Source organism: Perca flavescens, chromosome 12, assembly GCF_004354835.1.
Source record: "Perca flavescens isolate YP-PL-M2 chromosome 12, PFLA_1.0, whole genome shotgun sequence".
Lineage (NCBI taxonomy): Eukaryota > Metazoa > Chordata > Actinopteri > Perciformes > Percidae > Perca > Perca flavescens.
The window spans coordinates 34,597,743-34,669,831 of NC_041342.1; the positions used below are offsets into that span (position 1 = coordinate 34,597,743).

Consider the following 72,089-nt stretch of genomic DNA (forward strand, 5'->3'; position numbering starts at 1 on the left):
AGGACGACTTCTCTTCCATGCCCAGACTTACGGCCTGTGTCCACAGCACCTCAGTATTTCACCCAAACTGCCTTAAGCTTGATTGTGAGGACGGCGCGGGTAATGTCCTCCTTTTGATGAGGAAAAAAATCGGTAGATGAGTTGAGGTAGTGCTCTAAAAAGAGCCGAATGAATGTTACTAAAAGAATTTCTCAGATCTAATGGTTATAGTTCTTTAGATAATATAATAATAATGGTCCACATTTAAGTGAAATTGCATATTTTTAAATTGAAAAACTGAATATTTTCTTGAGGAAGGACGTCTAAACCCCTCGCCAAATACAGTACGTGCACATGACACTTCCATAAACCGAGGGAAAACACTCAAATCTGTTTCTGTGGTTTAATGTCAATTACTCAGTGAGAGTTGAAGGAAATTCATGCTGTCTCCTTTTTTTTAACCTTCCTGTTGTCCTCGGGTCAAATTTGACCCATTTCAAAAAGTTTCCATATCAGAAATGTGGGTTTCTTTAAACCAAATTCACAAAGAAATAATGTGGATGGTTCCATACAACCATTCCTCTTCACGTTCAAGTTAAATAAATGAGCTACTTTCATTAAATTTTTTTTATTCAATTTTATAGCATTTGAAGAAAAATTGATAATAGAACGTTGAAAAACATAGAAAAAAAAAGTCAAAGTGACAAAATCAGAAAAACCTAAAAAACGTCAAATAAGCGCAGAAAAATATTGACAGAAACTTCGAAAAAAGTGACAAAAGTGTCGAAAAAGACAACCAAAACGTTGGAATTTTTTTTTACATTTTGACCCAGAAAAACTGAAAGTTGCTGCAGGTCAACGGGGAAGACAACGCAAGGTTTAAGTAGTGAAATATTAAAGCTCTCATGCATAACTTTTTGATATTAATGAACGTCCGTTACATTCAAGCCATTACCAAATGAGTTGCTAATTCAGACGATCAGCTCCACATAACTCTCTCTGTATTTCTCAGTGTGACTATGTTCAGAAGATTGTGGCATCCGGTGACTTTCACGCGCAGAAACTCGTGTGAAGTGCTGTCTCCTTTTAAAGTAGTAAAAGATTAAAGATAAAAATCTCAAACTGACATAATTTATGTTCACCTTCTTTTCTTTTCTTTTCTTTAAACCTGGCAATAAAGTTTGTGCAGTTTTAGTTTTTCTTGAAGGTTTTATTTTTTATTAATTTTCAGTTTACTAAAATTATTTTTCAAGAGTTATTGAAGAGAAGCTGAGGGGACGTTGTAGACGAGCTTTCATTTCTCACCATCTTTTAAAATAGCTAAAGAAACTATCACAAAAAGAGGAAACTTTGACATTTGTGTTTATATCTTTCACTTCAAAGCCAGGTTCCTGTTTCTGTGCAAATTAATTTAGTCATAACAGCTGCAGGTTTTTAACAGGAAGTCAAAAAGGCAGCACCCAACTCTAACGGCACTTTCACACCTATATTTCGGTGGACTTGGTGCGATTGGGGGGGTCAGTTTGCTTTCACAGTTTGTTTTTCTTGGCGTTTGTGGAGCCCGGGCTTTCTACAGAGACCGCGTTTTCAGGGGACAGGCAGCTAGCAGATAGTGAGGAGATGTTTGCTGTATGTGACAAAAAATGTGCATATATATATTTATATATATATATATATATATATTATAAATAAAATATAAAATAAAAATAACCGTAAAGGATGTTTAGTGACTCACCTACACCGTCATCTATTTTTTGCAAACGCACGTCCTGTGAAGAAGGATGTAGAAATAGAGTAGAATCTAGCATATTACTGTTTTTTAAAAATGTTACTGACACAAACTCAAGTTACAAAGTGCTTCACAAATAACTTAAGATGAACTAAAATACAGTTTAATGATAAAAGCTCAAACGCAGTAGAGTTACATAATAGATCAGTTTAATAAAATGCTAAATTAACGACTACGAACTCTCGTGTTTCAGAATCATGTAGAAATGTATTTGTTCTGAGGAATAAATACAGGAACATGACTCAGCAGACTGATATAAATACAGGAACATGACTTAGCAGAATGATAAATACAGGAACATGACTCAGCAGACTGATATAAATACAGGAACATGACTTAGCAGAATGATAAATACAGGAACATGACTCAGCAAACTGATATAAATACAGGAACATGACTCAGCAGACTGATATAAATACAGGAACATGACTCAGCAGACTGATTTGAGAGTTACCTTTTGATGATGATGGACGTCACTATGACGACGAGAACAGTGTGCAGAGTGAAGAGAAGCAGACGAACAGCCAGCAGTGTGTCAAATGCTATTGTTCCTGTGAAACAGATCAGAAGGATGTTGGACTGTAGACTAGTAATGACACACACACACACACACACACACACACACACATACAGACATACACACACACACACACACACACACACACACACATACACACACACACACACACACACACACACACACACACACACACACACATACACAGAAACATACACACACACATAAAGACACACAGACTCTCACACATACACACACCGAGACATAGACACACACACACACACACACATAGACATACACACAAACACACACACAGACACACACACACACACAATCTAAACTCTACTGTAGACTAGTAATGCACCGAATGTTCGGCTACTGAATAGTAGTCAGAATAGCAACAAATTAAACTCTTTCGGTTTTTGGCCAAATTAATGAAAAGGCCAAATACATTTTACCCAATAATTACATTTTTGATGACATGATCAAATATCAACTAGTGTAGACTGAGAGGCGCTTTATAAATGTTGCAAACATGTCGGCATGTTAATGAGGGCTACAACTGTATAAACTACTGTTTATACAGTTTGGCTGATTTCGATTTTCAACTTCGCCCCCCGTGTGTCTGTCAAAACACGGACTGAGACGACTTCTCTCTTTTGATACTTGAATTCATTAATTATAGGACTTACAGGGCTCAAGGACACCGTTAATCATTGACATCCTCAGTAATAGATTTTTCCTACTTCACAACTCTATTTAAGTTTAAATAAGTATTTCCTACAAACAGAAAACTGATCAAACAAACCTTCCTCGTCAGCCTCCACGTGCAGGCTATACGCTGCGGAGAGGTTGTGGTTGTTCCTCTTCAAACCACAGGTGTAGTTCCCAGAATCCTTTGCAGTCAGATAACCCAGATGGAGGGCGGGGCCAGACTCACAGAGGGCGAAGCCATCTCTGAACCAGGTGACATCCAGTTGGTGGATAGTACAGCTTGCAGCAGAACAGTTCAGTGTGACTGCTTCACCTTTTTTAAACACTCTGTCATCTCTGGAGCTTCTTATCTTCATCTGAGCACCATCTAAAGTAAATATGACAAATAAAATAAATGTGCATTATAAAAGTCCTTGATTAATAAATTCAGTACATAGTTTTGAGCAAATTTAGCCGGAAGTGCATTAAAATGTTTTACTATAAACAACAACTAATGCAAATTCTCACTTAATATAATCTTAAAAAATGTAATTTTAAATGCTCTTACCTTCGACTGTGACTCTCACTCCTGGTTGGCCAGTAAAAGTTGTTTTGCGATCATTAGTTTGCACTCTAAAACGAAAAGTTGCATCGTCTTTCTCCTGTAAATCTGAGATCTGTAAAGTGCAGCTTCCCTTCTTGTCTCCCAGGTATCTGTAACGAGGGTTGTTGTTGTTGTTTGATTCGCTGTCGTACACAGACGTAGTGGTAAGCAGACAAAATTCCTCGTTCTGGCACCAGACGACTCTGACGCCCTTGATCAAAGGTGCTCCTGCATCATCAACGACTGGTGTGAAGGAGCAGGGGAGGGTGACTGTTGATCCTATCACACCACAAATAGGATCTGGATAGTTCACACTTTGACCCAGAGCACCTGGAACAACACCACAGTGAGATTAGGAATAAAGGCTCTGACACACCAACCCGATTATTGGCCGTCGGACAGTCTGGCGAGGTCGCTGACTCAAGTCGGAGGAGCAGTTGGCATCCATTTTGGCCGATTCGACTTGTTGAATCAGCCAGTGGGCAGTCGGACTCAATGACCAATCTGATTGGTGGAGTGCTAGCCCTTGACTAGTGAACCAGGGCTTCTTCCACAAGAAGAAGCCCGAGAGCTGACAATGCCAGTATCTCCTTAACGATCCTTCTTGACTACTATCACCACTCTCTGATGAAAACAATGACTGATGACAGCGTGCTCTGTGTTTACTAGGTCTAAAGAGATGTTACGTCATTTCCGGTTTTCATTTTTGGGGCGACAATACAAATTAGTGCCGCTTGCTGTTATGGAGATGTTTTGCGCGCGCGCAGAACGTATGCTCAAGTCGGCGTTGTTTTGTTGTGTTCCAAGGCACTTTTTTGACTAACTCGAGAGGCTGATCAGTCCAACTGCCTTTTCTGCCGACGGTTGGCCATCAGGTTGGTGTGTCAGAGCCTTAAAGATGCATTAGGTAAGTCTTATAAAACTAACTGTCTGTCATATTTGCTGAAACTGACCCTATGTTCCAGTAGAACTACATGAATTATGTAATATAAAAAAATCCAGCTCCTCTGGCACCACCTACAGCCTGTAGTGCGATTGGCAAAATTCCACCGCTCCCGGTTGATTTTCTCCAATCAGGGCAACAGGCGGTGTCTATCTGCCTGTCAATCACTGCTCAGGCACGCTCACGCATTTAAGAGTGTTCTCCCCTTCCCCTTCCCCACGCACAAGCTGGAGAAAGGTTTCCCGAAACTCTGGTGAATATTGGCGTGCCTTTTCAGAGGTGGCATGAGCTCTGGGATTTTAAAGATCTGAAGAACGTAGCCGCATTTCTTCTCGACAGGTAACATAATTACCATGAATGATTTATCTTTCACTTGGTTATTAGGAGTTGGTGAGGATGATAGTAACGTTAGCACAGTGGTCGGTCTGGTATGATGCTGAAATGGCAGAAACGGTAGCCTGCTAGTTAGCATTGTTTTACTGTTGGTGAGTAAAGTTAACATTGTGTTAGTGTTTACTTATTGAAAATGTTGTCTGACGTACCAGCAGTTCTGTCAAACTCCCTTAGTGTGGGAGGGGCTTAGGAGACTGTTTGGGCTGCAGCAGAAAGGGGGGAGGGACTGAGAAGTTGTCGATGTTCAAATTTGTTGGCAAAGTCCTGGATCTTCACAATCTTACCTACAGCAGCTTTAAAGGAACTTGATTTAGAGTGAATGCTTTGATGTAAAAACTGGGCTGGGTACCACAGATGATTCCCGATTTGATAACATTTTTGAGTCAATATCAATCAGGTTAGGAAAATTTCAGATATAATACCAGTTAAATAGATTCTCAGAGAATATATTTACCAAGTTAAGTTTACATTAAATGTCCAATATGTAATATAGACAGCTAGCATTTAAAATGGTTACGGAAGTTCAAATTCAAATACTGAAAAGACTCGTCTCCCCCAGCCTTTCCTCCCCATCGTCGAAGTTCACGGGACTTGCCAGGTTGAGTAGCCTGGAAAAACCCTGACGAACTTCCAGCAAATTTCAGATTTGCTCTGCAAGTCCGTCTGGCCAAGAGCCCATTCAAGCCCATTTCCAATTTTTCCAAATCGAGGCACCAATCACAACCGTTGAGGCGGGCTTTACATGGATGCTGCTGTCGTTGCTACATCACACGGATGGAATTGCGTTGAGGCATTTGAGCACCATCCGTTGGTGACGCCTCTTTGCAAATGGGCTGTGAATGAAGCTTGCTCATACCTACTCTCAGTTACAACCGAGAAGGGTCTGGTGTCAACCAGGCTACAGGTTGAGAACACTAAACCCAACGTCACACAATGTCATTGTTAGGTTGATGCTAGTCTTGCATTGCCAGACAGGGACAGGAGCAGACTCAATAGACTGATCAGGAGAGCGAGCGTCTGATTGTAGGTGTCTGTGTGTGGGAATGTTGTCTTTCTGCACCTGCTATTCCCACACAGTTACCATACAAGTTACCAAATTGTTACGTTTCAAGCACTTGCACCTACCCTGGGTAAACCCTGACGAACTTCCGGCAAATTTGAGATTTGCTCTGCAAGTCAGTCTGGCGAAGAGCCTATTCAAGCCCATTTCCAATGTCCTCAAAATTGAGGCACCAATCACAACCGCTGAGGCGGGCTTAACACCAATCACAACCGCTGAGGCGGGCTTTACACCAAACACAACCGCTGACGCGGGCTTTACACGACGAGGATAGCGCAGCGACGGCGAGCAGCTTTTTGTTTACATTCAACATGACGGCTACCGAAGCCGTGCTTCACGTGCTCGGCGACCCGCAGGTCAGTGTGACATATGCCGATTTCATGCAGGTCAATACTACAATTAACTGACAACATAAGTTATACGAGTTACAGTTCTCTTCTCAAGGACGCACGCACACACGGACTCTTTTTCCTCCTCTCAACTTCTCCGCCGTGTGTGTGTGCGTACCCGCTTGCGGTGTGAAGCGTGTGTCCGCACTATTCTCCCACATGTAGGGAACCTCGTGAATTAACCTGCAACATGTGAGCTGTTTGGAAATTCTTCAGCGTGTGTGCAGAAGATAACAAGTTTGCAATATGCAACACCTGCAAGGAAAAAGTAGGGCGAGGAGGGACGACACCAAAAACCAGAATCAAATTTTTTTTAGTTGGATATTGGATGTGAAAAGCGTCACCCGGAACGTTGGTCTGATTGGTTGAAGGACTATCCAATTGCGTCCAGAGGCATTTGAGTGGCATTCGTTGGTGACACCCCTTTGGAAATGAACTGTCAATGAAGCTTTCCCAGACCCACTCTCAGTTCCAACTGAGAAGGGTCTGGTGTCAGCCAGGCTAACTTTCACCTGTTTTGCACCAATAATGATCCAAAATCTTGTTTCTATGTTTTACCTTTTTAATAATTGAATTTCCTTTCTCACAAAAAACAATCATATGATCATAAATGTGATCTCACAGGGGTAAATGGCAAATATGAACCATAAATGATGAATGTATTGTTGGTAATTGAGCTAAATATGTTACATTACATTATTAACTTTTTGTTTTTGATGTTCTACTTCTGTTAGGAGCACATCGATCTCACAATCACTGAATCGGGTTTGTTCCCCATTTTTCCGTTTCGTGATTGGGGATCAAGGGCTCCTTTCAAGACTGGAATATTCATTGATTGATTAACTTGGACCTTATTAGGACAAATATGGGACGACCTTGGAAGGAGCGTGAGGCTCGTGCACGACCGCATAAGGTAACGCACGTCTGTATTTATAACGAGAAGAGTGCGTACCGGTGTGCGCCACAAACATTCTGACTTTTTTGCGCACGAAATCTTTCAGAATAGAATCTACGCACAGTTTTATAAATGAGGCCCCTGGACGGTCCTCTGGACTCCATAGAGGAGGTGGGGGAGGGAATGATGTTAGCCAAGCTGACATCCATCATGGACAAAACCTCTCACCCCCTACATGACACTGGGGTCCCTGAGCAGCTCCTTCAGCAGCAGACTGATACACCCACTGTGTAAGAAGGAGACGTACCGCAGCACCCGATAATGTTGTAGTTTTTTTAATTTCCTGTTTCAATTACCCACCACTCATCATGGCTCTATGTATATCTTTGTTATTATCTGTATTTATATTTTTCCATTCCGAGTACTTACTTTTTCAATATAATTTATATTATGGTTAATTACTTTTGCTGTTATTTAATTACATATTATTCAATCTAATTTCACGTCAATTAGTTACTTAAATTACAAGATGTTTCGCATTATAGCCACCTCACTTTACTTTGCTTAAATACTTTTTATATAATGCCACTTTACATTCATTCAATCCTTTTTGCACATTGTATCTTGTTTGCCTGTTTGTTTGTTTGGTTGTCCATTGTTTTTTTTTTATTGTGGAAAAACTGCTGCTGTAATAAGTGAATTTCCCCATTGTGGGATGAATAAAGTATTATCTAATGTAATCTTATCTAATGTAATCATTACTTCCTAGTGCAGCAGAGTTGTTAGATGCTGCTATGTTGACGATTATAAAATTTCAAAGGACAAAATCCTGGCTTTAGCATTGTTGTCATATAAAAAAACTTGCATTGAACATGTCCTTCAAAACAATCCTACTGGTTTTCTGCTACATCAGACAATCGTGTTGCCGTTTTTGATAACATTATCATAGGATACGCTTACATTACATGTTTTTTATCCAAAGTGACTTACTATATATGTCAGAGGTCACACGCCTCTGGAGCAACTAGGGATTAAGTGTCTTGCTCAGGGACACATTGGTTGATGTATTGCAGTGGGAATCGAACCCTGGTCTCCAACACCAAAGGCATGTGTCAGATCCACGGCGCTATCACCACCCCTATCTTACCTATGACTCCTAGTCTCACGCCTGATTGGCCAGTAAAAGTTGCTCTGCTGTCATTAGTTTCCACTCTGAAGCGAAAAGTTGCACCATCTTCCTCCTGTAAATCTGAGATCTGTAAAGTGCAGCTTCCCTTCTTGTCTCCCAGGTATCTGTAACGAGGGTCGGTGCTGTTTGATTCGCTGTCGTACACAGACAGAGTCTGTCCGAAACAGGTTTCATGGTTCTTGCACCAGACAACTCTGTTGATCTCAATCAAAACTTCTTTTCCATTGTTGTTGACAGATTTCAGTGGTGTGAAGGAGCAGGGGAGGGTGACGGTCGATCCTTTCATAGCCCAAACAGGGCTATCGGGATAGTTGACACATTGACCCAGAGCACCTGGAACAACAACACAGTGAGTTTAGGAATGAAGGAACTTGACTTAGAGTGAACACTTTGATGTGAAAACTCATAAAAAGGGCTGGGTATATCACCAAAGGTTTTACGAATTCAATTCCGAATTCACAAGGCTCCGATTCGATAACATGTTTAATTCAATATCAATCAGGTTTACCAGTTTAGCTCAAATTTTAAAGAGATTTTCAGTGAACGCATTGAACAAGTTAGTGTTTACATTAAGAACTAACCCCTAAAAGGGTGTAGTAGATTGTAGTAGCAGGGTTTGTATGGTCATGGAAATCCTGGAAAAGTCATGAAATTTGAAAATAGCAACTTCCAGACCTGGAGAAGTTTGGGAAAGATAAATAAATACAAAAAGTTTTGGAAAAGGAACGATCATTTTCTTCACAAATTCCTGTATAATAGAGTGTGGTTCAGTTAAGATCCATATTGGTTCAACAATATTTTAAACTTCGGGCAATCACGTCACTTAATTTTGTGAGATGTACATTAGCACAATTCCAGGAAAATGCCATTTTACCAATGTATGGCTTCTAGGGGTGGTACGGTTCACAAAACCCACGGTTCGGTTCGTATCACGGTTTTAGGGTCACGGTTTTCGGTTCTGTACGGTTCTTGTTATTTTTTCTTTTAATCTTTAACACTCCAGAAATATACTTCAGCATACGGTATATAGCTTAATTATCCACAATGTAGGATACAGTATTAAATAATTATATAGTTATATCATGTAGCCTAATGTGCCTTTTTTTGCACATGAAGATTGAAATATTACAGAATATCAATTGAAATAACTTGCATTTATCAAACTGCCAACTTCAGTGTAGCTCTTACAAAAATGTATCCTTTAAAAGAAAAAGAGAGGAACTCTTAAAGCTCCATCTTTTGAATAAGTCAGAATACGTTAAACATAAAAACAGTTTACATTGTTAGTTCATTTCCTATCCTGGGCTGGGACACACATTTGGTTTGATAAAGTACTTATTGGACTTATCATTGCACTTATAATAACGACTGTAGCTGTCAGGCCCTCCTGTATAGGCTACGTCTCCTCTCCGTTTTTTCCTGCATCCACCGTGTGTGTGTGTGTGTGTGTGTGTGTGTGTGTGTGTGTGTGTGTCTGTGTGTCTGTGTGTCTGTGTGTGTGTGTGTGTGTGTGTGTGTGTGTGTGTGTGTGTGTGCGCGCCAGTCGTGGGGAGAACTGAGCAGCCCTGCCCGCTGCAGAGACCCGACAGGATCTAAACTGAAGCCGCTTCAGCGAGTGAAAAATCGTTCCAGGTACATTGATGTTAAAATGTTTACAGGTTGGCATGACGGCCTGGAATGTTTTTGTCTTTCGCTGTACGTTTTGTTGGTAACTTGTTCACACCTCTTCTTTTGCGCGAAAGGGAAACACACTGAGGTCACATACGGGGCACCTGACGGGCACGAGGCCACATTGCGCATGCGTCGAACCGTGCGGCACACACACGCTCCGAACCGAGACAAGCGGACCGAACGGTCCGGATGTTTTTTCGTGAACCGTACCACCCCTAATGGCTTCACTTAGACAAACACAAGACATGGCTTGAGAAAGACTAGGACCCGCTGCTGCTGCGCATGAATCCACTCACCGCATCGCCAGTTTTATCTTTTTTTTCATCTTTTTTTTCACCCCGATGACCAAGGTGACAACCACTGCCAGCTGCAGCGCTACTCTCTCGTCCACCACGGGAGCATTTTGGGTGCTGTGTCCAGAAACAAAGCCCTTGCTAACTGCAGAGGTACTGTGGGCAACAAAGGTGGCTAATTCTCACTATTCCTACAAAACTTTGCTAGCTTTCATTTAGAATGTTAAGAAAAAAAACTATGCTGACTAAAAGACAATATAATCATATTGCGCTTTTAAAAACATCAGAAACCTAGGACAATATTGTTGCTGCTGACAGACTTATAATGTTATAAGTGCCTGTCAACATATAAAAGGTCCCTACAGAGATAAATATGTGCATAGTTGGTCTAAAATCTTGTATTCCAAAAAACTTCCCTCTGATACTGCTGCCTTTTGAAGTTAATGTCGGTTACTGGACACTTTTATTTACTTATTTATTTTTCCAACGTGACATCATGACTTTGCGTAAACATACACGCCACTTTCTTAAGCCAAGTGGCGTGTTATCTGTACACATTTTGAGCTATCTGCGTGCAAGGGCGTAGCACCAGACCCTGGGCCCTATGCATAGGCAGTCCTGATGGGCCCCCATGTTCCTCAACACCCCCCTCCCCCCCCCCAAAAAAAGAAATAAAAAAAGAATTGGGCCTCTGTACACATGAATCTGTAGGCCTAGCTGTTTATATGGTAATAACTATTAACTTTAATGCTTAGAGTACCCTGATAAAACACATTTCAAACCTCATTCCTCAACATTCTCTAGCCTACTTTACTGTAGTTACAACTACATTTGGTTTGTTTTCTCTGTACCTTTACTTGCCACCCTGCGTACTATGGTGTCTCTCTGATCATCGGTTCATGTATCTGGCCATAGTCCTGGATCCTCTGGCAAAAACTGGTCTGCACTGGTCTGCCTACTTTCCAGTTCCTCATCTCTCATTTCCACACTGTGCTCAGAGCTCCCTGCTGTTTTCATTCCCATCATCCTCAATCAGATGTTCTCTGTCATCTTTCTTTATGAAGGATACATCTGATATTAACCTCTTATCCTAATTGTAACCATATATAGTAAAACACACTAAGATGTTAGTGTTACTTAACACCTTTCAGTCAAAATGGCTAAACATGGTTTGCTTTAATTTTGATATAAGCTTCCCTTGTTTCAAATCCAAAAAGGAGGATGAGGGGTCTGTTGCTACCTGGTGGGACAGTTTCTGAAACTGAGGGCCATGTGTTTCACAATGTTAACATCTGCTTCTACTGAATCTGACATAACTATAATGTTGACATGATATGTATCTACCAATGAGCTACCAAGCTACCTATGACACTGATTAGCCTATTATTGCTAATTATAGACATTACAGCCTATTCATTTAAAATTAAACATGTTTTAAATTAGGCTATTACAATGGTGTGTTAAATGCAAACAGCATTGCTAGTGTAGTTTATTTATTTAGCCTTTACGTCAGATTACATGTATAACCAAATTATAATTTGAAAGTGTATGTTCTGCTCTTTCAATGGGTTGTCTCGGTTTGTTTTTAGCACTAACACTCACAGAGATATTCAAGCAGTTTAGCACCATGGATTTCGTTTTTTAGTTTGTGCTCACCTTTCTTTGAAAAGAAGTCAGTTACCAATTGTTTCCCCTCATTCTGTTTTCTCTCCTTCTCCTGTCTTTCCTTTCTTTTTGGCAGCATGATTTGGCTTTCTTTGAGAAAGACATTTCTACAGGAGAAGTTTGCGCTCCACCAGATGCTCAACTGAACTAGCTAACGTAAACAAAATGCGTGCAGATGGACTAAACCATTTGGCACATTAGCAATGGGTGGGTGAGACCTTAGATAGTCTTTTTTGTATACAAAATGTAGTCAATCAACCAAGTTATTCAGCCAATACACTAATTTTACATTTCATCTGACATGCATTATGAAATTTAATTAGGAAATGAAAATATCCAGGTGGAATAAAATATATTACAGACTTTTCAAGGGCCCTCTCTCCCCTTGGGCCCTGGTAATCAGTATCGGTTTTACCCCCAGTCCGACGCCCCTGTCTGCGTGTATGTCTACGCCGTATACAGCGGACGGGATGGGTTTAGGAAAACAATGGGATGCCGGACAACAACGGCACGGTTGGGTTTAGGATAAGAAGAAAGCAACAGTTAGGTTTAGGAAACGTGACACGTGGGACACGATCCCCGGTCTCCTGGGAAAAAGTCCTGTGTTGTTTGACCCGTCCACCCCCGACCAACCTCCCTACACGGATTTTCGGGCTTTCATACTATTCGCTACGGTGTAAATTCACACGCAATTGCAAGGTAATGTAAGTCAATGGAGGCCAAACGGCATTGATAAACATGCTAAAAAGCGAGTATGCGTCTTGATACATACGCCACTTCATGAGATTAGTCTGTATTTTTCAAATATCGTTGCCCCCCAGTAATTTGTCCATTAGGACTAGATAATGGAGTTCTAAGGGTTTGACAGATTTTATTGTGTAAACATCTTACTGGTGTCAGTGTGTTATATATGTTTATTTTGTATCAAACCATGTTATCAAACCTACCCTGTTAAAGTACTTTTTACTTAGCAGTAACATGATAGTCACTGACAAACTACAGCAGTCATCGACATGACTACAGTCAGAGAGGAGAGAGACCATAAAACAACTACACAACTAGACCATGGTAAACTATGAAAAAATCCATCTATGACAATTTAACAGGGTTAAGTTATTTATATTATTATTATCATAGGATGCTCTTACCAGCAGCTCTGACTTTCACTCCTGGTTGGCCAGTAAAAGTTGCTCTGTTGTCATTAGTTTCCACTCTGAAGCGAAAAATTGCTCCGTCTTCCTCCTGTAAATCTGAGATCTGTAAAGTGCAGTCTCCCTTCTTGTCTCCCAGGTATCTGTAACGAGGGTCGGTGTTGTTTGATTCGCTGTCGTACACACATGGAGTCTCTCCGAAACAGAATTCATGGTTCTTGCACCAGACGACTCTGACGACCTTGATCAAAACTTCTTTTCCATTGTCGTCCATAACAGACTTCAGTGGTGTGAAGGAGCAAGGGAGGGTTACTGTTGATCCTATCACACCACAAAAAGGATCTGGATAGTTCACACTTTGACCCAGAGCACCTGGAACAACAACACAGTGAGTTTAGGAACGAAGGACATGACATGTACCCTGTTAAAGTCCTTTTTACTGAACAGCACTAACATGACAGTCATTGACAAATTACAGCAGTCGTCGACACGATACATTGAAACTGTCTACTACAGCCAGAGAGGAGAGAGACCCTAAAACAACTATACATATGGGACTCAGCTACTAAAACAGAAAACTATACAAGAAAAATAATAAAACAGATTCAGAGCTGCAACTTCAGAAGCATAAATGACAAAAACGTCATTAAAGATATTAACGTAACGTAAATAAAGTCCATGTCTTACCAGCGAGCAGTAACGTGAAGCAACAGGAAATCTTTCGGTCCCAAACTGCCATCCTTACTTTTTTTAATGAGTTGATTTAATGTTTGACTTGAATGTTGAACCTGCAGCAGCGATGAGAAAGACACTGACTGACTGACTGTAGAGCTGAGACGGAGCATTAAATGTGATTGTGGTTATTAACTTAGTTCCTCATTTTCTTAAATTGTAATGTACCTGTACATGCCTTTAGTATTTATTTCTAGAAAGTTTGAAAGTAAACTGAGACTTAATATTTCAACATGTTATGTTTTATGCTTTTTTATAATGTCTCTTCAATGTAAAGTGGCAGTTTAGTATCTTTTGGTCCTCTGTAGCCATTTGAGATCAAATTCAAAGATGTTGGAGTTGATGGGGAAGCTTCTGTTTTCATGACATTTTTAAGTTGGTAAAATCTTCAGCGGTAAAAATGTCATTCTACTGAGTTCTTCTGTGAATTATGATGTTATGGAATATAAACAACCAGTGCTTTCAGTTTTATTAGTGTTTCAGTGTCTATTTGGGATGCAGATCAACATGAACAATGGAAGGAGCTCATTGTGGCCTATCTATTTTCATTGTTTCTATCAGCAGTTGGTATGAACACAACCAAAAGTTTAAGTCCGGTGGATTCCATAGTTACATGTCTGCGACCAGCACAACATTTCCTACATTTTGATCAACCATGATGTATGAAGAGTGAAAACTGTAGAGGAGAGAGCAATTTGTTTGAGGAAAATGTTCAGAGAATCGTACTGCAGCTCCCCCCTCAGTCCTCCCCTCTGGCTCTCAACATTCTGTCCCATACACACATATTGGAAAATCTGAAAGGTCTGAAAATTGGACGATACATAAACGTCACCAAAAGTCATTTGGTAGAAACCGTGCATGATATCAGAATACACATTCAGCCCGATAAAGGCAAAAGTCTTGTCTTCAGTTTAAACTTTTAATTATTTTTCTACATTAAAGTATGGTGATACAGTATGGCCACAAAGAGGGGTTGTTTTGAGCTATGTTAAGCGATTTAACCAAGATTTCCCATTAAAGTCTATGGGAAATTTTAACATTGTGGCCTAATGGTTCACAGGATTTAGTAGGTCAGTCAGTGTCCATTTATTTGTTGTCATGGTGTCTTGTGTTTGAACCATCATACAGTTGGTTTGTCATTGATGTGGATTTGCTGCTCATGTGAATCCTCCCACAGTGTTACATTAGCAGCTGTAACCACAGAGACTCTGATAAAACTGGAATAATCAGAATCCATCTGATATGAAGCTGTGGTTTGAATACCACTTCCCTCCACTTTGAAGAGTAGTCAGATATCTGTGTTCAGGTTTTTGTACAGCCTCTTCTACACTTTGTATCACTGTGTTTCTAGAGCACAGTAGTAGAGACCTGTGTCTGCCAGGGTTAGTGTCTTTATGGTCAGTTCAGTTGTTTTCCCTGGTGTTTTGGATTCATATCGCTTATCTGGGATATATTCAGTTGTAATTTTCCTTGCTCCTTTCCAGAGTATAAACTGAGGTGCCTGAATGTCAGAATTATGTCTGTACCAGTGGAGTGTAATATATTCTTCAGTACTCTCATAGTTACATCTGAGTGTGACAGATTCTCCTTCTCTTTTACTAACTTCATCTTCTGCAGGAAAGATTTTATTTCCAGTTATTAATCCTGGAAAAGGAAAGAAAAAGAAGTCATTAGACTAACATTGTTCATGAGGCTGAAAGGAGAAGACAGTGGAAAATGTCAACCGTACATTGTTACTCTGGACAGAAACTGTTCAGAGATTTCTGCTCTGAACTGCAGTTTATATAAATGAAACCATGATGTTCTTTGTATCTTACCAAAGAAAAGAGCAACAAGAATAATCCACAGCCAATGTTCCATCTCTACAACAAGGTTTAAATCAACAGGAGAAACTAGCTGATGTTCAACATTCAGTCTGAGAATTGTTCTCTTCACAGCAGCACTTATTATTGACTGAATGGTTGAACACAGTGCAGAAGTAGTGCACCTCCTACTTGATAATGTCTCCCTCTAGTGGAGGTACAAAGTTCAGTACAACAGTGTAGAAAAAAGTCTTCCAGCAGCTTGTCAGTGTGTCAGCTTGTGTTTTTGTACAGAGACTGTGGGTTTGCTGTCACTGTGGGCCTCACAGCACAGTAGTACAGAGCAGAGTCTGTCACTGCAGCAGAGGAGAACTGAAGATCCGTTTTGGTTTTATCCTCACTCACTGAAACAGACAGTCTAGAGGTTGTTTCATTTTGCGATCCCAAATGAAAGATGATGAACTCTGGTGGTTTTCCTGGATATTGTCGATACCAGAAGAAATAATCATTATATCCTGCTTGGTTGGAGTATCTGTAGGACAGAGTAACGGAGCTGCCTTCTAAACTGTTCTTTTCTGTCTCCACTGGAGTAGGTTTGTCACAGCTGATACCTAAAGGAAGATATAACTTAATTATTTCATATAGTAACAGACACAATAAATGATTCACATTCAGATGTCATTGGAATAAAATTTTTTCATGCTGCATAGTCTAACATACCTGTGAGGATGGAGAGAATCATCAGAGAAATCACACAATGCTGCAGTGACAGCATGTTGAATAAAGGTAATGTTGATGGTTTGTGTATTGATCTCTGTTGAATATAGAAGTTCCTCTCTCTTCTATAGTTCAGTAACAGCTCAGCTCCTCCCTGAGTCTCTCCGTATCCTTGTAGGTCTGTCTTTTCATTTCTCTGTTACTCTACTGAGGTAAAGTGATTCTAAATTACATCGTATTGAAGTTTATCAGTGTGTGACTCCCTCTGGTGGATGTTGTGGAGTATTGTGTTGTCTTTGCTCCAAAGGTTTTTGTACAGAGTTTTGGTGTTTCCTGTTGCTGTGGGCCTCAGAGCACAGTAGTACACAGCAGAGTCAGACAGTGCAGCAGAGGGGATGATCATGAGGATTTGTTTGTCCTCCACTTCAATCTTCAGTCCAGGAATTACGGTATTGTTGTTTCCTACTATTCCTGAAGCAGAGTGGGAGATGATGAACTCTGGTGGTTTTCCTGGATATTGTCGGTACCAGAAGAAATAATTACCAGATGAATATCTGTAGGACAGAGTAACAGAGCTGCCTTCTAAACTGTTCTTTTCTTTCTCAGCTGGAGTGAGTTCTTCACAGCTGATACCTAAAGGAAGAGATAACTGTTATTTCATGTTGTAAAATACATAATAAATGATTCACATTCAGATGTTATTAGAATAAAACTTGTTCATCCTGCATAATCTAACATACCTGTTAGAATTGAGAGAAACAGAGAAAACACACAATGCTGCAGTGACAGCATGTTGAATAAAGGTAATGTTGATGGTTTGTGTATTGATCTCTGTTGAATATAGAAGTTCCTCTCTCTTCTATAGTTCAGTAACAGCTCAGCTCCTCCCTGAGTCTCTCTGTAAAGTGATTCTAGACTACATCATGAAAAAAGTTTAACAGTGTGTGACTCCCTCTGGTGGATGTTGTGGAGTATTGTGTTGTCTCTGCTCCAAAGGATTTTGTACAGAGTTTTGGGGCCCTATCTTGCACTCAGAGCAATAGCCTTTGTACACCGACGCATGTATCATTCCTATTTTGCACCCGATGCCCAGCAGACTTTTCCCTCCACAGACACACGTGGGTAAATTAGGGAATGTATTTGCGCTCCCGGGGATTCCCCACTGACCAGGAAAAACCTGGTCTAAAGTCAGTGGCGCGTTATTCAGATGCTATTTTAGGGGCGCATGCTTGGCCATAATGTAGCGTGTGCACAACGCGCATACACTTTGTTTTGCTCATCTACACGGATGCAGCAGTTCCCATTTTTGCAAACCATACATAATTACAAAGAAAAATGTTACTGAAAATGCGCTTCAGGTGTTTGGATAAGTCAGGAGGTACTTTACAATACAGTCCTCAAAAGGTCGCAGTATTCTTTGTGGCTTGTTGTATTTTACACAACATTTCCATGAATCATGGATGTGTCGATGACATAAATGAGGAAATATTAGAGGACTTAAGGAGACGTGATGTTGAACTACGGCGGGATTGGACACTCCGGCGGAATCTGGTCTGGGAGTGGCAATGTGCGATGTGCTCCTGGTGGAGCGGTTGGACGGAGATGGAGTGGGGGGGAGGAGGAAGGGGCACAAGAGGAGCAGGTGGTGCGTTTGGAGGCCCACGCTCCATGGCTGCAGCAATCCTCTCCAGACTTGAGGAGATGCGCCCGAGAGAAGCAGCAACATCACCACTCGGTCAAGACAGGCATTTATTACTTTGCCTTAAAGGGAATGTGAGATGACTCTCTGATTGGTTTATTGCACGTTGCGCTCAAACTACACCTAGCTACTTCAGACTGACCCATTTTAGATTTGCGTCGGGCGCAAAAGTCACTTATCCGCCCACAAAGCTACTTGCGTTTCAGATCATTAAATTAGGGCCCTTAGTGGTTCCTGTCACTGTGGGCCTCACAGCACAGTAGTACACAGCAGAGTCTGTAAGGTTAGCTGAGGAAATCTGCAAATCTAGACGGTCCAGATATTGTTGCATTTTGCGATCCCAAGTGAAAGATGAGGAACTCTGGTGGCTTTCCTGAATATTGTCAATAACAGAAGAAATAATCAGTATATCCAGCTTGTTTGGAGTATCTGTAGGACAGAGTAACAGAGCTGCCTTCTAAACTGTTCTCTTCTTTCTCGACTGGAGTGAGTTCTTCACAGCTGACACCTAAAGGAAGAGATAACTGTTATTTCATGTTGTATGACACTCAATGAATAATTGCAATTTAGATGTTATTTGAATCAAACTTGTTCATGCTGCATAATCTAATTTACCTGTGAGGATGGAAAGAAACAGGAGAGAAAACAAAATGCTGCAGTGACAGCATGTTGAATAAAGGTAATGTTGGTGGATTGTGAGTTGAAATCTGTTGAATATAGAAGTTCCTCTCTCTTCTATAGTTCAGTAACAGCTCAGCTCCTCCCTGAGTCTCTCTGTCTCCTCTTAGCTCTGTATTTTCACTTCTCTCAGTTACTCTTCTAAAGGGATTCTAGAGTACATCATATTGAAGTTTAACAGTGTGTGACTCCCTCTGGTGGATGTTGTGGAGTATTGTGTTGTCTTTGCTCCAAAGGTTTTTGTACAGAGTTTTGGTGTTTCCTGTCACTGTGGGCTGCAGAGCACAGTAGTACACAGCAGAGTCAGACACCTTAGCTGAGATGATCTGTAGATCAACACGTTTCCCTTTCTTGTCAATATGAGCTGAGAAATCAGAACCAGTTGGATAAAATGATCCTTCCTCTGTGATGGAGAGCAGGATCTCTGGTCTGGATCTCTGGTATTGTTGGTACCACTGGATATTGTAGATAGCACCCTCATATGTACAGGTCAGGTTGATGTTTCTGCCCTCTGCAACATGTTCTTCAGTACTTTCTGGCTTTATGCTTTTCATGGAACCCAGGGCTGCAAAATGAGTATTATTCACATTAGTTATCATTAACTTACACAGATAAACCTCTAGTTATGAAGTAACTGGTTAATACAGCAGGTTATATGAGACTTTGATCTCTGTTCTAACACTCACCTATAAAGGGAGAGAAAAGTAAAAACAGGTAAAGCAACATGTCTTTGGAGTTGTTAAAGCCAAACAGACAGCAGATGAGCAATGTTCTTCCACTGCAGTAGAATGAAAAACTAAACAGCCTCTCTGATGTGCAGCCCTTCTTCTCAACATCAAGCTGATTGTGCTTTTAGTTCCTCAAACATTTCTGCTCTGGAGACAGAAGTAATCTCATTGGTTGAGTTAAACATCAGTGGGCGGGGCCAGAAAAATAAACTTTTGCTACATGGTATAAAGGATAAAACAGCAGTGAAGAAAAAGATGAAATTTTGGTCCAGCGACAGGTACGGGCTATAGTTACCCAGGCAACGGCCCGTTTGCCCAGATTGGCTTAGCTGCCCCTCTGGTGAAAGAGCCTAAATAAACTTTTCTTTCTTTCTTTCTTTCTTTTTTATCTTACTTTTTTATCCTCACTTACAGAAACAGACAGTCCAGAGTTTGTATTTTGCCTTTTTTTTCCTGATTCCAGATGAGAGATGAGGAACTCTGGTGGTTTTCCTGGATATTGTCGATACCAGTAAAACTCATCACTACCAGTTGCTTGTTTGGAGTATCTGTAGGACAGAGTAACAGAGCTGCCTTCTAAACTGTTCTCTTCTTTCTGGACTGGAGTGAGTTCTACACAGCTGACACCTAAAGGAAGAGATAACTGTTATTTCATGTTGTACAATGCTCAAATGATTCACATGCAGATGTTATTGGAATAAACCTTTAATGCTGCATAATCTAACATACCTGTTAGAATGGAAAGAACCATCAGAGAAATCACACAATGCTGCAGTGACATCATGTTGAATAAAGGTAATGTTGATGGTTTGTGTATTGATCTCTGTTGAATATAGAAGTTCCTCTCTCTTCTATAGTTCAGTAACAGCTCAGCTCCTCCCTGACTCTCTCTGTCTCCTCGTAGCTCTGGATTTTCTCTTCTCTCAGTTACACTACTAAGGTAAAGTGATTCTAGACTACATTCAAGTAAAAACAGTCTCTGCTTGTCCTGTGCGAATGCGCCACACGAAACTCAGATGTGAGGCGGAATTTCTAAATCACACGCGGCCCCAAAATTATTCTAATCCCGTGCGAATATAGGGTTTAATATGACTTTGCACCATAGCATTAGCTATATCAGGCTTTGATTTTAAGCTAACATTAGCTACCGTTACATGTAATGGTAGTGTTAGCTTGCGGGTTAGGGAGGCATGCGCATCGATTAGCAATAACACCACATATGGTTAAAAATAGATCACCGGCGAGACCGTTATGCATACCTACTGTATACGACTGTAACGTAAATGAATTTGAATCCATTCATAAGGTCTGCATAATGTTAGCCCGCTAGCTTGGTTAGCAAGGTGCAATCTAGCTAGCAATCTGATATTAATTGGGATGCTAACGTTGGCTAACGAAAAACAGTATTTAAAAAAAATTAACGTTACTTACCAGAAAAACTGAACTGCCGACTCCTTTGAGTGTCTTGTCGTCCAACCGAACGCTGAACAAGACATTATTAGGCAACCAAAGTGTCACAGTCACTACGAAGAAAGCTGGTCAAACTCCAAAATGAAGTGACGTGCCTTGGATAAGCTTTGCTAAACCTCTTGTCATGATTGACAGGCCGCAAACTGTCAATCACATCATAGCCACGCCCTAAAACACCCTCTGCTTTATCGCCGATTTTAAAATCAATGAGACCATAATTCAAAACATGAACATCATTCTGTGTTGCAGAAGACTTAAAACTAGCGATTGAGACCATAAACTCATTATGAAGAGGTTTACTGAGGTAATAAATCAAGTGAGAAGTGGGTCACTTTCTCATAGACTTCTACAGAAACCGACCTCCTTTTGCAACCGCACGTCTCGCCCCCTGCTGGAATTCAGATAGAATGCAGGTTTAAGGCACTTCCGCATTTGCAGCACTTTGCGAAACCGGATGTGCTGACTAATAATATACAGTCTATGAGTTTAACAGTGTGTGACTCCCTCTGGTTGATGTTGTGGAGTATTGTGTTGTCTTTGCTCCAAAGGTTTTTGTACAGAGTTTTGGTGTTTCCTGTCACTGTGGGCTGCAGAGCACAGTAGTACACAGCAGAGTCAGACAGCTGAAGCTTCTGGATCTTCAGAGGAACTGATGTCTTGTTGATTGTAGCATCAAATCGTTCTCTCTGGAACTCTGGAGCGTGTTTGAGTAACGCTTCAGCATGTACTTTGGGAAATCATTGACTTCTTGTTTGTACCAGAACAAATAGGGATATGTGTCACTGGTCTCAAATGTACAGTCAAGAGTAACTGTCTCTCTTTCAGTAGTAATGACATCTCCTGGTGGCTGGGTCACACTGTTTTCTCCTTTACACTCTGGGGAAGAAGAGAACATGCAGAGGAAGACATAAATCAATAAAGATGATTGATCTAACATGAACAATCAGAAGGTTTAAATAGTTACCTAGCCAGAGAGTCAGAATCAGGATGTTAGTCAGCCAGTGTTTCATGTCTGCAGTGAGAGGGGAGGAGAGAGAGGAAGAGCATTGATACTCTGATGGATCTGGGCCTTCACATCATTGGTCCTTCTTCTTCATCATCTGTTGAGGGCAGAGGTGGGACCAAGTCACTGTTTTGCAAGTCACAATTAAGTGTCAGGTCATTTCACTGAAGTCCCAAGTCAAGACAAGGATGTGCCGAGTGAAGTCCTAAGTCAAGTTCCAATTCCTTAACTTTGTGTTGCGAGTCCTAATCAAGTCATGAAGCAATCATCACCAAATGAAGACAACAGAGTTATAATGAATTAAATTTACCCAAATCATGAATGCCTTTTCAAACATTTTGTATACCATGTTTTTATCAAGTCCTACTGAACTTATTTACTCTGACTCTGCACTCTCGTACTTTCATAATGTTTTATGTCTAAATTGTTTGTAACTGCTGCTCCTGTGCACTCTTCTGTGTTTGAGGAATTTAAGGCAAGGCAAGGCAAGGCAGCTTTATTTATATAGCACATTTCAGCAACAGGGCATTCAAAGTGCTTTACATAAAACACGAAAGAGCAGTTAGAAAACTATTAAAAACAATTTAAAAGACAAGAATATATTTTACAGTGCAGTATAAGAATTTAAAGAACTGAGAGATAAAATATGCGAAGAAAGAGCAGTTAAAACAGTTAAACATATAAAAGCAGATAAAGTAGGTTAATTAAAGAAAGGACCAATATGTCAGACATCTCAAGCAGTTCGGTCCATATCTCTGGTTCATCTCACCAACAATGGGTCCAGATGCTTCACATGGAGGTTTCATTCCCCATAGTTACAGAAGCTTTAGTATACTCTTTTTCAGTGCAGTCGTCACCACAAGGCTTAGTTCTTTTCTTCGGCAAACCTTGCAAAATCCGGAACGGTTTTCAGACCGTCTCTAATAGTCAGGAAACGTGCTAGTTTCGTAGACTATTCATTTTATTCTTAATTTAATAGTTTCTCAGACTATTTCTGTTCAGTTGTAATTGTTTTGGTCTTCAGACCCTTTTGTTAGTTATCAAACTAACTTTCTTGACAGTCCACAGCCTGTCTCTTCTGTAATCTATTGTCACACTCGTATCAAAGAAATAATCACAAATATGTCTTTTTCTGCAAAATGTCATTGGAATAATCAATTATATTAATTGATCTAACTAGAACCCCAAAGAACTGAGAGATATAATATGTGAATAAAAGTTACAGTGCAGTATAAGAAATTAAACATTAAAGAGCAGTTATAGAATATCATACAGTGTCAACTTCAGTCTAAAAAATGATAAGAATTTAAAGAAAGAGCAGTTAAAACAGTTAAACTAAATAGTTTATTTAAAGAAAGGCAACATCAAAAAGATAGGTCTTCAGCCTTGATTTAAAAGAACTGAGAGTTGCAGCGGACCTGCAGTTTGTTCCAGTTAAGCCAGTTTCTGTGACGGTGTTTACTGAGGTAGTGCAACACATGAAACCTACCTACTGTTCCCACCAGGATGGTGAAGGAGGTTTTTAATAGCACCATTGGGTCGACTCTACTTACTTTTTTAAATTCTTGTCTTAGTTTAGGTTCTGTCCCAGCTGCCTTTAAACATGCTGTGGTCAGGCCCCTACTTAAGAAGCCTCATCTTGACCCCACAGTGTTGTCTCTCATCTGCCTTTTCTTTCAAAGGTTTTGCAAAAAGTTGTTTTCATACAGTTGCAAACCTTTTTACAACAAAACTCTCTGTTTGAAAAGTTTCAATCTGGTTTCAGATCACGTCACAGCACTGAGTCTGCACTGTTGAGAGTACACAATGATATTGTCTTGTCTGTAGATGCCGGGAATCCTGCTGTTTTAGTGCTCTTGGACCTCACAGTGGATTTTGATACAGTGGACCATGCTGTCCTCCTTTCTCGCCTTGATCAAGGCTTAAATTGTTGAAACCTTAAATGGTTTAGCTCCTATATGGCAAAAAGGAGCTTCTCTATCATGATTGGTGACCTCTCCTCATCACCAGCTCCTCTCTCTTGTGCTGTACCTAGGGGTTTAATACTTGACCCCATCCTGTTTTCCTTATATACGTTACCTTTAGGGGCTATTATATATATTATAGGCAAGCACAACCTGTCATTTCATTGTTATGCAGATGATTTGCAAATGTATTTGTCTTTGAAACCAAATTACAGTGTCACACTAAACTCCCTGTTTAGTTGCATTAATGATATTAAGTTGTGGCTTTCACAAAACTTTCTTAATTTTAATGAAGATAAAACTGAGTGTATCATCTTCAGTACTTTATGCATGCTAAACGATCCAGCTTTGAGTTTGGGAGCTCTGGCTTCATACACTAAGTCAGATGTCAAACATTTGGGGGTTACATTTGATTGCAGCATGAAATTTCCTAAGCAGTTCAGCAATGTTGTCAGAATGATCTTTTTCCAGCTTCCTCTCCTGGCTAAAGTTAAGCCCTTCCTTAACAGACATGATCTAGAAATAGCTCCTCCCTGAGTCTCTCTGTCTCCTCGTAGCTCTGTATTGTCACTTCTCTCTCTTACATTTCTAAGGTAAAGTGATTCTAAATTGCATCAATTTGAAGTTTAACAGTGTGTGACTCCCTGGATGTTGTGGAGTATTTTGTTGTCTTTGCTCTAAAGGTTTTTGTACAGAGTTTTGGTGTTTCCTGTCACTGTGGGCTGCAGAGCACAGTAGTACACAGCAGAGTCAGACAGCTGAAGCTTCTGGATCTTCAGAGGAACTGATCTTGAGCTGGAATTCAGTGTAGATGAAAATCTTTCCTTGAACTCATCTGGTGTGTTCCCTTCATCCCCTTTAACACGGCTCAGAATGAATTTGGGGCTGTTGTTTCCATCCTGTTTGTACCAGAAGAGATTTGAATTAGTTGAACTGCTGTTATATAGACAGCCAAGTGTTACTGCCTCTCCTTCAGTACCAGTCACATCTCCTTCTGGTTGCAGCACGTTGTCTTTTTGTGCTCTGCATTCTGTAAAACAGCAACAAACAGAATCAGTGTGCTGTTAAAGAATCATATCAATGTTGGATTGATATCAAAGAAACAGAGTTGTGTTCATACCAAGGCTCATAGCAGCCAGCAACACTGAGATGAACAGAGGCTTCATATCTGCAGTGTGGAGTAACTCTGAGCTACAGCAAGTATAAAGAAGGCTGTGATCTCTCTGTTTAGTCTTCATCAACACTAAGTTGGTGGATTAGAAGGAGGAACCTCATTTACAGCCCTGGGTTATTCCCCCTACTGACTACTTTACACCTGACACATTTTGTCCCTCTCTCCTTTCCTAGTGTAACATTTCTTGTATGAAGTGATTTTGTGATTTTTGACATTGTAGTTTTCAGCTGACATGGTTCCTGTTTTACAGCTGGTGCAGATTCACTTTGTTCCCTAACATATAAAAGGTGGTAATTGTAGTGGAACTGTACATGCCTTTGAATATTTCTCTTTAGAAAGTAAACTGAGAATGAACAACAAGTGTTATGCTCCGTTGAGAATGTCTCTTGAATGTATAGTATAGCAATTCTTAAAGGAGAACTATGCAGATTTTTAGCATAATTTACCTTAACTGTACGGCTTCGGAGTCATTGTAATGGTTATAGGAGTATTGTGTGATATCAGGTCTTGCGATGTAACAAATTGCTTCACGGCAATGCACACATTCAGGAACCGGCTAACAAGTTAGCGATGGAATTTTCACACTATCGTCATGGCTGAGCTGGCAAAAAAGAAGCAGAGAGCTAGAAAAGCATTGTCAAAGGAACAGAGAAAGAAGAAACGGCAGACTGACCGAGCGAGGAGTCAGACATGAGTAAACATTGGAGCTGCCAAATATCTATTCTGAAGCTGTAGGGGAGCTCTATATAGAAACCTGTAGGGGAGCTCTATAAAGAAACCTGTAGGGGAGCTCTATAAAGAAACCTGTAGGGGGGCTCTATAGAGAAACCTGTAGGGGAGCTCTATAAAGAAACCTGTAGGGGGGCTCTATAGAGAAACCTGTAGGGGAGCTCTATAAAGAAACATGTAGGGGAGCTCTATAAAGAAACCTGTAGGGGGGCTCTATAGAGAAACATGTAGGGGAGCTCTATAAAGAAACCTGTAGGGGGCTCTATAGAGAAACCTATAGGGGAGCTCTATAGAGAAACCTGTAGGGGAGCTCTATAAAGAAACATGTAGGGGAGCTCTATAGAGAAACATGTAGGGGAGCTCTATAGAGAAACATGTAGGGGAGCTCTATAGAGAAACCTGTAGGGGGGGCTCTATAGAGAAACCTGTAGGGGAGCTCTATAGAGAAACCCGTAAGGGGAGCTCTATAGAGAAACCTGTAGGGGAGCTCTATAGAGAAACATGTAGGGGGGCTCTATAGAGAAACATGTAGGGGAGCTCTATAGAGAAACCTGTAGGGGGGGCTCTATAGAGAAACCTGTAGGGGAGCTCTATAGAGAAACCCGTAAGGGGAGCTCTATAGAGAAACCTGTAGGGGGGGGGGCTCTATAGAGAAACATGTAGGGGAGCTCTATAAAGAAACCTGTAGGGGAGCTCTATAGAGAAACCTGTAGGGGGGGCTCTATAGAGAAACCCGTAAGGAGAGCTCTATAGAGAAACCTGTAGGGGGGGCTCTATAGAGAAACCTGTAGGGGAGCTCTATAGAGAAACCTGTAGGGGGGCTCTATAGAGAAACCTGTAGGGGAGCTCTATAGAGAAACCTGTAGGGGGGGCTCTATAGAGAAACCTGTAGGGGAGCTCTATAGAGAAACCTGTAGGGGAGCTCTATAGAGAAACCTGTAGGGGAGCTCTATAGAGAAACATGTAGGGGAGCTCTATAGAGAAACCTGTAGGGGAGCTCTATAGAGAAACCTGTGAGCAAAAAGCGAGAAAACAGTAATGAATTGGCCAAAACTGCATAGCGCCCCTTTAAAGACACTTACACCCATATTTGCTCCAGAGGCGTGTTACCACTGACATATATAGAAATTGAATGTTGATTACATTTTCTCTTTTTTTCCTCTCTTTTTAGCTTTCGTCTCTTTTTCCTCTCCTATCTTCTCTCCTTCTCTCCTCTTTCCTCTCTTTCTTCTCTTCTCTCTCTTTCTCTGTCTCTGTTTTTCTGTTTCTGCTTGTTTGTTCTATGCAATGGATATGGCTGATAATAAATTGTTTAGTCAATTTATTGAAACTTCCACTTTTGACTGTATTAAAGTTTAGCTTCCAGCTTTTCTACAAATGTATTTCAGGTCTTAACTTATGTGCAGTTCAGCTTCCAACTTACAAGTTGTTTGTTACATATGTCCGCATTTTCATCAATGTTTATCACAGCATTTGTAAGTCTTCCATACTTATTCATAATTTCAGTTAGAAAATACATTATTTTATACATTAGTGGTGTTATTCAACTTTTTAATGAAATTCATACTTATTAAACCGATTTCCACTTTTTCAACTATTCTCACTTCTTCAACTTCTCTTTTACGGATTTAAGCTGTTCATCTAGTTTAGCTTTAGCAATTCAGTTATTCAACATTCCCATGCATTTTCTGCAGGAAATGCATTTTCTAGTTAGTGTTTCAGTGTCTATTTTGGATGCAGATCAACATGTTGAACAATGGAAGGAGCTCATTGTGGCCTAATGGCCCACCTGAAGAGGATTTAGTAGGTAAGTCAGTGTCCATGTATTTATTGTCATGGTGTCTTGTGTTTGAACCATCATACAGTTGGTTTGTCATTGATGTGGATTTGCTGCTCATGTGAATCCTCCCACAGTGTTACATTAGCAGCTGTAACCACAGGGACTCTGATAAAACTGGAATAATCAGAATCCATCTGATATGAAGCTGTGGTTTGAATACCACTTCCCTCCTCTTTGAAGAGTAGTCAGATATCTGTGTTCAGGTTTTTGTACAGCCTCTTCTACACTTTGTATCACTGTGTTTCTAGAGCACAGTAGTAGAGACCTGTGTCTGCCAGGGTTAGTGTCTTTATGGTCAGTTCAGTTGAGATTTCTGATGTTTTGGATTCATATCGCTTATCTGGGATATATTCAGTTTCGTCCTCTCTTGCTCCTTTCCAGAGTATAAACTGAGGGGCCTGAAGTTGAGAATGATGTCTGCACCAGTGAAGTCTAATATATTCTAAATTAATCTCATAGTCACATCTGAGTGAGACAGATTCTCCTTCTCTTTTACTGACTTCATCTCCTACAGGATATATTTTGTTTCCAACTATTACTTCTGGAAAAAGTAGAGAAAATGAAGTCAATAGACTTCTATGTATCTTACCAAAGAGAAGAGCAACAAGAATGATCCACAGCCAATGTTTCATCTCTACAACAAGGTTTAAATCAACAGGAGAAACTAGCTGATGTTCAACATTCAGTCTGAGAATTGTTCTCTTCACAGCAGCTCTTATTATTGACTGAATGGTTGAACACAGTGCAGAAGTAGTGCACCTCCTACTTGATAATGTCGCCCTTCAACAGTGTGTGACTCCCTCTGGTGGATGTTGTGGAGTATTGCGTTGTCTTTGATCCAAAGAGTTTTGGTGTTTCCTGTCACTGTGGGCTGCAGAGCACAGTAGTACACAGCAGAGTCAGACACCTTAGCTGAGATGATCCCCAGTTTAACAAGTTTCTTTAACGTTTTTTGTCAATGTGAGCTGAGAAATCAGAACCAGTTGGATGAATCAACCCTCCCTCTGTGATGGAGAGCAGGAACTCTGGTCTGGATCTCTGGTATTGTCGGTACCACTGGATACTGTAGATAGCACCCTCATATGTACAGGTCAGGTTGATGTTTCTGCTCTCTGCAACATGTTCTTCAGTACTTTCTGGCTTTATGCTGTTCATGGAACCCAGGGCTGCAAAATGAGTATTGCAGTAGAATAAAAAACTAGACATCCTCTCTGATGTGCGGCACTTCTTCTCAACATCAAGCTGATTATGCTTTTAGTGATTTTCATGGAAGTTTCCTTTGCAGTTGGGGGGGTGAGAGTTTTTCAGAGTTTAGTAAAATAAAAACAAATAGGACAGACTGAGACTAGAACCAAGTTGGGTTTTTGTGTTTTATTAAAAACATACAGTACAGGCCAAAAGTTTGGACACACCTTCTCATTCAATGTGTTTCCTTTTTATTTTCATGACTATTTACATTGTAGATTCTCACTGAAGGCATCAAAACTATGAATGAACACATATGGAATTATGTACTTAACAAAAAAGTGTGAAATAAGTGAAAACATGTCTTATATTTTAGATTCTTCAAAGTAGCCACCCTTTGCTTTTTTATTAATAAGGGAAATAATTCCACTAATTAACCCTGACAAGGCACACCTGTGAAGGTAAAACCATTTCAGGTGACTACCTCATGAAGCTTTTTGTTTATTTGTTTATTTGAGCAGTTATCATTCTGCTCAAAGGGAGAGGGCAGAAGTAAAAGAGCTTATAAGCGCCCCCCCCCCATAAAATAATACAATAAAATTTCTCATTTCACAATAGTACAAAAAAAACATATTACAAAACAACACAACGAAACAACATCAAACAAACAATATAACAATCAAAACAAATACAAAACAGAACAGAATGGATTATATACACTTCCAATGATAAAAATACTCCTAATGGCTAATCATTTCTTCTTCTTAATACTTGTCAAAACTCTTTAGTTTGTGTCTATATTTAAAAAGGTTGATATTTGGACATTGTTTCATCTCCATCTCCAACTTATTCCACAAATGCACCCCATTAACTGTAAGTCTAAAACTTTTCAAAGTTGTACTATGTTTCTGCGTCCTAAAGTTTAAATCATCACGTAATTCATAACCACCAGTACGTTCTTGGAACCTTCCTTGTATTTTACTTGGTAACAATTTGTGCCTTGCTTTATATAGCATCTGTATCGATTGGAACTCAACAATGTCATAAAACTTCATGATCTTAGATTTTAAAAATAATGAGTTTGTGTGGTCCAAAAACCCAACTTTATGAATTAGTCGAATAGCTCTTTTTTGCACCATTACTATTTGTTTTAGTGTGCTTTTATAAGTACTTCCCCATACCACAGAACAATAATGTAAATAGGGCGAGATTAGAGAAAAGTATAATGTATGCAGAGCTTTGATGTTTAAAATATGCTTTACTTTTTTTTTACTGCAATTACTGCAATGCTTCTAGATATTTTAGTGATTACGTATTTAATATGAGAGTGCCAAGTAATCTTGTCATCTATAATAACTCCTAGAAATTTGATTTCATGCACCAGCTCTATAACAACACCCTCTATCTCAATTGCTTCCTGAGCTTTGGAATTACCGTTTCCAAATATCATCATTTTGCTTTTACTCAGATTTAATGATAATTTATTTTGTTTGAACCACTTATTAACACGTTTGAGTTCCAAGCTTACAATTTGACACAGTTGTTGTAAATCGTTTCCAAATGCCAAAATATTTGTATCGTCTGCAAACAAAATAAATCTAAGTATTTGAGATGTTTTACAAATATCGTTTATATACAAGTTAAACAATTTTGGACCCAAAATGGAACCTTGAGGTAAGCCACACAACATTTCTTGATAACGTGACTGATAATCTCCTATTGTCACATATTGTTTTCTGTTTTTTAAATAACTAGTAACCCACTGTAGTGCTACCCCTCTAATCCCATACCGTTCTAGTTTATTAATTAAAATATCATAATTTATTGTGTCAAATGCCTTACTTAGGTCAATAAATAACCCTATTGCAAATTTCTTGTTGTCTACAGCATTAGTTATTTCATCAATTATATCAAAGAGTGCATGTGAAGTTGAACAATTATTCCTAAAACCGTACTGGTTATCTACGAGTAATTTATTTCTTTCAATAAAGCTATCAAGTCTAGAAGAGAAAACCTTCTCTAAGATTTTTGAAAATTGCGGTAAAAGGGAAACAGGTCTATAGTTAGTAAAGAGATGCTTATCTCCTGCCTTAAACAGAGGAATCACTTTAGCTACTTTCATACTATCAGGAAATTGACCAGTTTGCAATGATAAGTTGCAAATGAATGTTAACGGCTTACAGAGACTTTCAATAACACATTTTAAGGTCTTCATATCCATATCATAATAATCTGTCGAGGTTTTACTTTTACACCCTCTAACAATATCCAATATCTCGTTTTCCTCCACAGGTTTAAGAAACAACGTATTTGGATTTGTGTCTATTAACTTGCATTTATAACTTCCAACAGTTGCAATATTTGCAGCAAGGTTCAGGCCAACATCTACAAAGAATTTGTTAAATGTGTTGACTATAGTATTCCTATTATTTATAGTTTTGTCTTCATCTCTAAAGTATTGATCCTTCTCTATTTATTTCTAATTAAACTATTTAAAATATTCCATAAACCTTTACTATTATTCTTATTGCTATCTAACCATTTGTTGTAATAATCCTGTTTACATACCGATCAATTTATTTTTATATTTCTTATATTTATCCTCCGTTTCTTTTGTTCTATCTTTTATACATTTTTTGTAAAGTAAATGTTTTTTCTTGCAAGCATTCAGTGATCCCTTAGACATCCATTTGTTTTCTTTGTACGTTCTTTTTTTACAATTTTTTTTTATCGGGCAGTTGTTATCATAAACTTTTTGAAATACTCGCACAAACTCATCATATGCCTTGTTAGAGTCATTCTGTCTATATATGATACTCCAATCTTGCATTAATAAATCGTTTTTAAATACTTCAATAGTTTTCTCTGTTTTTACCCTACTAAACCAATACATGAAATCCTCTTCATTTTTTTGATATTCATTTTTATTTAATACAAAAACAAAAACTGGGAGGTGATCAGTGATATCATTTATCATTAATTCGCTAACTGTATTACTTTCTATTTCATTGGAAAAAATATTATCAATTAATGTAGTACTGTGGTTTGTAATTCTACTGGGTTTAGTTATTAGAGGAAACAAACCTATACTAAATAAAGTATTAATAAATTCGTCAGTCTTTTTATGTTTATTTGGGTTTAGCAGATCAATGTTAAGATCACCCCCAACAAACATAAGTTTCTGATTTGAGTGTGAAAAGTGCTCCTCCATCCAATTATTAAACACATCTATGTTGGACCCTGGTGTTCTATAAATACAACTTACAATTATATTTTTCTTTTTTGTCCTTACAATTTCAATAGTGAGACATTCAAGTATATCATCCACCACCATAGTCATATTTTCAATCATTTTATAGCCATAATTTAAGTCTACAAACATTGCTACACCCCCACCATACTTATTCATTCTGTTCTGACTTAGAAATTCATAACCTTCAATACTAAAATCCATTTCTCTCTCATTATGTATCCATGTTTCTGTTATTAGAATCACACTGAATGGATATAGCTCATTGAGAGAACACCAAGGGTTTGCAGAGTTACTGTATCAAAAAAAGCAAAGGGTGGCTACTTTGAAGAATCTAAAATATAAGACATGTTTTCAGTTATTTCACACTTTTTTGTTAAGTACATAATTCCATATGTGTTCATTCATAGTTTTGATGCCTTCAGTGAGAATCTACAATGTAAATAGTCATGAAAATAAAAAGGAAACGCATTGAATGAGAAGGTGTGTCCAAAATTTTGGCCTGTACTGTATATATTTGCAAATAGGAGCAACATGATTTCACAAAAGGCCGCAGTGTGGAGTCAGTTTCTCAAATGAGTGGACAGAACCACCAGGCTTATATGCACCTTCAGAGTGACAGCACACACACACTTGGATTATTATGACGCTACAATTCTTACAGGCAATCTGATACACATGCAGACATCTCGGAGCCATTTCGCCTCCTCCTCCCTGTACGACTTTCACCCCCCCAGTTACATCTTAACTGGCATGGGAAAACTAGAGATAGTTTTAGGGTGACCTTGTAGCCCCTATCTGTTCAGACAAACAGTGCTCACATAATGTTGCAGACTGGACACCTCAGCAGTTAACTGTCTTTCAATAATGTGAGAGAATTAAAGTAGAAATAAAACATAAAAATATAAGGAATTGTGCTTAAATGTAATTTTTCCCATTACATGATCTCTCTGTTTAGTCTTCATCAACACTAAGGTGGTGGATTAGAAGGAGGAACCTGATCACAGCCCTGGGTTATTCCCCCTACTGACTACTTTACACCTAACACATGTTGTGCCTCTCTCCTTTCCTAGTGTAACATGTCTTATATGAAGTGATCTTTGTAGTTTTCAGGTGACATGGTTCCTGTTTTACAGCTGGTGCAGATTCACGTTGTTTGGTAATTGGAGTGAAACTGTACATGTCTTTTAATATTTCTTCTTAGAAAGATTGAAAATAAACTGAGACTTAATATTTCAACATGTTACATTCTATGCTTTTTTCAGAATTTTTCTAGAATGTAAAATGACAGTTTAGTATCTTTTGGTCCTCTGCAGACTTTGAGGTCAAATTCAAATATAGTGAGGTTGTTGGGGAAGCTTCTGTTTTCATGAAATTCTTAAGTTAGGAAACTCTTCAGCAGTAAAAATGTGATTCTACTGAGTTCTTCTGTGAATTATGATGGTATGGAATATAAACAGCCAGTGACTTCAGTGGTTGGTGTTTCAGTGTCTATTTGGGATGCATGATAATTAAAGTATGGCAATACAATATGTCTTGAGCTATGTTAAGCGATTTCCCGAAGATTTCCCATTTAAGTTCATGGAAAATGTTAACATTGTGGCCTAATGGCCCACAGGGTATGAAGAGGATTTAGTAGGTCAGTCAGGGTCCATTTCTTTGTTGTCATGGTGTCTTGTGTTTGAACCATCATACAGTTGGTTTGTCATTGATGTGGATTTGCTGCTCATGTGAATCCTCCCACAGTGTTACATTAGCAGCTGTAACCACAGGGACTCTGATAAAACTGGAATAATCAGAATCCATCTGATATGAAGCTGTGGTTTGAATACCACTTCCCTCCTCTTTGAAGAGTAGTCAGATATCTGTGTTCAGGTTTTTGTACAGCCTCTTCTACACTTTATATCACTGTGTTTCTAGAGCACAGTAGTAGAGACCTGTGTCTGCCAGGGTTAGTCTCTTTATGGTCAGTTCAGTTGAGTTCACTGTTGTTTGGGATTCATATCGGTTATCTGGGATATATTTGTATAATGTGTTGTCTCTTGCTCCTTTCTAAAGTATAAACTGAGGTGCCTGAAGTTCTGAATGATGTCTGTACCAGTGAAGTAAGACATTGTTGTCATTAGTCTCAAATTCACATCTATGTGTGACAGAGTCTCCTTCTCTTTTACTGACTTCATCTTCTACAGGAAAGATTTTGTCTCCAGCTATTAGTCCTGAAAAAAAGTAGAGAAAATTAAGTCATCAGACTAACAGCTGACTCCTACTTAATACATGACAATACATGATGACATTCAGATGTTATTGGACTATAACTTTTTCATGCTGTATAATCGAACATACCTGTTAGAATAGAGAGAAACATCAGAGAAAACACACAATGCTGCAGTGACAGCATGTTGAATAAAGGTAATGTTGATGGTTTGTGTATTGATCTCTGTTGAATATAGAAGTTCCTCTCTCTTCTATAGTTCAGTAACAGCTCAGCTCCTCCCTGAGTCTCTCCATCTCCTCGTAGCTTTGCATTTTCACTTCTCTGTTACACTAAGGTAAAGTAATCCTAGACTACATGATGAAAACTGTGTAGTTTACCAGTGTGTGACTCCCTCTGGTGGACATTCTGGAGTATTGTGTTGTCTTTGCTCCAAAGGTTTTTGTACAGAGTTTTGGTGTTTCCTGTCACTGTGGGCTGCAGAGCACAGTAGTACACAGCAGAGTCAGACACCTTAGCTGAGATGATCTCCAGATCAACACGTTTCTTTCTCTTGTCAATGTGAGCTGAGAAATCAGAACCAGTTGGATGAATCACCCCTCCCTCTGTGAGGTAGAGCAGGAACTCTGGTCTGGATCTCTGGTATTGTCGGTACCACTGGATATTGTAGATAGTACCCTCATATGTACAGGTCAGGTTGATGTTTCTGCCCTCTGCAACATGTTCTTCAGTACTTTCTGGCTTTATGCTGTTCATGGAACCCAGGGCTGCAAAATGAGTATTATTCACGTCAGTTATCATTAACTTAATGATAAACCTCTAGTTATGAAATATTTGGCTAATACAGCAGGTTATATCAGACTTTGATCTCTGTACTAACACTCACCTATAAAGGGAGAGAAAAGTAAAAACAGGTAAAGCAACATGTCTTTGGAGTTGTTAAAGCCAAACAGACAGCAGATGAGCAATGTTCTTCCACTGCAGTAGAATGAGAAACTAAACAGCCTCTCTGATGTGCAGCCCTTCTTCTCAACATCAAGCTGATTGTGCTTTTAGTTCCTCAAACATTTCTGCTCTGGAGACAGAAATAATCTCATTGGTTGAGTTAAATGTCAGTGGGCGGGGCCAGAGAATAACCTTTTGCTGAAAGGTAAAAACATAAAACAGCAGTGAAGAGAAAGAAGACCTTTGGTGGATGTTTCTGATGTTGGTTGAGATGTTGTGTGATTGTCTTAAAGTTTAACAGTGTGTGACTCCCTCTGCTGGATGTTGTGGAGTATTGTGTTGTCTTTGCTCCAAAGGTTTTTGTACAGAGTTTTGGTGTTTCCTGTCACTGTGGGCCTCACAGCACAGTAGTACACAGCAGAGTCAGACAGTGCAGCAGAGGAGATCTGCAGATCCAGATGCTTTTCTTCAGATAGTTTTGTAGAGAACCTTGTGTCTGATTGTAGAGACTCTCCTGGTCTCGTAAAACTAAGTCCTGAAATGTACAGGAGAAACTCTGGTGGTTTTCCTGGATATTGTCGATACCAGAAAAAATTATCATCAGCATTTATTTTCTTGGAGTATCTGTAGGACAGAGTAACTGTGCTGCCTTATAAACTGTACTTTTCTTTCTCGGCTGGAGTGAGTTCTTCTGAGCTGACACCTAAAGGAAGAGATGACTCTGTTATTGTTACAAATTTTTCAAGAAATGAATTACATTTATGAAACATTGCAAACAAACATAGAAAATGCAGAATGTAACATACCTGTTATAATTGAAATAAACAGTAGAGAAATCATGAAATGATCCAGTGACAGCATGTTGAATAAAGGTAATGTTGATGGTTTGTGTATTGATCTCTGTTGAATATAGAAGTTCCTCTCTCTTCTATAGTTCAGTAACAGCTCAGCTCCTCCCTGAGTCTCTCCATCTCCTCGTAGCTCTGGATTTTCACTTCTCTCAGTTACACTACTAAGGTAAAGTGATTCCAGACTACATCATGAACAATATTGAAGTTTAACAGTGTGTGACTCCCTCTGGTGGACATTGTGGAATATTGTGTTGTCTTTGCTCCAAAGGTTTTTGTACAGAGTTTTGGTGTTTCCTGTCACTGTGGGCTGCAGAGCACAGTAGTACACAGCAGAGTCAGACAGCTGAAGCTTCTGGATCTTCAGAGGAACTGATCTTAACTTGGAATTGAGTGTAGATGAAAATCTCTCCTTGAACTCGTCTGGTGTGTTCCCTTCATCCCCTTGAACGCGCATCAGAATGAATTTGGGGCTGTTGTTTCCATCCTGTTTGTACCAGAAGAGATTATTACTAGTTGCACTGCTGTTATATTGACAGCCAAGTGTTACTGCCTCTCCTTCAGTACCAGTCACATCTCCTTCTGGTTGCAGCACGTTGTCTTTTTGTGCTCTGCATTCTGTAAAACAGCAACAAACAGAATCAGTGTGCTGTTAAAGAATCATATCAATGTTGGATTGATATCAAAGAAACAGAGTTGTGTTCATACCAAGGCTCATAGCAGCCAGCAACACTGAGATGAACAGAGGCTTCATATCTGCAGTGTGGAGTAACTCTGAGCTACAGCAAGTATAAAGAAGGCTGTGATCTCTCTGTTTAGTCTTCATCAACACTAAGTTGGTGGATTAGAAGGAGGGACCTGAGGCCTGTACTACAAAGCAAGATCAACTTGTCCTGGATTTCATTTAGTAATCCGGCTTCACCAAACCTAACAACCGCAGTCCCACATGACCTGTACTACAATGCTGGTTAACAACTAGTTCAGTCAACTCAGGGTTTCCCATTCCAGCGGTGCGCGCGTTCACATAAAAGAGGCGGTGGTTGTTCACCACGACCAATCGCAAATATCTACCAGAGCCGCATACATATTATATAAGAAGAGCAAATTATAATTCTCCATAAATATGAAGAACACAGACACGGTTTTACAGGGAAAACCCAATACAGTCGCTGCTTCCTAAAACAGGAAGGAAATCTGGCAAAAAAATAAATAAATAGCCGACGCTGTAAATGTTTAAATCACAACGCTTATTAATATCACTTCCCCATCAGTCAGGACCAAGATCTGACCATAATTACAATTTCCATAAACTGTCGTTGCCTTAGCCTATTATTTCAGTTGCAACCCTGGCAGTGGAAGAGCAAATAAAAAATATAAAAACATAATTCAAACCGATGTGCGCATTGGCGACACATGGCTCAAGAAGCCGATATGTAATTCCCTCCCATTAAAATATATATATTTCATAAAAAATACCCATCAGGGAATGTTAAAGGGGTTGTCGGTCTCTAAATGTTTTAACTTTTATGAGGACACCTCTCTCTCTCTCTCTCTCTCTCTTGCACCAAGCTCCACCTGATCTTCTAAGAATGGTGACGCAGTTATCAATTGAGTATTGATTGGTCAGTAGGCGGTGCTTTCACACCGGTTGATCTCTGATCTCCAACTTAAAGGAACACGCCGACTTATTGGGAATTTATCTTATTCACTGTAACCCCCAGAGTTAGACTAGTCCATACATACCCTTCTCATCTCTTATTGGGACTTTATCTTATTCACTGTAACCCCCAGAGTTAGACTAGTCCATACATACCCTTCTCATCTCTTATTGGGACTTTATCTTATTCACTGTAACCCCCAGAGTTAGACTAGTCCATACATACCCTTCTCATCTCTTATTGGGACTTTATCTTATTCACTGTAACCCCCAGAGTTAGACTAGTCCATACATACCCTTCTCATCTCTTATTGGGACTTTATCTTATTCACTGTACCCCCAGAGTTAGACTAGTCCATACATACCCTTCTCATCTCTTATTGGGACTTTATCTTATTCACTGTAACCCCCAGAGTTAGACTAGTCCATACATACCCTTCTCATCTCCGTGCGTGCTGTAGCAACGCTGTCTGGCCTCTCCAGCATTAGCTTAGCCTAGCACAGATCCTGCAGGTAACTGGTTCCAACTAGCCTACTGCTCCAAATTGTGACAAAAGTGACAAAATAACTCCAACATGTTCCTATTTACATGTTGTGATTTGTAGAGTCACAGCGTGTACAAAAAACAACGTAACATGAGACACAGACATCTTCTAACCATTAAACAAACCAGGAACTATATTCTCAGACAGGCTTGCTGCGAGCATATCACTCAGCCCAAGTACTGTGTCTCATGTTACGTTGTTTTTTTGTACACGCTGTGACTCTATAACTCACAACATGTAAATAGGAACATGTTGGAGTTATTTTGTCACTTACTGGGAGCAGTAGACTAGATGGAACCAGTTACCTGCAGGATCTGTGCTGGGCTGATGCTGCTGGAGCCGTCAGACAGCCTTACAGCACGCACGGAGATGAGAAGGGTATGTATGGACTAGTCTAACTCTGGGGGTTACAGTGAATAAGATAAAGTCCCAATAAGAGATGAGAAGGGTATGTATGGACTAGTCTAACTCTGGGGGTTACAGTGAATAAGATAAAGTCCCAATAAGAGATGAGAAGGGTATGTATGGACTAGTCTAACTCTGGGGGTTACAGTGAATAAGATAAAGTCCCAATAAGAGATGAGAAGGGTATGTATGGACTAGTCTAACTCTGGGGGTTACGGTGAATAAGATAAAGTCCCAATAAGTCGGCGTGTTCCTTTAACCTGCTCCCGGCAAGGTTAGGTGTTCAGCATGAGTTACCACAACGATTGAACCCGATAACAACTAATCCACCTTCGTAGTACAGAAAACCCTTGAGCCTGAAGTTAGCTCGTTAACGCCAAATCCTGCTTCATAGTACAGGCCTCTGATCACAGTGACAGGGCTTATTCACAGCACTGGGTTATTCCCTGTTGAGGGTAGATGCGGTGAGTAGTCGTGAGCAGATGTTTACACTCAGGTTGAGACGAAGATTAAAGTTTAAAGGATGGGCTTTTATTCTCATTGACCCAATTAAGGCCAGATAGGCAAAAATAACATAAAAATTTACAAACTTAAGAAAAGTAACAAAAAAAATACTTTCAAGAACATAAAATAAAAATTGACTTGAGTCACAAGTAATTAAGCTAAATATATGACAGTTCAATCATTGACCTTAATTCAAGTCATCTCACTGAGGACATCCAACAGACTTACGTCCTACTTCCGCTCTCTCAAGCAAATGCTACCGTGGCTCTATTTAGCCTGACGCTAGCCCCTCAAATTGGAACATACCAACATACAAAATACAGGGGTGGCACAGGTTTGTAGATAAAGCTTAAATACAGGCAAAATACATATAAACATTTAAATCTCATGTACATGATTAATCATTTCCTTAAACAAAGACACAAGATATCTAGCTTTTAAACACAATAAATATACGTAGTTAAGACATATGGTTGCGTGATTCGACAGGTGCTGTTTGTGACAATCCGTATGGTTTAACAATGGGAAAAATGAATATAGTTATAGCTAATCACCGCAGTATTAGATGTTACATTTGCGCATAAAACAATGGGATTAATATTGAAATTTTGATGAAATGATCGATAATATAAAACCAGCATAAATAACCGAACATATAGACACGTCAAACAAACATATTCAGGCAACCTCTTCACTCAGTATTATGAGATGAAAATAGGTAGCGTATCGCTACCGTGATGGTAGCCATGCGCCCCGTCACATTCCCCCTACTGACAACTTTACACCTAACACATGTTGTGCCTCTTTCCTTTGTTAGTGTAACTTGTGTTGTATGTAGTCATCATTGAAAATTTCAGGTTGTTCCTTATTTGTTCCTCAATTTATAGGGGTCGTAATTGTCATAAATCTGTTACCAAATTGTTCTGCAGTAGTCCTTTAATGGCCATTATACAACTCCTTAACTGAGAAACAGAAGGGGAGAAATTTGGTTGTATTCTGGATTGGTGACACTAGTCTTAAAACTGAGGTGATTGTATAGATATGTGCTGCCAGATTGAAGATTTGTGTGAAGCATTCATGTTTTGCAAAAAAATACACTTAAAGGTACGAGATGTTGGATGACATCACTTCTTGTTGACATTCAAAGTATTTTCAAACAAAACGAGACTAACTCGCCCCTCCCTCCTCCTCATCCCATCCCCTCCCCCTCTCTAGTGCTTCCGCGCATTAACACCCCAAAACCTACCCCCAAATCTTTCTTGTCGGTTATTGGCTGGAACGCTGGAACACTGTTTGTTATGTTTGATGGTGCAGGTTGGCACAGATTGTTTTTGTTGGAGGTTGTGGAGCCTGGGCTGTCTAAGGAGACTGCGTTTTTTTACAGCATGTTCAGGGGACAGGGAGCTCATGGATAGTGGATGTTTTCTGCATGTGACAAAAAATGTAGCCTTAAAAATGTGTGACATCGCTTAGAGCACCTTTACTACCTTCATTAAATTCCTTTAAAGTCTTCACTACATATATTGCATGGATTTGAACAGACAGGATGTAAACTGCATCTTGACAGGTTGGTGGAGCATGTGCTAGGTTGTAAATCTAGTTCTTTTAACTGCCAAGTGACAGTTTAGTATCTTTCGGTCCTCTGAGGCCATCAGAGGTCAAAATCACTTTTTTGCAAAGCTTCTGATTCAATTTAAGTTGGTAGATATTTTAGCTTTTAAAATTTGAATCTACTGAGTTCTTCTGTTAATTATGATGTTATGGAATATAAATTACCAGTGATTTCAGTTTTACTAGTGTTTCAGTGTCTATTTGGGATGCAGATCAACATGTTGAAGAATGGAAAGAGCTCATTGTATCACATTAGCTACAAGAAACAGAGAAAAAGTGACATGCTTCCATTCATTTTCAATGGGAGTGGCCGTTTGCCAGCGACAAGCGACTACCTGCTCAACAGGCATGCAGGAAGAGATATTTCAAACTGCTCTCTGCATGCAGCCTCTCTCATTGCCGCACTGTTACACAAACACATCATGCTGCTCTGCAGTATAGTGAATCTTCACAAACAAGCTAAAAATTAAAGCTGGTCATAGTTTAACTGTTGATCTTAGTTTGTCACAAATCTTGTAATCTTTGCTGCTTGCGTAAACAAACCATCCTCTCCACTGGAGCGGTAAATCCATGGGTGTATAGACCACAACAAATCCATATGGCTAATTAATATGCACGTGAATTACATCATTATCATCTTTGCCTTCTTCATTCTTTTATATACTTCACTCTGTATTTTGATGTCAGGAAAATCATTTATTTCATGGACAATAGCTCTGTGAAATGTCCAGCCCCTGGGCACTCTTTTGTATTATGTTAAAGTTGTATTTTTTTACAACTGCGATTGTTTCATTGAAAATGAGGTTCACAGGTTTAAGAAAACTGAAAGTCGACAAGATACATGCGTATCAGTCCGTTCTTCATTAAAGCTGGGGTTTTCCACGTAAACTTTTCTCTGGGACTAGTAAATCAGCACATAGTAGAAAATTAGCACATAGGAGAATGTAAAGTCACATGTCAACTATAACATAGCAAGGTGACCAGTAAAACTACAGCAGATGACTACTTCTGGCTAATTACAGTTTTTTACAATTGCTTACACACTAAAATTAAAACCTTCCCACAATTAGCAAAACCTTACACTCAAGGAGCAAAACACTAGGCTAGATTTGCACAACTGTAAGCACATTGTCAGCTTCAGACTTTTTGCAAAACATTACACACAGTGATTGCAAAACACTAAACACACTTGTATGCATTTGACACAGAAATTTATCATGATGTCACTTCCTTGCAATTTCAAAGCAAAGGCTTTCAAATGAACACACCCATGAACCAAGTGATTAAACACAGCCACCAGGTACGCAAACACATGACTGCTAAATTGTAGACACACCAATCAGGTTTAAGCACTATATATAATGCAGCAGGTAAGTTCACCTGCCTTCAACCAAAATGGAAGGAGTCAGAAGAAGAAGAAGAATGAGAGTGAGAGGAGGAAAAGGAGGTAGAGGAAGAGGAAGAGGCCCAGCCAGAGGTATAAGCACACTAGTGGACCATGTTGTGAACCACGGATTGATGCTGAGGGAGACTGGACTAAGAATCAGCTAAATCTTAGTAGATATACAGCGGCATCTGTCATAAGGACATTTAGACAAGGAAACAGGTCAAAGAAAGTCTGTCTCCAGTTACAGTAATCAGCTGCTCATTGGATGCACCATATCAGCACTGTTGATACCCCTCCCTGGGACATGAGGATTGAGGGTCGAGAACGACAAGGAGGAAGGGGGCCATATTCACGCAAGGGTTTACGATCTCTGGCCCCAGGCTCAGGTACCCCTCACTGAGGCCCCAGGCTCAGGTACCCCTCACTGAGGCCCCAGGCTCAGGTAGCCCTCATTGAGGCCATGGAGGACCCCTGTGACCAAATCTACGCTGCAGCTGTGCAAGGATGGATTCGACATTCAAAACGGTTCTTCCCACGTTGTCTTGCCAACGAGGATATCTCCTGTGACGTTGATGAAATTCTCTTGGCCGGATCCAGCTAGGCGAAGACATAATGTCTAGTATTTTCTGTACTTTTTCAGATCTTTTTTTTGTTTTGTCTGTTTTTTCTGTGATTGTAACCTGTACTGGATAGAATATTTTAGGTTTGTTGTTTGTGGAGCTAACAGTGTTACGCACACTACTGTCGTAGAATGAAAACTGGGACATGTTTTGTTGTTGATTCTCCATGTCGACTGATTTGGGTATATGGAGAGAAATAAATTATATTTCCTCAGTCTGCAGCATTGGTCTTGTGTAGTGTTTGGTGAACTTATTGTAAATGTCTCTGTGTAATTCATTTACAGTACTCTAATCACTGAGAAGTAGAATTGCTAAAAGTGTTTTAGGTTAGCAACAGCAGTGTGTATATGGTTAAAACTTAATTAAGTCAAATGAAAGGTGTGTGTTTCATATGGTAACAACATATGTTTTTTATAAATTAGTGTATAGCTTTTGCAAGAGTGTTTCATTTTGCAAAGGTGTTTTGCTAATTGGGTGTGTGGTTGTGCTAATTGTGTGTAGTGTTTTGAAAACACGGCCCTGTTTTGAAAATTGTGCTTAAGAAATCCAAAAAAACTGTAAAAAAGAAAAAAAACTTACTTTAAGATGCTTCTTCAGGTTGGAGGTGGAGTAATTTGGATGCTGAAAGGAGGTTGGTTGCTGGCAAGCAGAGGTTGCAAAGCACAGTTATATTTTGTTCTCCCTGTTGTTCCCTTAATATGAAATGCTGTTTGAATTTCCAAGATAGAAACGCATTCCTGCCCTGGCTCTGTTATGTCATTTCCGGCTCCATCACTCTATCAGTGATCACGCAAATAGCTAAGTTATTCATTTTTATATTGGGGCTTTTGGGAAATGCATGGAGTTGCCTTAATTTATTTAGAGAGTTAATAAACTCGTTAAACAAATAAGTATCGTCATGTAATCCATTGATTTCAACAACGTAACTATATTCTAAATACCAACTATTTAAATTGTAAGTGTAACGGAATACAGTTACTCATAATTTGTATTCTGAATACGTAACATGTATTCCGTTACTCCCCAACCTTGTTAATAACCCATGAAATAAAATTTGCCCCAAATACCACTTGTGTAAAACATTGAACATTAAAGTCCCATTTCACCCAATCAAATACATTCTCTGTATCTACGGATAACAGTTCAGGCGTTTCTGTCTAAGACAAACAAGTGTTGGAGAAGGAATGTTTATAGCTTCCATGAATGCAATTTTGATCGGGTAACACAAGGTAAAAGAGGGCCTTCTCACGGCGCTTGGCTATAAATTTAGCGAGAATTTTGCAACACACTTTTCAGAATGTTTCTTGGTAATGTAGTGACAATTTTGTATCTTTTGGGCTTCTGCAGCCATAAGAGGTCAAATTCAAATATGGTGGAGTTGTTAGGGAAGCTCATGGTGTCTCATACAGTTGGTTTGTCATTGATGTGGATTTGCTGCTCATGTGAATCCTCCCACAGTGTTACATTATCAGCTGTAACAACAGGGACTCTGATACAACTGGAATAATCAGAATCCATCTGATATGAAGCGGTGGTTTGAATACCACTTCCCTCCTCTTTGAAGAGTAGTCAGATATCTGTGTTCAGGTTTTTGTACAGCCTCTTCTATCACTGTGTTTCTGTCTGCCAGCAGGGCAGTAATTTTGCGACCAAAATTTTAGAGTGTGCGACCAGTAAATTTGTCCCCTTTTTTTACACGTTAAACGTTGACATTTCGGTACCTGAGAGCGCGTAAGCGCAAGCTTATCTGTCATCTCTGAAAGTTGACAGAGAGCAGAGCTCTGACACACACGCACACACTCGCACACACGCAGAGCTGCAAACGATGCAAACTACGTCAGCGCTGCAGTTTTGTGGAAGTCACAGTGAGTCACGGAAATAACGATAAAGTGGTTTCAAGTGTGGTTACAGTTTTTCATAACTTCAAGCAGACAGTGTTTGCTGTGATATGATATTAATGGCGAGCCGAAAGAGGTCGCGGTGCTGTTGACGTTACACTTCCTCGGAGCCGAGCAGACACAGCAGTGGTTTCTGTGCCCTGGTGACTGACTGATAGGCTGAGGTTGTAAGGCAAGACAACATTATTTCTACAGCACCTTTTGGTTGTGGCCCTAAAATTTTCATTTGGGGGCCACTATTCTCCTAGTGAAAAAAGTTAGTCTGAAGCCCTGCTGCCACCTTTCGCGCGCATCCCGCAGTGACAGGATGTAAGCAGTAGGGCCGAGATCATCGATATAAGCCTGCAAAAGTGATGGATACATTTAAAAAAAGGAAAAATGCAGATTCTGATTATTAGGCTACAATGTGTCATTTTTAATTGGTGGTGTGCCGCGGGATTTTTTTGCCGTGCCGTGGCTCAAAAAAGGTTGAAAACCACTGCCTCACAGCACAGTAGTACAGAGCAGAGTCTGTCACTGCAGCAGAGGAGATCTGGAGAATTATTTTGTTTTTATCCTCACTCACTGAAACAGACAGTCCAGAGTTTGTACTTTGCATTATTTTTCCTGATTCCAGATGAGAGATGAGGAACTCTGGTGGCTTTCCTGAATATTGTCAATACCAGAAGAAATAATCAGCAGAACCTTTGGAGTATGTGTAGGACAGAGTAACAGAGCTGCCTTCTAAACTGTTCTCTTCTTTCTCTACTGGAGTGAGTTCTTCACAGCTGATACCTAAAGGAAGAGATGACTGTTATTTCATGTTGTACAATGCTCAAATGATTCAAATGCAGATATTTAGAAATGTTTTCATGCTGTATAATCTAACATACCTGTGAGCATGTAAAGATACAGCAGAGAAAACACAATGCTGCAGTGACATCATGTTGAATAAAGGTAATGTTGATGGTTTGTGTATTGATCTCTGTTGAATATAGAAGTTCCTCTCTCTTCTATAGTTCAGTAACAGCTCAGCTCCTCCCTGAGTCTCTCCGTCTCCTCGTAGCTCTGGATTTTCACTTCTCTCAGTTACACTACTAAGGTAAAGTGATTCTAGACTACATAATATTGAAGTTTAACAGTGTGTGACTCCCTCTGGTGGATGTTGTGGAGTATTGTGTTGTCTTTGCTCCAAAGGTTTTTGTACAGAGTTTTGGTGTTTCCTGTCACTGTGGGCCTCAGAGCACAGTAGTACACAGCAGAGTCAGACACCTTAGCTGAGGAGATGTTCATATGGATTATTTTCTCCTCCACTTCAATTGTCAGTCCAGCGATTGGACTTGTCAATATTCCTCCTGTTCCTAAATGAGAGATGATGAACTCTGGTGGTTTTCCTGGATGTTGTCGATACCAGAAGAAATTATCATTAGGTAACAATTCCAAGTACTTGTAGGACAGAGTAACAGAGCTGTCTTCTAAACTGTTCTCTTCTTTCTCTACTGGAGTTAGTCCTTCACAGCTGAATCCTAAAAGAAGAGATTACTCTGTTATTTCATGTCGTAGAAGACTTGAAAAATTATTCACAATAAGAAAAATCTATTTTTTTCAAGCTGTTATATATTTATATAATCTAACATACCTGTGAGGATGGTAAGGAATAGCAGAGAAAACACACAATGCTGCAGTGACAGCATGTTGAATAAAGGTAATGTTGATGGTTTGTGTATTGATCTCTGTTGAATATAGAAGTTCCTCTCTCTTCTATAGTTCAGTAACAGCTCAGCTCCTCCCTGAGTCTCTCCGTCTCCTCGTAGTTCTGTATTTTCACTTCTCTCAGTTACACTTTTAAGGTAGTGATTCTAGACTACATCATGAAAAATATTAAAGTTTAACAGTGTGTGACTCCCTCTGGTGGATGTTGTGGAGTATTGTGTTGTCTTTGCTCCAAAGGTTTTTGTACTGAGTTTTGGTGTTTCCTGTCACTGTGGGCCTCAGAGCACAGTAGTACACAGCAGAGTCAGACAGCTGAAGCTTCTGGATCTTCAGAGGAACTGATGTTGTGTTCATTGTAGCATCAAATCTATCTATCTGGAACTCTGGAGCATTATCTTCTGTTCCAATGGTATCACGTCTCAAAATAAACATTGGGAAGTCATTGACATCTTGTTTGTACCAGAACAAATATGCATTCGAGCTAACACTGACTTTGAATGTACAGCCAAGAGTAACTGTCTCTCCTTCAGTAGTAATGACATCTCCTGTTGGCTGGGTCACTATGTCTCCTTTACACTCTGGGGAAGAAGAGAACATGCAGAGGAGGAGATGAATTGATAAAGATAATTGATTAAATGAGAACAATCAGTATGATTGAATAGTTACCTAGCCAGAGAGTCAGAATCAGGATGTTAGTCAGCCAGTGTTTCATGTCTGCAGTGAGAGGGGAGGAGAGAGAGGAAGAGCATTGATACTCTGATGGATCTGGGCCTTCACATCATTGGTCCTTCCTCTTCATCATCTGTTGGGGATCTCTCAACAACTGTGATTGTCCTGAACAGTGTGTGACTCCCTCTGGTGGATGTTGTGGAGTATTGTGTGGTCTTTGCTCCAAAGGTTTTTGTACAGAGTTTTGGTGTTTCCTGTCACTGTGGGCTGCAGAGCACAGTAGTACACAGCAGAGTCAGACACCTTAGCTGAGGAGATGTTCATATGGATTTGTTTGTCCTCCACATTTACATCCACTTTAACATCTGTTAACAATCTGCTGGGATGTAAGAGCATAGATGGTTGACCCTACTGTGTCGCATTAAGTTTTTTTGCAAACGGCATTTGTCTTTACAACATTGATGATGCGAAGCATAAAGACACTGCAATTTAATGTAGCCTAGGCTACATTACTGATCGACTGGGAAGAAAAACGATACCGCTCAAATAGGAAGTTATCTGAAAATTAAAATGTCAAGGTTTCAATATCATCTCCCGACATATAACACTCTGCGAAGTAAAGCGGCTGCTTCATCTACTGGATCGTTGACAAAAGGAAATGCCATGTTTTGAGAAATAAAACATTTTATAGTCTGCCTAACATGGTTAATAAACCAACAATTTTTTTTTATTCATGCCAATAACAAACTGCGCTAAAATGCGCCTGATCCAGACTGAATGAATGAGGAAGAAACCTGCTCCCGACCAGGTTAGGTTCACAGGCTCAGTTACCATAGTAACTGACTCTGAGGTTAAGTTACCTCTCTTTCTGAAACAGAAAACCCAGAGTTTCCCTCATCGCAGGGTTAACAAACTTAGAATTTTCACTAAACCTGCTTTCTGAAATACCACCCTGGTCACACAACTGTTAGAAACAAGCTGTTTTTATTTTTTTTAGGTTGGGTTGAATCTTTCTCCGTTTAGCCCATTCGTTTGTTTGCTGCTTTCATGGCTGTACTAACGTGACAGCTGTAGCACGCTGGGTTTACGTTTTTACAGGTATATCTGGCAACCCGGCCTGGCTGTCAAACTGGGCCGTTGATAACAACACACAGATCAAAATATTTTTTCACAATAAATTTCCAAATGAAAGAATACTGACATTAGCATTGTTGTCAGATAAGATAGTATTTCAGTTTAACATGTTTCCTTAATATCTGATGAGGCATTGGTGTCATTTTTGGATTTATTACAGTACCGTATTTTCCGGACTATAAGTCGCACTTTTTTTCCTACTTTGGCTGGTCCTGCGACTTATATATAAAAATATATATAATTTAACATGTTTTTACATGTTAATTCATACTGAAAACATTACCGTCTACAGCCGAGAGAGGGCGCTCTAGGCTTGTGACAACTAGAATGCTGCTCCTAAAGACAACTGAGAAAGAAAAGAGACAAACTGCAGGTAGTAAAATATGCAGCCCCGAAAACGGTAATGGAGCAGCAGAAAGAGAGTTTGAAATGAGGGAGAAACTTATGAGGGAGACTGGAGAAAAGGTGACTCTTACTGCAATGAAGAAAACAAAGAAAGCTAATCGGCTAATCGTGGGCTGAAAGATGTCCAGAGGAGGAGGAAGGAGTCTGGAGGGGCTCGTTCACGGTGCAGCTTCGTCTCCACGCCTTTTAATACCTCCGTGCTCCACGCCCTGCTAGCTAGTTGTTCTGGGTGCTATTGTATAGTTCAATAACTGTTAATGTGTTACGTTAACATACCAGACACCTACCATATTCAGCGTATTGTTCTGTGTGCTATTGTGTAGTTGAATAACTCTTGTATTTATAATCTAAATAAATGCAACTTATAGTCCGGTGCGACTTATATATGTTTTTTTTCTCTTCATGACGCATTTTTTGACTGATGCGACTTATACTCCGGAGCCACTTATAGTCCGAAAAATACGGTACATACGTTACATATTGGACCTTTAGCAAAAAAATCTTCTAGTTACACTTTTAAGGTAAGTGATTCGTATTATTGTGTTGTCTTGTTCTCGAAAGGTTTTTCTACATAGTTTTGGTGTTTCCTGACACTATTTCAACATGTTACGTTTTATGCTTTTTTTCATAATGTTTCTTGAATGTAAAGTGACAGCATAGTAAATGGTAGTCCTCTGCAGCCGCTTGACGTCAAATTCAAAGATGGTGGAGTTGTTGGAGAAGCTTCTGTTTCCATGAAATTCTTAAGTTAGTGAAATCTTTGGTGCGAAAAATTAGATTCTACTGAGTTCTTCTGTGAATTATGATGTTATGGAATATAAACTAACAGTGATTTCAGTTTTATTAATTTTTCATTGTCTATTTGGAAAGCAGATCAACATGTTGAACAATGGAAGGAGATCATTGTGGCCTGATGGCCCTCAGGGTATGAAGAGGATTTAGTAGGTAAGTCAGCGTCCATTTCTTTGTTGTCATGGTGTCTTGTGTTTGAACCATCATACAGTTGGTTTGTCATTGATGTGGATTTGCTGCTCATGTGAATCCTCCCACAGTGTTACATTAGCAGCTGTAACCACAGGAATCTGATAAAACTGGAATAATCAGAATCCATCTGATATGAAGCTGTGGTTTGAATACCACTTCCCTCCTCTTTGAAGAGTAGTCAGATATCTGTGTTCAGGTTTTTGTACAGCCTCTTCTACACTTTGTATCACTGTGTTTCTAGAACACAGTAGTAGAGACCTGTGTCTGCCAGGGTTAGTGTCCTTATCATCAGTTCAGTTGTTTTCCCTGGTGTTTTGGATTCATACCGCTTTTCTGGGATATATTCAGTCATAATTTTCCTTGCTCCTTTCCAGAGTATAAACTGAGGTGTCTGAATGTCAGAATGATGTCTGTACCAGTGGAGTCTAATATATTCTTCAGTAGTCTCATAGTTACATCTGAGTGTGACAGATTATCCTTCTCTTTCAATGACTTCATCTTCTACAGGAGAGATTTTGTTTCCAGCTAATAATTCTGGAAAAGGGAAGAAAATGAATCCATTAACTAACATTGTTCATGAGGCTGAGAGGAGAAGACAGTGGAAAATGTTTCCTGTACATTGTTACTCTGGACAGAAACAGTTCAACTGTTCAGAGTTTTCTGCTCTGAACTGCAGTTAATATAAATCTTTAGAAAATAATAAAACCATATTGTTCTTTGTATCTTACCAAAGAAAAGAGCAGCAAGAATAATCCACAGCCAATGTTTCATCTCTACAACAAGGTTTAAATCAACAGGAGAAACTAGCTGATGTTCAACATTCAGTCTGAGAATTGTTCTCTTCACAGCAGCACTTATTATTGACTGAATGGTTGAACACAGTGCAGAAGTAGTGCACCTCCTACTTGATAATGTCGCCCTCTAGTGGAGGTACAAAGTTCAGTACAACAGTGTAGAAAAAAGTCTTCCAGCAGCTTGTCAGTGTGTCAGCTTGTGTTTTTGTACAGAGACTGTGGGTTTGCTGTCACTGTGGGCCTCACAGCACAGTAGTACAGAGCAGAGTCTGTCACTGCAGCAGAGGAGATCTGAAGATCTATTTTTGTTTTATCCTCACTTACAGAAGCAGACAGTCCAGAGCTTGTTTCATTTTGCGTTCCAGTGTGAAAGATGAGAAAATCTGGTGGTTTTCCAGGATATTGTCGATACCAGAAGAAATAATCATTATATTCAGCTTGTTTGGAGTATCTGTAGGACAGAGTAACAGAGCTGCCTTCTAAACTGTTCTCTTCTGTCTCTACTGCAGTGAGTTTGTCACAGCTGATACCTAAAGAAGAGATAACTCTATTATTTCATATAGAAACAGACACAATAAATGATTCACATCCAGATGTCATTGGAATAAAACGTTTTCATGCTGCATAGTCTAACATACCTGTGAGGATGGAGAGAAACATCAGAGAACACAAGCAATGCTGCAGTGACAGCATGTTGAATAAAGGTAATGTTGATGGTTTGTGTATTGATCTCTGTTGAATATAGAAGTTCCTCTCTCTTCTATAGTTCAGTAACAGCTCAGCTCCTCCCTGAGATTCTCCGTCTCCTTGTAGCTCTAGATTTTCTCTTCTCTCTGTTACACTACTAAGGTAAAGTGATTCTAGACTATATCATGAAAACTATGTAGTTTAACAGTGTGTGACTCCCTCTGGTGGATGTTGTGGAGTATTGTGTTGTCTTTGCTCCAAAGGTTTTTGTACAGAGTTTTGGTGTTTCCTGTCACTGTGGGCCTCACAGCACAGTAGTACAGAGCAGAGTCAGACATCTTAGCTGAGGGGATGATCATGAGGATTTGTTTGTCCTCCACTTTAATCTTCAGTCCAGGAATTACACTATTGTTGTTTCCTACTATTCCTGAAGCAGAGTGTGAGATGATGAACTCTGGTGGTTTTCTTGGATATTGTCGGTACCAGAAGAAATAATTACCAGATGAATATCTGTAGGACAGAGTAACAGAGCTGCCTTCTAAACTGTTCTTTTCTTTCTCAGCTGGAGTGAGTTCTTCACAGCTGATACCTAAAGGAAGAGATAACTGTTATTTCATGTTGTAAAACATTACAAAAATTATTCACATTCAGGTGTTATTAGAATAGAACTTGTTCATCCTGCATAATTTAACATACCTGTTATAATGGAGAGAAACATCAGAGACAACACATAATGCTGCCGTGACAGCATGTTGAATAAAGTTAATGTTGATGGTTTGTGTATTGATCTCTGTTGAATATAGAAGTTCCTCTCTCTTCTATAGTTCAGTAACAGCTCAGCTCCTCCCTGAGTTGCTCTGTAAAGTGATTCTAGACTACATCATGAAAAATATTGACGTTTAACAGTGTGTGACTCCCGCTGGTGGATGTTGTGGAGTATTGTGTTGTCTCTGCTCCAAAGGATTTTGTACAGAGTTTTGGGGCCCTATCTTGAACTCAGCGCAATAGCCTTTGTACACCGACGCATGTATCATTCCTATTTTGCACCCGACGCACAGCGGACTTTTCTCTCCACAGACGCACGTCGGTAAATTAGGGAATGTATTTGCGCTCCCGGGGGCGGTTCAGCAAAAAGAGGAGGCGTGTTCCGGCGCAAATGTTCCCTGGTGCTATTTTGCAGTTTCAGAAAACAATTCCGCCACTGACCAGGAAAAACCTGGTCTAAAGTCAGTGGCGCTAGTCTAAAGTCAGTAGCGTGTTATTCAGATGCTATTTTAGGGGCGCATGCTTGGCCATAATGTAGCGTGTGCACAACGTGCATACACTTTGCTTCTTTCATCTAAACGGACGCAGCAGTTGCTATTTTTGGAAAACCTACATAATTACAAAGAAAAATATTACTGAAAATGTGCTTCAGGTGTTTGGATAGGTCAGAAGGCACTTTACAGTAGAGTCCTCAAAAAGTCGCAGTATTCTTTGTGGCTTGTTGTGTTTTACACATTTCCATGAATCATGGATGTGTCGATGACATAAATGAGGAAATATTAGAGGACTTAAGGAGACGTGATGTTGAACTACGGTGGGATTGGACACTCCGGCAGAATCTGGTCCGGGAGTAATGCGTGATGGAGGAGCGGGTGGACGGAGATGGAGTGGGGGGGAGGAGCAAGGGGCACAAGAGGAGCAGGTGGTGCGTTTGGAGACCCACGCTCCATGGCTGCAGCAATCCTCTCCAGACTTGAGGAGATGCGCCCGCGAGGAGCAGCAACATCGCCACCCGGTTAAGACGGGCATTTATTACTTTGCCGCATCTCGGACAGCTCCCCCTGGGTTGCGCCAGGGAACTCCGCCGTCATAATAACAATCCGCCATGGAACAAGCGTGCCTGCTCTTAAAGGGAATGTGAGATGACACTCTGATTGGTTATTTTCATGTTGCGCCCAAACCACACCTAGCTACTTCAGACCAACCCATTTTAGATTTGCGTCGGGCGCAAGAGATCCGCCCACAAAGCTACTTGCGGTTTGCGTTTCATACTGGCGTTTCAGATTGTCATAATAGGGCCCAAAGTGATTCTGGACTACATCATATTGAAGTTTAACAGTGTGTGACTCCCTCTGGTTGATGTTGTGGAGTATTGTGTTGTCTTTGCTCCAAAGGTTTTTGTACAGAGTTTTGGTGTTTCCTGTCACTGTGGGCTGCAGAGCACAGTAGTACACAGCAGAGTCAGACACTGCAGCTGAGGAGATCTGCAGATCCACACGATGCTTTTTGTCAGATAGTTTCGTAGAGAACCTTGTGTCCAATGTCAGAGATTCTGCTTTTTTTGTAATGTTCATCCCTGAGATGAATATGATGAACTCTGGTGGTTTTCCTGGATATTGTCGATACCAGAAGAAATAATCACTACCAGTTGCTTGTTTGGAGTATCTGTAGGACAGAGTAACAGAGCTGCCTTCTAATCTGTTCTCATCTTTCTCTACTGGAGTGAGTTCTTCACAGCTGACACCTGAAGGAAGAGAGAACTCTGTTATTACATGTTGTAAATGACTCAATGAATGAATCCAATTTAGATGTAAGTGGAATAAAACTGTTAAAGCTGCATAATCTAACATACCTGTTAGAATGGAAAGAAACAGCAGAGAAAACACACAATGCTGCAGTGACAGCATGTTGAATAAAGGTAATGTTGATGGTTTGTGTATTGATCTCTGTTGAATATAGAAGTTCCTCTCTCTTCTATAGTTCAGTAACAGCTCAGCTCCTCCCTGAGTCTCTCTGTAAAGTAATTCTCTGTTACACTTCTTACAAACATACATGACCAAGTTGACCGGTGTGTGACTCCCTCTGGTGTCTCCCTCTCGTAATATTTTCAAGTATTGATGCCTCACGCATATGTTTTCACTCCATATCATCCACATTACCATGAAGATTAAATCCAGCAGTGTTATTTGTGCTAGTACTGAGTGATAATTGTTCCAGAAACACCTCCAACTCAAATCTTAAATAAAAATACATTCTTAATATTTAATCACGCTGTCTCACCATCACATTGTCCGCTACGGAGCACAGGAGGAGGAGATGGTGTAAATAACTAAATATCTATTTTTATTACTCTGCATATATCATCAAATGTCAAAGTCTGGAAATACAGCTGTTAAACTCTCACGCAATCGTTACCTCTAATGTCCTCGTTATCAGTCCGAACTTTATTACTGTTCATAACAAAACCTGCATGAAGAAAAGTGTGTTTGTCTATTACACTTTCTTTTGTCTTCAAATTGTATCTCAGAGTGAGGTTTACCACTTGTTGATGCTGTGATTTTGGCAAGGTGTTAACAATCACAAATTGTTGAAAACATAAATACTGCGGTGAACGCGTGTGTAATGCTGCATGATGGCACTGCTGGCCCTGCAGGAGGACTACGCCAATTAGGGGTGGGGGAAAAAATCGATACAGCATAGTATCGCGATATTTTTCGTGGCAATACTGTATCGATACACAGACGCCAAGTATCGATCTTTTATGATCTATGTGTTGGTCAGTTTGTCTGCTTGACAATCACATTTTGCACCAATAAAACTGAAGTGTGATGAACAAACGAAGAAATGTATATTTTTAGATACAACAGATGTTGACAAAATTGTCCTTTCGGGACATCATTTGAAATTGGGAAAAATCTGAAGTTGGAAAAAAGGTAATATATTGCAATATATCGCAGACTATTGCAATATCTTTAAAATCGCAATAATATCGTATCGTGACATAAGTATCGGGATAATATCGTATTGTGAGGCCTCTGGTGATTCCCACCCCTAACGCCAATAGAAGAATCAGGAGAGAAAAAGACTTCAGGGACCATGACGATGACTGGCTAATATGCCGATTTAGATTGCCTAAAGCTGTGCTGTTGGATCTATGTACTGAATTGGGTCCAGTAGAGAGGGATACGCGCTGGAACTGTGCCATCTTGGTCCATCCCTGTCCAAATAGGCTACAGGTCCTCGCCACTCTGGGGGAAACTGGCTGTTTCCAGAGGGAAATGTCAGACAGCTAAGTGTTTTTTATATTCTTCAACTTTATCACTAAGGCTTGTTTATATATAGCTCCAATGGTTTTTGTACAGAGTTTTGGTGTTTCATGTCACTGTGGGCTGCAGAGCACAGTATAGATATAATATATAGCTCTATTAAATCTTATTATATACGTCTGGTATATCAAAGCTGTCCCAGAGTGCCGTAATGCCTGCCGTTTTGGACGTATTATTAATACATGTAGTTATAGATCAGGTTTCCCTGCACTGTGGAGAACAGGCCAAAATTATAATTCATTTTGCAGCAATTCCTGAAAGACTGAGAAGTTTTTTGCTTTTTTTCGCCCTAGTCATCATCATTCGGTGTAACAACTGCCAGTGTCATTTATAAACTGATCAGCATTCACGAGGTGCTTTGCACTGACTATTTATGGTTAAAAATGGGCGTGTACAGGGCGAGATAAGAGGCTGATTCACGTACGCACGCTTGTAGGTAATCTCTGATTTATAAAGGGAACATTGCTAACAGGTGTCCGTACACACGGTTTTATAAATCTAACTAAAAAATCTGCCCTTTTGGGCTTACGTAGACTTATAGTAAGGATCCTACGCACAGTTTTACAAATGAGATCCCTGATGACAATTCCAAGTATGTGTAGGACAGAGTAACAGAGCTGCCTTCTAAACTGTTCTCTTCTTTCTCTACTGGAATGAGTTCTTCACAGCTGACACCTAAAGGAAGAGAGCACTCGGTTATTTCATGTTGTAAAAGACTCAAATGATTCATTTGCAGAAGTTATTAGAATAAAACTTGCCCATGCTGCATAGTCTAATGTACCTGTTAGAATGGAAAGAAACATCAGAGAAAACACACAATGCTGCAGTGACAGCATGTTGAATAAAGGTAATGTTGATGGTTTGTGTATTGAACTCTGTTGAATATCGAAGTTCCTCTCTCTTCTATAGTTCAGTAACAGCTCAGCTCCTCCCTGAGTCTCCCGTCTCCTCGTAGCTCTGGATTTTCACTTCTCTCAGTTCAGTGGTGGAGGAAGTACTGAATCTCAGTATTTAAGTAAAAGAACCAGAGTCATATTTACTTTAGTAAAAGTAGAAGTACCACAATGACAACCCTACTTAAGTAAAAGTAAAAAGTACCTGATTGTAAATGTACTTTAAGAATTAAAATTAAAAGTACTTGCATAACAATTTATTCTCTTAATTTCTATATTCTAATAATTAAAAAAACCAAACAGTATGGGCTGTGTGTGACGGGGCGCATGGCTGCCGTCATGGTAGCGATGCGCTACCTACTTTATCTCTCAAAGACTGAGTGTAAATGTTGCCTGTATATGTTTGGTTATCATGTCACTATGCTCTGTTACTTATCATACTGGTTTCAAATCATCTGTTAAACTAGTCATTCATCAAATTCCCCACAGTAATCACATAGCTTTCTTGTGCACATATTTAACATCTAATACTGCGGTGATTTATATGCTATAGCTACATCCATCAATACATCATTCTCTATTGTTTAAGACCATGCCATTTACTTCTACACAAACTTGACAGTTTATAATAACCATGCAACACATGTCTTTTGTTAACTACGTGTATTTATTGAGTTTTAACGGTAACAGAGGGAAACATTTAATCTTGGTCTTACCAGCATGTGCTCTCTTTGTTAATAAGGGAAAGTTTGCCACGATCTTTGGGTTTGATTGACTCTGACTTCTAGGGTAACAGGAAGTGACAGGAATTTTAAGTAATACATTCATTAGCCATCAAGATGTCTTGTGGCTTTGTCTAATTTGAATGTGAGTCATACAATTGATTAATGTAAATGTCTATCTTGTTAGTTGTATTAATTTTGGCTGTATAGAGGATCAAGTGTTTATTCACTTGAGCCACCCCTGCATTGTATTATATTGTTGGTATGTTCCAATTTTAGGGGCAGGGCTTCAGGCTATATAGAGTAGCAGTAGCATTTGTTTGGGGGAGAGCTGTTGGAACACCTGAGGGAGTAGTACTTAAGTCTGTTGGAGGCCCTCAGAGTGGTGACGTGATTTAAGGTCCGTTAGTGAACAGTTGTATATTTATATTATCTGATTGTTTTGACTCCCAAGTCAATTTACTTTATTTTCTTGAAAGTATATATTTTGTTTGCTTTCCATAATTTTGTTAATTTTGATATCATGATTTTGCCTCATTTGGCCTTAATTGGGGTAAACAATAAAAATCCCATCTTGTCAACTTCTCCTTTGACTCATCCTGAGTGTTTACACCTGCTAACAACTAATCTTCGACATCTACCCCTCAAAAGGCATTTTAATTAAGTTAGTTTTAGGTTACTGTAATTGTGCTTACCATCAGTCGCCCAGTTTACATTCTGAATTACAATTGTGATTATCTATCAGGGTGATCTGCATGAAGCTCTACTTTGCATTATTTCCCACAGAACAGTGAATGCTGCACACATTTATCTTGCGAGAACACATGGGCTTGGACAACAAGGACATGGCTTCACAGCTAAGGAGGACTAGGAGTGTTTTTAAGACAAATATACAAGTCGTATATTAACCCTATGTGAACAGATGCTTCACATATGACCAAGCAGAGTAACGGGAGCAGCAGCAGTAACTGGAGCAGCGGTAGTAACGGGAGTGGTACGCGCCTGGCCAATAAATGCTATTGAAGGGCAGGTCTTGGCGTGGCCATAGTGGGATTCATAATATCGCGAGCGGTACCGGGAGCTGGACCAACTGCTGCCGGTGCAGGAGTCGCTGCTGAAGGCTTCCCTGCGGACTGCAAACGTGTGACGGTCAGGAAGACGTTTTGGCAGGGGGAAAAACTGATCAGAAAATGTAACGGAACGTTGTAGAAATGTAGTGGAGTAGAAAGTATAGATAATTGCTGCAAAATGTAGTACAAGTAAAGTCAAAGTATGCACTATTGATTCTACTTAAGTAAATTACGGATACGTGAGAAATGTACTTAAGTACAGTAACAAAGTATTTGTATTTTGTTACATTCCAAGGTAAAGTGATTATAGACTGCATCATGAAAACTATGTAGTTTAAAAGTGTGTGACTCCCTCTGGTGGATGTTGTGGAGTATTGTGTTGTCTTTGCTCCAGAGGTTTTTGTACAGAGTTTTGGTGTTTCCTGTCACTGTGGGCCTCAGAGCACAGTAGTACACAGCAGAGTCAGACAGCTGAAGCTTCTGGATCTTCAGAGGAACTGATGTCTTGTTGATTGTTGCATCAAATCTGTCCATCTGGAACTCTGGAGCATTTTCTTTTGTGTTTGAGAAACGCTTAAAAAATTGCCTTAAAAGCCTTAAAAAATGTTATAGAAGACTAAATACATTATTCACATTCAGATGTTATTAGAATAAAACTTTTTCATTCTGCATAGTCTAACATACCTGTTAGAATGTAAAGAAAGATCAGAGAAAACACACAATGCTGCAGTGACAGCATGTTGAATAAAGGTAATGTTGATGGTTTGTGTATTGATCTCTGTTGAATATAGAAGTTCCTCTCTCTTCTATAGTTCAGTAACAGCTCAGCTCCTCCCTGAATGTCTCTGTCTCCTCCTAGCTCTGTATTTTCGTTTCTCTCAGTTACATTTTTAAGATGTGATTCTAGACTAAATCATGAAAATTATTGAAGTTCAACGGTGTGTAACTCCCTCTGGTGGACAGGTGCAAGATAGAGCCCTCAGGTGGTGGATTAAAAGGAGGAACCTGATCACAGTGCTTAGATAACCTCGATCGTTTTTCTGGCTAAGGTACAGACATTAGTGATGGGCGAACGGAGCCTTGTGAAGCCTCTGAAGATTCTTCCTGATTGTATCGCAAAATGATCCGAAGCATCAAAGCATCGAAGACAACACAGTGACATCTGCTGGTCAGCAGAAATGACAGCGGATGAACTCGACACAGACAAACAAAGCTTATAACATGAACATAGGAGAGACAGAATGGACACATGCACATGGAATGACATGACTGAACTTGAATTAAATGACATGAACATGACATGACTGAATTAAAAATATAAAGCCTGTGTTTGAACGTTTGAATATAACATTATAATATAATAATATAAACTACTGTGATCAGGATTTGAGGATGTTTACATACGGCTAAATATGGATTAAATAAACAGCAGCAACAATGCCACCTTCTACCGCTACGTATAATTGCATACAGGTGTATGTAGGTAGGCTAATTGATAAGTTAATCAAATACATTGCAAGCCACTCATATACCCCGCAATGTTCCAGTAAATTGTAACGGGCCATTGGTAAGCACGTAGCGACATGAAGCGAAGCTTGTGAATGCTTAGCCTACAACACGTGCCTTTTTAATAGTTTTTCTCATCTCGCAACATAGCCTACGTTGGAGGAAAGGCAACGTTGATGCCTGAGGTATGATTCCCACTACCGTTACATATGGAGCAGGTGTATCATGCTTATTATAGCTGTATGACAAACACGTGTCTAGTTTATTCCGTAATAATTCTTGCAACAAAGTTGTTTTACTACAATTATTGCTGAGTAACCTAGACACGTGGCAACACGTTTTGAGCAGTAACCAAATATAGAATGCAGTTGCAGCAGAGGCATAGGCTATATACAGGGTTGCTACAATTCAGAAAGCATAAAGGGGTTTGTGGAAAGTACTTGTGATACAGGTCTATGTGAAATACAAGAGGTCGTTTGTGTGTAAGTGCTTGTGTACAAAGGAGGTTTGGGGAAGGTGCTTGTGCAGTAACGGGGATTGTGAATGACAGTTTGGGGAATGCTTATTGTGTACTTGTTTTCCTATCCAGATTTTTATTGAGAAACAAAATGTGTTCGACGGTGCTGGGTTTGAGGCGGTTTAAATCGGCTGCTGACTACTTCCCCAGCCTTGGAGAAGACCCTCACATGGCACTGAGGATGCTGGAGTGCACAGATAGCGCATGGCTATTTGAGAGACATGTGGAAAGACAAGGTGGTGCCTTTCCCAGTATTTAAGAGGGTCCTCTGACCTAGGCAAATGTGGGTCTTTCAAATACCTGTAAACAGAAGGAAAATACAATTTATGTCATTATAATTCTTCTTATGTCTGTAGGGAAACCACCAATCCCAACAATTTACCTCTGGACCTCGGCAATGGCACTGGCTGTTGCGTTGGAACCACGTTGTGTGCCAACGTGGCTGTCAAGCAGGCCCCAGAGATTGTCCTCCTGCTCTGAAGACTCCTGTGAGGATGGTGGTGGTGGTGGTGGAACGATGTTTGCACATTCCCTGGTGAGTCTCTCCACTGCAGCCTGAGACGAGTTTGCACTGCAGAACCCCATCTCCTTGTACCTGGGGGTCCAAAAGATTTTCCACACTGAGAGCAGTCATTTTTGCGACAATGCCAAATTTATCATTGAGTACCTACTTTACCTGGGGTCCACAAGTGTTGCCACACTGAGAGCAGTCATTTTCTCAACAATGGCAAACTTGTCATTTAGAGTGCTTTGCACATTACTGGCCAGTTTCTGCGCCAATGGGTTTGCCATTGTTGTACACAGTCTGCCAGTACGATGTCTTAACATCTTCACCATCGGAATGACTTTGGAGCCAGACACTCGTTGTTCTTCAGACAGTTCAACAGTGGCCAGGTGGAATGGCTTCAGAACCAGCAGACACTGCTGGATGGAGTCATATTCTTCTGCTGAAAAGGGGAGTTATGTCATTAGTTAGATTAGCCAAAGTTGCTCCCAAAGGCTCTCGCAGGTCATGGATCCTCTGCAGCATGGCATAGGTGCTATTCCACCTTGTATCCACTTCTTGGATTGGCTTCAGCAGAGGTCTACCCATCTGTAGCTGGATTTCGCACAGTTTTTCCTTGGCAGTTGTGCTGCATTTAAAAAGATGCACATTGCGGCGTGCACAAGACCGCATTTCTTCCAGCTCAGGGGTTAGAGCAAGGGATCGCTTCACCACAAGGTTTAAAACATTTGCGAAACAGGGGACATGGCGGAGATGTAACTGATTAGCACATGCAATCATGTTTGACGCACAGTCGGTCACCAAGCTTGTTACCTTCCCTGTAATTCCCCAGTCTGTCATAAGGGCTGACTTTGCTTCAGCGATGTTAGCTGCTGTGTGCGTGTCAGGGAACTTCCTCACTCCTAAAAGCACAGTGGAAAGCTTGGCCTCTGCTGTGACATAGTGGCACGTTACTGCCAAGTAGGCATCCATGTTTATAGATGTCCACATGTCTGCAGTCAGGCTTACTGTGGATGCCTTCCCAAGCTCAGCCACAGCCTTCTCCTTGGTGTCCTCATATTTTTTTCTGCAGCATTGCCTTCAAGGTCTTCCTCCCAGGGATAACATATGTGGGATCCAGGAGATTAACAAAGGCCTTGAACCCTGCATTCTCCACAATGCTCAGTGGCTGGGCATCCACCAACACCATCTCCAGCAAGGCTTCATCCAGCTCCATTTTCCTGGACACTGTCACACAAGAAGCATCATTTGAATGACAATATTAATTCAGTAATTATTCATTACTTCATTATTATGCAGCAAATGTATATGTTTATAAAAAATATATATCTGACAGTTGCTTTTTGTGTGTTTGCATGTTTTAAATGTGAATTCTGAGCCTTAACAAATAATACATTCTGCCAGTGTTTGGGACAAACAACGTAGCCATGAAGTAGGCCTAGCATAATGTTTGAAGAAAGACACCACAACTAAAAACTGAAGTGAGCATTGTGTTTGAATTAGGTGACATTAAAGGATATAAAGCGATCAAGGGTGGCGATCAAGGTGATTTCTGCAAGGAGTGGGGACTGCAGCTAGTGATATCCTTTCGCCCAGTTTGGTGCGTCTTCCTTCCTGGTGGGGTGAGACAAGATTAATAGGCTGTGTGTTGTATAATGATCACAATAATGAAACGAAATGAAACAAACCAAACGAAGGACCGGAATGAACATTGCCTTGAATGTTGGCGCTGGGTGGAGCATTAGATATTCCAGCTGCTGCTGCTTCGTGTTTTGCACGGAGGTGCCTCAACATTGAAGATGTATTATTGTTGTATGCCAGTTCTTGTGGGCATAGTAAACACCGAACCTTAAAATAATGCAAAAAGTGGGACTGTTTAGAGAGAAACACCTGGACTGGCCTGTTAGAATAGCCAATTTGATCTGAATTACTAGGTAGGCTAGTTAATGCATCTAGGCTACTTTATTTAGCAGATAATGTCTGAATGACAGTGCCGGGAATAATAATAATAATAATAATAATAATAATAAATGGGCCTAATAATACAACAGTCCATAAAACGTAGCCATTTACCTTATTCGGGGATAGTAGGTCAAAATGTTCCCACACCCTTGAACACTTCCTTACATTTGTACTGTTGTCCATGTTGTATTTTGAATAAACAGCTCTGAAATAAGCACGTCAACTCGATGAAACACAAGAAAACTTATCTGGGTATTTGCCGCGCGTATCTCCCGTCTCTCCTCGGAGTGAGTAGTATCCGTGCAGCGGCATTTATTCGAATCCAGCAAACCCTTCCGGAGTTTCAGTGACGTTCGAAGCTTCGGACGTCATCACGTGCTTATTTCAATTTGATACAAGCTCCAACACTGTTTCGAACCAGTGTGCTTTGCGGAAGTGATACAGGCTTCGGTGCCTCGGTGTCAAATGTCCCATCACTAACAGACATCAGATACATATACTTTACAGTGTTATATGTAATATAACTGTGGACATGTATGCATACAGCTACTGAAATTACTTTTACACTTAGCTAGCTGTTAAGCTTACCCTGATCTTTGTAGCTAAGCTAACTTTGTTAGCAGTAGCTGCAGCCGGGGGCCTGTTGCACAAAATCCAGGATAACTGAAAAAGCGCAGCTTGACTTAGTGTGATCCGCTCATCACTGCTTAATCGTTTGCACGTTTGCCGAGCCAGGATGAGAAGGTGAAGCTATGTCAAGCCAGTTGTAGATACCTGGGATAAGTGCACGTTCACAGCTTTCTTAAATAGACCTCGGTATCGATCACAGATTTACTGATGCAGAAATGGAGAAGACGCGTGCGGTATCTGTTTCACACGCTGAGCAGCAGCTAATGGAAAGTTACGTGTTTTTATGTGCTAAATGTGCTGGTTTTACTGTAAAGTGTCTTTGAGTAGCCTGTAAAGCACTATATAAATAAAATTTATTATTATTTACTATGCCTCAAAAGTGAGCAGAGGGTATGAAGAGGATTTAGTAGGTAAGTCAGTTTCTATTTGTTTCTTGTCATGGTGTCTTGTGTTTGTACCATCATACAGTTGGTTTGTCATTGATGTGGATTTGCTGCTCATGTGAATCCTCCCACAGTGTTACATTAGCAGCTGTAACCACAGGGACTCTGATAAAACTGGAATAATCAGAATCCATCTGATATGAAGCTGTGGTTTGAATACCACTTCCCTCCTCTTTGAAGAGTAGTCAGATATCTGTGTTCAGGTTTTTGTACAGCCTCTTCTACACTTTGTATCACTGTGTTTCTAGAGCACAGTAGTAGAGACCTGTGTCTGCCAGGGTTAGTCTATTTATGGTCAGTTCAGTTGTTTTCTCTGTTGTTATGGATTCATATCGCTTATCTGGGATATATTTGTTTTCATAGCCTTTTGCTCCTTTCCAGAGTATAAACTGAGGTGCCTGAAGGTCTGAATGATGTCTGTACCAGTAAAGTTCAATATTTTCTTCATTAGTCTCATAGTCACATCTGAATGTGACAGATTCTCCTTCTCTTTTACTGACTTCATCTTCTACAGGAGAGATTTTGTCTCCAGCTATTAATCCTGGAAAAGTAGAGAAAATGAAGTTATTAGACTAATATTGTTCATGAGGCTGAGACGATAAGACAGTGAAAAATGTCAACTGTATATTGTTACTCTGGACAGAATGCCTTCAACTGTTCAGAAATGTCTGCTATGAACTGCAGTTTATATAAATCTTTAGAAAACAATAAAACCATGTTGTTCTTTGTATCTTACCAAAGAAAAGAGCAGCAAGAATAATCCACAGCCAATGTTCCATCTCTACAACAAGGTTTATATCAACAGGAGAAACTAGCTGATGTTCAACATTCAGTCTGAGAATTGTTCTCTTCACAGCAGCACTTATTATTGACTGAATGGTTGAACACAGTGCAGAAGTAGTGCACCTCCTACTTTATAATGTCGCCCTCTAGTGGAGGTACAAAGTTCAGTACAACAGTGTAGAAAGAAGTCTTCCAGCAGCTTGTCAGTGTGTCAGCTTGTGTTTTTGTACAGAGACTGTGGGTTTGCTCAACACAGTCTCACTCCCTACTCGTCAAATGTATGACCCATGGTCAAGGACCCTGGCGTCAAGTTTCAACCAAATAGGGGTACCCTTGACGTTATTTTTCGACGAGGGGGGTCCGTCAGATAGACATTCATGTTATTCCCTCACCGTCGGATATCGACGAAAGAAAAAAACACGCCCCCCCGCCCCTTAACTCGAAATCTGTGACAGTTATTGGTATTTTTAGCCCAATAACCGCTGTTTTAATCAACATTACTCACGAGATAGTATCATGGTTTATATGTATTTCTTTTTATGTTATTATTTCGGTATATTTCGGCCAGGGAAGCTGGATTGCTTTTTTTGTTGATTTATATTTTTTAAACTATAATGCTACATCTATCAACATTTATTTAGATGTTATTATGGTATTCATTTCTTTACTTTAATAATATTATTTCGGTCTTATTACCGGTGAAATATTACAGTATAGGCTAATACAGAACATTACGATATGATCCAAGCAGGAAGCATTCAAAGCCGATAGGCCTATCCCACAATGCAATGCGGCCATTCATTTCAAAGAATCGGGCAGCGATCAGCTGGTCTATAACGCCAGGATCGCTTCAATATACATATATACAGTCAGTGGTCAGTATCACTACTAGTATCTCTCTCTCTCTCACTCACACACACACACACAGACATACACTCCCCTCTTTCTCTCACTCACTCACTCTCAGACACATACATACTCACTCTCACAGATGCTCTCTCACACAGACATACACCATTCTCTCACTCACTCACTCTCATATACACACACACATACACACACACAGCCGCTGTAACAGAAAGGCTTATGATTTGTAATGGCAGAAAAAAACCTTGTGTGAAAGGCAAATGGATATTTAACAGAGTGGATAAGGAAAAAAATGTTGATGCTGTGTCTTACCAATGTTTTGTATTGTATGAAACACTTGAATGTGTGAAATAAATGTTTTTGTTAATCTTGGCTCACACTCTTGTCAACTTAAAAAAAATAAGTTGATATGTTAATACAACAAACATAATGAAGTCAACACAAATACAAAGCTTAGTCAAGACAACTTGAAAATGCACATTAGCTCCACTACATAATGTTGTTGAATTGATGCAGATTGGAGTTGATTCCACACAATCATTAGTTCATATAATGTATAATTAGAAGTTGGATCCACTAAATTAAATGTTGTGTTTACAAAGAAACCTTAGTTCACTGAACATGTCATTAGTATAGTGAACTTGCAACATTAAGTTGAGAGAACTGAATAGCCTCTTTGTGCCAACTTAATATCTGATTTCCAAACAACTTGTAATTTCAAGGCACATGTTTTTAAGTTCAGTCAACAATTTTTTTTTACAGTGCTAATTAAAAATATTGAAGTTTAACAGTGTGTGACTCCGTCTGATGGATGTTGTGGAGTATTATGTTGTCTTTGCTCCAAAGGTTTTTGTACAGAGTTTTGGTGTTTCCTGTCACTGTGGGCCTCAGAGCACAGTAGTACACAGCAGAGTCAGACAGCTGAAGCTTCTGGATCTTCAGTAGAAAGGACTTATCCTTTATTGTAGCATCAACTCTCTCTAGCCTTCTAGAATTATCAGCTTTTACAGAGAAACGTTGCAGCATGTACTTTGGGAAATCATTTACTTCTTGTTTGTACCAGTACAAATTCGGACTTGCTCTAGTTGTCTCAAATGTACAGTTAAGAGTAACTGTCTCTCCTTCAGTAGTAATGACGTCTCCTGTTGGCTGGATCACTCTGTCTTCTCCTTTACACTCTGGGGAAGAAGAGAACATGCAGATGAGGAGATAAATCAATAAAGATGATTGATTAAAGGAGAACAATCAGTAGGTTTAAAGAGTTACCTAGACATAGAGTCAGAAACAGACAGTAAGAATAGTCTGGATTTTAATTAATTTATGTCAGATTAAGTGATCACTAGAAGGTACTAGATGACAATACACATGATCTGTTTTGCTGTTCCGTGTAATAAACAGTAAAAGCACTTAACAGTTCAGTTACTTGTGAAAACTGCTTAGAGAGAAAACATATTTATTGTATCTTACCAAAGAAAAGAGCAGCAAGAATAATCCACAGCCAATGTTCCATCTCTACAACAAGGTTTAAATCAACAGGAGAAACTAGCTGATGTTCAACATTCAGTCTGAGAATTGTTCTCTTCACAGCAGCACTTATTATTGACTGAATGGTTGAACACAGTGCAGAAGTAGTGCACCTCCTACTTGATAATGCCACCATCTAGGGGAGGTACAACGTTCAGTACAACAGTGTAGAAAAACATCTTCCAGCAGCTTGTCAGTGTGTCAGCTTGTGTTTTTGTACAGAGACTGTGGGTTTCCTGTCACTGTGGGCCTCACAGCACAGTAGTACAGAGCAGAGTCTGTCACTGCAGCAGAGGAGAACTGAAGATACGTTTTGGTTTTATCCTCACTCACTGAAACAGACAGTCTAGAGGTTGCAGCATTTTGCGTTCCAAAGTGAAAGATGATGAACTCTGGCGGTTTTCCTGGATATTGTCGATACCAGAAGAATTGATCCCCAGCAGCTGCTTGTTTGGAGTATCTGTAGGACAGAGTAACAGAGCTGCCTTCTAAACTGTTCTCTTCTGTCTCTACTGGAGTGAGTTCGTCACAGCTTATACCTAAAGGAAGAGATAACTCTGTTATTAGATGTAAAAGTCTAAAATCAATGATCAATGATTCAACTTGTTTATGCTGCATAATCTAACATACCTTTAAGGATGGAAAGAAACAGCAGAGAAAACACACAATGCTGCAGTGACAGCATGTTGAATAAAGGTAATGTTGATGGTTTGTGTATTGATCTCTGTTGAATATAGAAGTTCCTCTCTCTTCTATAGTTCAGTAACAGCTCAGCTCCTCCCTGAGGCTCCTAGACTACATCATGAAAACTGTGTAGTTTACCAGTGTGTGACTCCCTCTGGTGGATGTTGTGGAGTATTGTGTTGTCTTTGCTCCAAAGGTTTTTGTACAGAGTTTTGGTGTTTCCTGTCACTGTGGGCTGCAGAGCACAGTAGTACACAGCAGAGTCAGACACCTTAGCTGAGGAGATGTTCATATGGATTAGTTTGTCCTCCACTTTAATCTTCAGTCCAGGAATTACGTTATTGTTTTTTCCTACTATTCCTGAAGCAGAGTGGGAGATGATGAACTCTGGTTGTTTTCTTGGATATTGTCGGTACCAGAAGAAATAATTTCCAGATGAATATCTGTAGGACAGAGTAACAGAGCTGCCTTCTAAACTGTTCTTTTCTTTCTCAGCTGGAGTGAGTTCTTCACAGCTGATACCTAAAGGAAGAGATAACTCTGTTATTTCTTGTTGTAAATGTTATAGAAGACTAAATACATTATTCACATTCAGATGTTATTAGAATAAAACTTTTTCATTCTGCATAGTCTAACATACCTGTTAGAATGTAAAGAAAGATCAGAGAAAACACACAATGCTGCAGTGACAGCATGTTGAATAAAGGTAATGTTGATGGTTTGTGTATTGATCTCTGTTGAATATAGAAGTTCCTCTCTCTTCTATAGTTCAGTAACAGCTCAGCTCCTCCCTGAGTCTCTCTGTAAAGTGATTCTTGACTTCCTGACCTATCCGGAAAAATATTGAAGTTTAACAGTGCGTGACTCCCTCTGGTGGATGTTGTGAAGTATTGTGTTGTCTTTGCTCCAAAGGTTTTTGTACAGAGTTTTGGTGTTTCCTGTCACTGTGGGCTGCAGAGCACAGTAGTACACAGCAGAGTCAGACACTGCAGCTGAGATGATTCCCAGTTTAACACGTTTCTTTTTCTTGTCAATGTGAGCTGAGAAATCAGAACCAGTTGGATGAATTCATCCTCCCTCTGTGATGAAGAGCAGGAACTCTGGTCTGGATCTCTGGTATTGTCGGTACCACTGGATATTGTAGATAGTACCCTCATATGTACAGGTCAGGTTGATGTTTCTGCCCTCTGCAACATGTTCTTCAGTACTTTCTGGATTTATGCTGTTCATGGAACCCAGGGCTGCAAACTGAGTATTATTCACATCAGTTATCATTAACTTACACAGATAGACAGAGGTGTCAAGTAACGAAGTACAAATACTTCGTTACCTTACTTAAGTAGAAATTTTGGGTATCTATACTTTACTGGAGTAATTATTTTACAGCAGACTTTTTACTTCTACTCCTTACGTTTTCACGAAGTTATCTGTACTTTCTACTCCTTACATTTTAAAAATAGCCTCGTTACTCCTATTTCAGTTCGGCTCGTTTTCATTCCAGCTCAACATCGTTCAAAAACACACACAGAAAAAAACCCTATCCAGATAAATCGCACCATCCGGAGAGAGTGACTTTGATTGTGGTTGGATGAGAAGTATAAACGTAGCTATTTCGACACCCTATTGGTTTGTACGCGATCCATCGCACCTGCACAGACCCGATGCTAATACGTCACCGGCGCTTTAACGACTGTTATCTACCGGACCGAATTGCAACGCGGATTTCGTACCTTATTTAGGTGCCACTTAGATGCCTGCACTTCTCTCTGATGCGAAAACGGACGTTAGAGGGAACTGAAACATCGTCTCACGGGACACTAGTTAACACTACAGTTGGCAGCAGGTAACGTCAGCCTACCAGCTGGATTACACACGGTTAAAATGCTGAGAGCTAAACGGTGTAAAAGTGTGTCTGTATTTCACTGGAGAGGATTGTAACACCAGCCTGTAGCTGCCGTTGTCTGAAAAACACAGAAGAGACTGTCACCTTTTTCAGCCCTTCTCAGTTTGCAGGTATTATTTTAATATAACATTATTATAGTCATTATGGCCTTTAGAACAATGTTTTTTGTTGTAGTGGGGTTTTGTCCCCACGTTTTGGGCTTAAGCTTTTGTCCTTTATGGCATTTCCCCCCCTTACATCAGGACCCCTTAACTTAAAGTGAGATGTAGCAGGGACCCCCTACTACATATTGTATGAAATTAAGTTGCATATTAAACTGGGCCTACATAACTATTAGGGCAACCTAAAGACTTCTTACATACCCTTTTTTCATAAGCTATTAAAATATTAATTGTTGGTATGATTTTATAAATCATATTTTAATGTTACATATGTGGCACAGTAAATCTAGGATTAACTGTATCTGTGGGCTGATATCTTAGTGACTACCTTACCTATAGGCCAGTAAGCCTATCATCAGTGGGAATTTATATTTGCTAATAATATGTTGGAATTATGTTAAGGCACTTTAATTATTTTTTTTTTTTAAAGACTCAAAAATGTACAATAATTTGGAGGCCCCCCTGCAATGTCTCCTAGGGTCCCCTGTTGAAGATCTCTGCCTTACATTACTTTTACTTTTTACTTTTTACTTTCAGGCAAAATAGAATAGGAAAAGATGTTTATATGTCATTTAGACACAAATGCGTATTCATAAATGACATGTTGATGTTTAAAAGCCTCTAGGTTTTGATATAAATGCAGATATATGAATGTAAAAAAAAAAATTGATTTTCTAATATTGCACCTGTCAATACAGAACAAAATATTCTGTAGCCTATTTTGCCGTCAATACTGCCAACGTTGTCTTTGTTGTAATCAAATCAGTATATATTTATGTTTAACATGGTATTTCATTTTATCAATGGGAAACATACATGTGTCCAGACAAGAATAGCAGTAGCAGCACCGCGTCAGACACGTTCCTGGTGTGTAAAGACATAGAAAATCCATGCAGCTGACACGCAGACGACACACAGCAGAAACGCCACCCTCACGCCACGCCGGCAGTGTGTAACCGGCCTTAGTGTAACCTGTCTTGTATGCAGGGGCGCCGTATAGGGGGGAAAAGTTAGAACAATTCCAAGGGCCCATGACTGACAGGGGCCCCAAAAAATAGGTATAAACTAATAAGTATATATATATATATATATATATATATATATATATATATATTTCAAATATAATAATAAAATGAATTATTTCAAATATAATAATAAAATGAATTATCTCTTTGTATTTACTTGTTTTTGGCAGTAAAAGTTAAATATCCCCATTGACCAAAAAGTAAACATCCATATTGACCGATCACCCCCCTGTATCTACACAAAATGATTTGGTCCTGCCTCAGCGACGGTGTTTAGTAGATGCGCCAGAGCTACAGTGACCACAATGTTGCCAAGTAACCTTAAATCAAAATCTGGTTTTCAAAAAAGTAAAGAGAGAAAAACGAGAGGAAAGACAAAGGAAAGCGTGTCAAACTGTAACCCAGTTTTTCACCAAGAAAGGTGGGTAGCCTCTAGTCTGTGAGTGGTATTAACTAGTGTTAGCCTAAATTGAATCACCATTTACTCAGTGCAGGGAAACATTTAGCAAAATATTCATATTAAATCATTATCACTGCCCCTTTTAGCAGACTTAACAACAGATGAGTGCGTGTTTTACAGTAACCGCAGCCAAGCTGGCGCTTTCATATGTGACGTCATGAAATCGCCGTGAGTATTTATAGCTGCGCTGGTGGTCGCGACACTAGTTGCAGTCTTCTCCTGAACAGAGGTGGCGCTAATGAGCAAAGGCTACCGACGCTGCTCTTTCTACGGACTAGAAGAAGAAGAAAAAGGTAAACAACGGCAGAACTGGCAGCAGCATTGCCGTCAATGATTCGATTTGATTCACTGACCTACTTCATCGGATCAAGCCTTTCATTCACCATAAAAGAACTCATCTTAACCCACTAAGTTTACCAGAGAGACTTGCAGTAACTGTGAGAGCTGTTATATACTAGACGCGTCCAAGGTGGCGCGCGACATCGTGACGTCAAAATTATTTTATATCCGGCCGGCGCGTCCGATTTATGGCGCGCGAGCCGAGGTCGCACACAGCTCTTTTTTTTTCAGCGGCGCGCGACAAAGCAGAAATAGGAGGCCTGAACGAGTTCGCCGACACCCGGATGTCAGGACTCTCAGAGTGACTGCATGTCTCTCTGGTAAACTTACCGGGTTAAGAGGAGCTCTTTTATGGTGAATGAAAGGCTTGATCCGATGAAGTAGGTCACTGAATCAAATCGAAGCATTGTTGGCAATACTGCTGCCAGTTCTGCCATTGTTTACCTTTGTCTTCTTCTTCTAGTCCGTAGAAAGAGCAACGTCGGTAGCCTTTGCTCATTAGCGCCACCTCTCTTCAGGAGAAGACTGCAGCTAGTGTAGGTATAAATAGTCACAGCGATTTCATGACGTCATATATGAAAGCGCCAGCTCAGCTGCGGTTACTGTAAAACTCGCTTGAGAGTCCTGACATCCGGTTGTCGGCGAACTCGTTCAGGCCTCCTGTTTCCGCTTTGTCGCGCGCCACTGAAAAAAAAGAGCCGTGCGCGACCTCGGCTCGCGCGCCATAAATCGGATGCGCCGGCCGGATATTACATAATTTTGACGTCACGATGTCACGCGCCACCTTGGACGCGTCTAGTATATA

At 39.9% G+C, this 72,089-nt stretch overlaps 1 protein-coding gene and 4 gene segments (V, D, J or C); all 5 read right to left on the reverse strand.

Moving 5' to 3' along the window:
- Positions 1-1,693: 1,693 nt before the first annotated feature.
- LOC114565603 (uncharacterized) lies at positions 1,694-14,012 on the reverse strand. Its single transcript, XM_028593772.1, has 7 exons — positions 13,919-14,012; positions 13,229-13,603; positions 8,410-8,784; positions 3,547-3,912; positions 3,094-3,366; positions 2,223-2,319; positions 1,694-1,748 (listed from the first exon to the last, which is right to left on the reverse strand). The coding sequence occupies exons 1-7, from the start codon at positions 13,968-13,970 to the stop codon at positions 1,727-1,729; spliced, it is 1,560 nt and encodes a 519-aa protein (XP_028449573.1). The 5' UTR covers positions 13,971-14,012; the 3' UTR covers positions 1,694-1,726.
- A 6,187-nt stretch (positions 14,013-20,199) lies between these two features.
- LOC114566048 (T cell receptor alpha variable 18-like) lies at positions 20,200-22,127 on the reverse strand. The segment is given in 4 exon segments: positions 20,200-20,214; positions 21,019-21,070; positions 21,649-21,933; positions 22,022-22,127. Coding segments are annotated over 4 exon segments (398 nt in total).
- A 2,619-nt stretch (positions 22,128-24,746) lies between these two features.
- LOC114565609 (T-cell receptor alpha chain V region CTL-F3-like) lies at positions 24,747-25,242 on the reverse strand (the record flags this gene model as incomplete). The annotated part of the segment is given in 2 exon segments: positions 24,747-25,054; positions 25,145-25,242. Coding segments are annotated over 2 exon segments (354 nt in total), but the record flags the coding sequence as incomplete, so codon positions are not given.
- A 9,649-nt stretch (positions 25,243-34,891) lies between these two features.
- Positions 34,892-35,442, reverse strand: LOC114565611 (T cell receptor alpha variable 12-3-like; the record flags this gene model as incomplete). The annotated part of the segment is given in 2 exon segments: positions 34,892-35,181; positions 35,301-35,442. Coding segments are annotated over 2 exon segments (330 nt in total), but the record flags the coding sequence as incomplete, so codon positions are not given.
- Positions 35,443-36,490: 1,048 nt separating this feature from the next.
- On the reverse strand, positions 36,491-37,012 carry LOC114565606 (T cell receptor alpha variable 18-like; the record flags this gene model as incomplete). The annotated part of the segment is given in 2 exon segments: positions 36,491-36,825; positions 36,916-37,012. Coding segments are annotated over 2 exon segments (381 nt in total), but the record flags the coding sequence as incomplete, so codon positions are not given.
- Positions 37,013-72,089: the final 35,077 nt, after the last annotated feature.

Coding starts and splice junctions, on each gene's coding strand:
- LOC114565603 (XM_028593772.1), bottom strand. CDS start 13,970: ATGGCAGTTTGGGACCGAAAGATTTCCTGTTGCTTCACGTTACTGCTC. Junction 3,913..8,409: donor CGTGAGACTAGGAGTCATAG/GTAAGATAGGGG, acceptor GTGTTGTTCCAG/GTGCTCTGGGTCAAAGTGTG. Junction 3,367..3,546: donor AGTGAGAGTCACAGTCGAAG/GTAAGAGCATTT, acceptor TATTTACTTTAG/ATGGTGCTCAGATGAAGATA.